Source organism: Dermacentor silvarum, chromosome 1 (genome assembly GCF_013339745.2).
Source record: "Dermacentor silvarum isolate Dsil-2018 chromosome 1, BIME_Dsil_1.4, whole genome shotgun sequence".
NCBI classification, from domain to species: Eukaryota; Metazoa; Arthropoda; class Arachnida; order Ixodida; family Ixodidae; genus Dermacentor; species Dermacentor silvarum.
In genome coordinates this window covers 342,236,108-342,308,196 of record NC_051154.1, presented here as the reverse complement: position 1 = coordinate 342,308,196, position 72,089 = coordinate 342,236,108, and the positions used below count along the sequence as shown (strand labels likewise).

The 72,089-nt window shown below is 49.0% G+C and overlaps 1 protein-coding gene and 4 non-coding genes across 5 annotated transcripts; 1 reads left to right on the top strand and 4 right to left on the bottom strand.

The window, feature by feature from the left end:
- The first annotated feature begins 17,719 nt into the window (after positions 1–17,719).
- On the top strand, positions 17,720–18,922 carry LOC125943321 (uncharacterized). Its single transcript, XM_049662425.1, has one exon. The coding sequence runs from the start codon at positions 17,720–17,722 to the stop codon at positions 18,920–18,922; it is 1,203 nt and encodes a 400-aa protein (XP_049518382.1).
- A 7,496-nt stretch (positions 18,923–26,418) lies between these two features.
- Trnas-aga (transfer RNA serine (anticodon AGA)) lies at positions 26,419–26,500 on the bottom strand. The gene has a single exon. It is a non-coding gene; the product is annotated as a tRNA-Ser (tRNA).
- Positions 26,501–33,623: 7,123 nt separating this feature from the next.
- Trnas-cga (transfer RNA serine (anticodon CGA)) lies at positions 33,624–33,702 on the bottom strand. The gene has a single exon. It is a non-coding gene; the product is annotated as a tRNA-Ser (tRNA).
- Positions 33,703–35,869: 2,167 nt separating this feature from the next.
- Positions 35,870–35,951, bottom strand: Trnas-cga (transfer RNA serine (anticodon CGA)). Its single transcript has one exon. It is a non-coding gene; the product is annotated as a tRNA-Ser (tRNA).
- Positions 35,952–70,501: 34,550 nt separating this feature from the next.
- Positions 70,502–70,583, bottom strand: Trnas-cga (transfer RNA serine (anticodon CGA)). The gene has a single exon. It is a non-coding gene; the product is annotated as a tRNA-Ser (tRNA).
- Between the last annotated feature and the right edge of the window lie 1,506 nt (positions 70,584–72,089).

Genomic DNA, 72,089 nt, shown 5'->3' with positions numbered 1-72,089 from the left:
AAAATCGCCCGGTGTTGTCCTCTTTCTTGACCAACACAAGAGGAGCGGCCCAAGGATTCGAGGACGGTTCGATGATGTTCTTGGTCACCATTTTATCGACTTCCTTTTGGATTATGGCGCGTTCCGCTGCGGAAACGCGATAAGGGCGCCGGCATCACCGGTGTGGATGGAGTGCTGAACAACTGTTGTCTGGCCTAAAGGGCGATTTTCGAGATCAAAGATATCGGAATACGACAGCAAGACCCGGCGAAGATCTTCTGCTTGCGTATGCGGGAGGTCGGCTGATATCATTTTCTCGAAATTGGCACATAGCGACGAGGTGGCTGTGTGAGAGCCGGAAACAGTTAGAGGGCTGTCGACAGCTAACACAGAAATCGCGCATTCCTGCAATGACGACACGGTGGCAAGCGCGATACCAGCAGGTAGCGCGTGGGTAGAAAGACCAAAGTTCAAAAGCGGCAGGCAGGTTTTGTTGTCGCGTACGGTAACTACAGTGTGCGGGAGAATGATAGAGTGCATCAGGACCACGTCGAGAATCGGGGAAACAACGTATTCACCATCGCACACAGGAGGAGAGGGACTTACTGGGACGTACGTGGAGGCTTGCGGTGACAGGTGGAGGAACTCGACAGAACATAAGCGACTGGTAGTGTCCGATAGTACGTGGGCGTCAAGAGGGAGTTCCAGTTGAAGGACACCTGTGGAGCAGTCGATAAGGGCTGAGTGCGTCGATAGAAAGTCTAGGCCGAGGGTCATATTTTGGGGACACTGCGCAAGCACAGCAAACAAACCAATGGCCTGATGGCCAGCAATGCACACTCGGGCGGTGCACATACCAATAATGGCAGACGAGCTGTCATCGGCGACCCGTACCGTGCTCTGAATTGCGGGCGTAATCACTTTGCGGAGCTGAGTACGGAGAGCAGCGCTCATTATTGAAATCTGCGCTCCGGTGTCTATGAGGGCCGTAACGGTGACGTCGTCCACTTGAATGTCCAGAAGGTTTCGGCGAGTAGGTACAGTCAACAGAGGATTTGTATATCGGGTCACTGATGCAGCGTCACCTCCGGGAGCTGCACGGCTTAGTCTTCCAGAGCGTATGCGCCAGGCCGTGCAGGGGACGATGACCGGTATGGTCGTGGCGGTCGAGATCGACGGCCTTGTGGGGACGGTGAGCGGCTAAACATGGAGTGTGGAACAGCAGCATCGGAAGCATCGGAAGCATGTGGATCAGAGCGAGGGGAAAACCGTCTAATGTTGCCTCCAGGACGAGGCCAAGATCCAGTGCTCCAGTTTGAAGGCGACAACCAGCTACTGCGGCAGTGACGGGCAATGTGTCCAACGAGAGAGCAGTTGAAACATATGGGTCGGTCGTCTGCCGTCCTCCAGTCAGCCGGGTTTCTGTAGCGCGAAGGGTAGACCTGGTTTTGGGTGACATTTGCAGAGGTACGTTCTGATTTACGGATGGAACCTAGGGCCGATGATAATCCCATGTACGCGAACTCCTGGCGGACGACTGCTTGTATGAGTGACACGGTGGGCAGGTTGGCTGACTGAACGTCTGGAAGAACGGCCGTAGGAGCTAGAGCTTCGAGTTCGCGGCGGACAATACACGTGACATCTTCTGACACTGTAGCCTGTACAGGCGTTGGTGGGTCTTCGCATGATGATGTGGCGTTAGGTAGCCGAAGGAACTGGCGGGTGATGCGGCGACTCTTCGCTTGTTCAAAGCGCTGGCATTCCTTAACTATGGCGTCAACCGTCGTACAGTCCTTACACACCAGTAGATTAAACGCGTCGTTGACTATTCCTTTTAAAATATGCGATATCTTGTCATCTTCGGCCACTTTTGCGTCAACTGTTCGACAAAGGCCCAGTACGTCCTGTATGTACGAAATGTACGATTCAGTGGTCGTCTGGATACGAGATCCCAACTCCTTTTTAGCGGCTTGCTGTCGGCCGAAGGATCTGCCGAACAACTCACGCAGCTTCGCCTTGCAAGCGTCCCAACTTGTAAGATCTTCATGCGTCCGGTACCACACGAGTGCCATTCCTTTCAGATAGAATATCGCGTTGGCTAACATAACCGTAGGATCCCAACCGTTGCGGTTGCTGACGCGTTCGTACATGTCGATCCAGTCTTCGACATCCAAGCTATCTGTGCCAGAAAAGGTTCCTGGTTGCACAAGACTGTGGGTGCAAAAGAATCACAGGAGCCGGTGGCTGCAGCTGCACCGTCGGCACTTCACTGGTCATCGCGGAGCAACCAAGACGGCGACCGCTTCGAAGTTCCGTGCTTGGTTGACGGAGCCGGCACGTTGACAGGTTTACCCCGCACCTCCACCAAAAGATGTTACGGGGATAACGCTTATTTAGGGAGCATTGCTATATACAAGGTTCGGACAAGCAGCGGCGACGGATGCAAGGCTGTCGCGTGCCTCTGGTTACTTCGTCGCCGTCGTCTTCGTCCGACCGACAGTAGCAGCTCCTTCACTGTCTCGTGGCAATATCTAGTGCTGTTTCTTCAAGTTTTCGAATGGGTGTATAGTATCGATGTTTAAATATTTTCCCGGGCTTGTCTGGTGCGTCTTAGCAGCTCGTAGAAATGGTTCCCATATATGTGTCATATTGCCCACTTCCGAATGGTGGTAACATTTCGATCCATGCGTCGTGTATCGTTTTTCGTCTGCCAGCACGCGCTTGGTGCTTGGAGCAAATATGATGTTCCGGAAGTGAAGCCAGACCACCGCCCTACGTGCGCGAGCACATGGTAATAGGACATGGTGTGTGTGTATATGTGTATGGTCTCTCTCATTCATTCATTCATTCATTCATTCATAAACAGAGACACACACGAAAACACGCTCTCGCAAGCGGATTAATTCTCCTTGTACATCATTTCAAGCACTTTGCCTTTTTTGTCTTTGTCTTTTTTTATTTCTTAAATGTTTTAACAAATACATTACTGTCGTTGACAGGTTAGTCCGCAAAGTTACACAATTTCTATTCAATCGTGACTGAAATTTTGTGTCGATGTAGACGTGACAAAGGTGTGTTAGCCGTTAGCGTAGTCGCGGGAAGGGCTGTGACTCGGCTGTTATACGCATGCTTTCCCATGGCTGGCATCCCGACCTATTTGCCAATGTCTATAGATTCTGAAATTGGATAGTGCTCAGCCAATATCTCCTAATTCGCGATCATTAACGGCAGCACTTTAAAGGAAAATCAACGCAACCACGTGAATGAGGCTGCCTTGCCTATTTAAAAAGTGCACACGAAATTAAAATGGCCGAGATACATACACAAGCCGGAATGAGGCCCATTACAATGCAGTTTGGCCGCGCTCTTTCAACCCGTGGCGAACAGCGAGTTTTATTATTCTCAATTAGCGTAATGACGCAAGCACTTAAGTAGTACTATGTAAGATAATACCTAAGTTGACAAGTTACGGTGGCAAAAAAAAGTGTGGATCCCATGGACGTGAACACACGAGTACTGGCTCTTCTCCGGTGCGCCCATGATAAGTCTGCACCCGTGTGGCAGAAGAAAAGAAAGAAAAAAAGACCCTTAACGTAGTCCACACGTTCTGAACTTGTTCGGGTAGCCCATAATGGTTTCAGTCTATTGCCTTAACCAGTCGCCCAGGAATGCTTTTTTGGTTCACTGTCTGCTTGGTAAACATAACAAAAAACGTTCAGTGGCGATTTGGCTCAAATGTGAGAAACGCGCTAGCATTAGGCCGCAGCTCTTTGAGGCCTCGGTTCGAAGATTTAAACCGCCTTCACCACATTGCGAAGTGTTGTTGAGGAGATAACTCGATACAGGTCCTGCCTCTTCGAAGAGCGAAGTGCACTTGATGGTGGTCCGAAGCAGGCCACCATCAGTTGCAGCATATGTATATATTGTTGCGGGAAGAAAGCAGGCCCTCGAGTGTAGAAGAATGTATGTTTACAAACGATGTATATGTCGTTCAGGCAACAGCCAGAGCCTTCGTCTTCCTCTCGTTAGTGTCCCCTTCTTTCTCTTCATCGTGACATCACCCTCCCGGTAGGGTTCGCTCCGTCCCGATGCAGGTTATAGAGCCTCTTAATGGGGGGACATAGGGCTTAAGCCTGGTGACGGGAACAACATCGCTGGTGACGTTGGGAGGCACTGAAGGTTGACCGACTGGGGAGATCTCGTATGTCACGTCGGACGGCTGTCCTAAGGTCTGGTATGGACCAGAATAACAGGAAATTAGTTTTTCTGACAAGCCGACGCGACGTGAAGACGTCCAGAGAAGGACAAGGGAACCAGGGGGAAAATGGTGGTCTTGGTGCCGAAGGTCGTAGCGTCGCTTTTAAGAAGCTTGCTAGACTGTGAGGCGATGAGGGGCGACCTCTCGGGCCTGGGCGGCTAAGGCAATAGCATCGCGAGCGTAACCAATGCTGGGTGATTGTACTGCGGAAGGTAGCAACGTGTCGAAGGGCAAGGTGGGGTCGCCTTGGTAAAATGGTGAGAATCCGGCAGTGTCGTGACGGGACGAGTTGTACGCGAAAGTGATGTATGGTAAAGCAACGTCCCAGTCGCGGTGCGCGTTGGAAACGTACATGGCCAGCATTTCAGTGAGTGTGCGGTTGAGTCGTTCGGTGGGGCCGTTCGTTTGAGGGTGGTATGCGGTAGCAAGCTGGTGTTCTGTAGAACAGGAGCGGAGCAGATCATCGACGACATTCGATAGAAAGTACCGGCCGCGATCCGTGAGTAACTGGCGAGGGGCGCCGTGGTGCAGGATGACGTCGTATAGTAAGAAGTCGGCGACATCTTTAGCGCAGCTGGTTGGCATCGCTCGTGCGATGGCATATCTCGTGACATAATCTGTTGCTACAGCACTCCATTTGTTTCCTTTCATGAAAATTGGAAAGGTGCCAAGGATGTCGAGGCCCATACGGAAGAAGGGCTCTGTAGGGATATCAATTGGTTGAAGCAAACCAGCAGGAGGCATAGCAGGCATCTTCCGGCGCTGACACAGGTCGCAAAAGCGACATAACGGCGCACAGAGCGATAAATGCCGGGCCAGAAGAAGCGGTGCCGCAGGCGGTCGTAAGTACCAGTGATGCCCAGATGTCCAGCAGTAGGATCGTCGTGAAGCTGCTGGAGCCTGGCCAGTAGAAGGTGCTTTGGAGCAACTAGGAGTAGCCCTGGGTCATCAGGACGAACGCTACGAGGGTATGAAGTTCCATGGTGCAAGGTAAACAACCGGAGGGACGCGTCATTAGGCGAGGAGCTTAGGCGTTCCATAAGTGTTCGAAGAACAGGATCTTGGCGTTGCTCGTCGCCAATATGGAGAAAGCTGGAGAGGGACAGAATACTGATGTCCGAGTCTGCACCGGTATCGTCCGGTTGATCCATGGAATTGCGGGACATGCAGCCAGCGTCTCTATGCAGGCGCCCTGCCTTATACATAATAGACAATGTATATTCTTGCAGACGCAATTCCCAACGTGCAAGTCGTCCAGTTGGGTCCTTAAAAGAGGAGAGCCAACAGAGGGCGTGATGATCGGTTATGACGAATAAGCTCCGTTTGAAAAGGTACGGCCGAAATTTCGCAACCGCCCATACGAGCGCCAGAAATTCCCTCTCAGTGATGGAGTAATTTCGCTCGGGCGTGGAAAGAAGGCGGCTGGTGTGAGCGATGACACGGTTTTGGCCCCGTTGACCTTGAGCGAGGACAGCGCCGATGCCATAACCACTCGCGTCAGTTAGTACTTCAGTGGGCGCAGAAGGGTCAAAGTGTGATAGAATCGGGGAAGTTGTAAGTCGCTCGATCAGATTAGAGAAGGCTTTCTCCTGCAGTGGTCCCCAAGAGAAAGATGCATCTTTCTTAAGAAGGTCAGTGATAGGGCGAGCGATGTCGGCAAATTTTTTCACAAATCACCGGAAATAAGAACATAAGCCCAAAAAACTACGGACATCGTTTGTTGAACAAGGTACACGAAAATTTCGCAGGGCGTGAATTTTCTGTGGATCAAGTTGGATTCCGGCAGCGTTTACGAGATAGCCGAGCACGGTAATTTCACGGCGACCGAAATGGCACTTGGAGGAGTTTAGATGAAGGCCAGCCCTGCGAAACACTGAGAGTATGGTCGTTAGGCGCCTCAGGTGGCTCTCAAAGTTTGACGAAAACACAATCACATCGTCGAGGTAACAGAGGCATGTAGACCACTTCAAGCCACGCAGGAGAGAGTCCATCATGCGCTCGAAAGTAGCTGGCGCATTGCATAATCCAAAGCGCATGACTTTAAATTGGTACAGACCATCCGGTGTAACGAAGGCGGTTTTCTCGCGGGCCATCTCATCGACGCTAATCTGCCAATAGCCGGAGCGGAGGTCAATTGATGAAAAGTATTGGGATCCGTGAAGGCAGTCAAGAGCGTCGTCAATGCGAGGCAGGGGATAAACATCCTTTGTTATCCTGTTGAGGTGACGGTAGTCAACACAGAAGCGCTACGAGTTGTCTTTTCTCTTTAATAGGACAACCGGTGATGCCTACGCGCTAATGGAAGGTTCAATGATGTCCTTATCCATCATCTTGTTGACCTCGTTCTGTATGATGGCCCTTTCTGTTACGGAGACACGATATGGCCGCCTATGAATGGGGCATGGCATCACCGGTGTTGATGCGATGCGTGACAACAGATGTCCGACCAAGTGGACGGTCATCCAAATCAAAGATATCCCGATAAGATGACAGGAGGTGACGAAGAGCTGTTTTGCTCGGAAGGAAGGTCAGGGGCAATCATCTTACAAACATCGTCCGCAGGCGTCGAGCACGAAGGAGTGGGTGACAAAGGTCCGTTGGTACTGAGGAAGGATTCAGAGGCCAAAGAAGAAATCTCAAATTCTTTCAAAGGAGTGATAAGTGTTATGGCAATACCGTGTGGCAGCACATGCGTAGAAAATCCAAAATTGAGGATGGGCACATGAGCGCAGTTTTCGAGGATCCATATTAAGGTGCTCGGTAGGGCAATATTGCGTGACAAAACCACGTCCGTAAGCGGCGACACGACGTACTCGCCATCAGGTACGGGAGGACATGGCGTCAGGAGAACATTTGTAGCCGCCTGTTGAGACAGCCTTGCAAACTTAGCAGAACATAAGCGGGGTGAAACACAAGTTGTTGCGGCGGCAGGAAGCGGCAGATCCAGCTGTACAACACCTGCGGAGCAGTCAATTTGGGCAGAGTGTTTCGAAAGGAAATCGAGGCCGAGAAATAGGTAGTGTGGACAGTGCTCAAGGACGATAAGTAAAACAACGCTATAAAGGCCCGCAATGGTCACACGTGCTGTGCACATTCACAGAACAGCTGAAGTACTCCTATCGGCGACTCACACAGTACACGGTACGGCAGGCGTCAGAACGTTTTCGAGCCTTCGGCGGAGAGTAGCGCGCATAACTGAAAGCTGTGCTCCTGGGTCAACGAGAGCTGTAACAGGAACACCATCAACTTCAATGTCCAGTAGGTTTCCACGTGTAGGCAGGGTCAACAGAGGATTTGTGGGTCGGGTCGGAGTTGCAGCTTCCCCTCCGGGAGCTGCACCGCCTAGTTTCCTGAAGGGAAGCGACCGGTTGCAGATGGGGACGAAGAGCGGTGAACGAGAGGCGAACCGGACCGCCGGCCTTGCGGACTGTCCGCGTTGATGTTCCTAGGCGGCGTGTAGGGCGAGAAAGTGCAATTGTCTCGTACTTGGCGGTAGTGACTCGGAGACAACCACCGAGGAGGCGACGAATAGCGGTTACGATAATGACGATCGATGTGTCCAATACCGGAAGAATTAAAACAGATGGGTCTTTCATCCGCAGTGCCCCATTCAGCTGGGTTGCGACGGAGTGGCGGAAAGCTTTGCGTCTGGGAGGGAGCGGTCGGTGAAATATGGCAGGTGTTCGTATGGCGGATCGAGCAGAGAGTTGGAATGCCCAAACTCCCTATTTCCTCCCGAACGACCACTTGTATAAGCGAGATAGCGGGCACGCTTTCCCGATAGTCGGAACCAACTGGAGCCGGAGTCATGGCCTCAAGTTCATGGCGAACGATACGCGTTATATCTTCCGGTCCTGTCGGCTGAACGAACCGAAGCTGATTCCAACTTGCGCCTGCAAATTTCCTAACTTCATCACGCCATCTGCCGTCCTCGACTGCGCTGCCCTTCTCGAGGTATCCATTCTGTAACTGTAATGGTCCACTGGTTATACATCCTACGCATCAGATGGCCTGCCCAGCTCCATTTTTTTCTCTTAATGTCATATAGAATGTCGGCTATCCCCGTTTACTCTCTGACGTACACCGCTTTCTTCCTCTTCCTTAACCAAACATGTTTCGTTCCATCAGTATTTGTGTAGTCCTTAACTTGTTCTCGAGCTTCTTTGTTAACCTCCTAGTTTCTGCCCCATATGTCAGCACCGGTAGAAGGCAATGATTGTACACTTTGATTGTACGCTCCCCCCCCCGGTCCCCCCCCCCCCATGACTTTAAGCACTGACGACAGTGGTAAGCTCCCAGTTAGGATTTGGCCATGCCTGCCGTATGCACTCCAACCCAATTTTATTCTTCTGTACATTTCCTTCTTATGATCAGGGCCCCCTGTGAGTAACTGACCTACGAAAACCTACTCCTTCACAGACTCTGGAGGATGACTGGCGATCTTGAATTCTTGTTCCCTTGCCAGGCTATTGACCATTATCTTTGTCGTCTGTACATAAATGTTCAACTCCACTCTTAGACTTTCTCATTTGTTGTAATTCGTCCCCATTGTTGCTGAACAGGACAATGTCATCTGCAAACCGAAGGTTGCTGAGATATTCGCCATTGATCCTCACTCCTAAACCTTCCCAATCTAAGACCTTGAATATTTCTTCTAGGCATGCAGTGGAAAGCATAGGAAGATTGTGTCTCCTTGCCTGACCCCTTTCTTGATAGGTAACTTTCTACTTTTCTCGTGGAGAACGAATGAGCTGTGGAACCTTCGTAGATATTTGCCAAGATATTCATGTATGCCTCCTGTACTCCTTGATTATGCAATGCTTGTATGACTGCGGCTATCTGCACCGAATCAAATGCCTTTTCATAAACTAAGAAAGCCATATAGAGAAGTTTATTGTACTCCGCAGACTCCTCGATTACCTGATTGATGATACGGATGTGATTCATAGTAGAATATCTATTCCTGAAGCCAGCCTGTTCTCTCCGCATTAGGCTAATATTTTCACTCTTGCAACCACGGGAATTTTGGGTCATCTACTCCACTTTGTTCTCAATTTCCTATAGGAGGAATAACGAGTGAATACCGCATTGTGAAGTGCGGTGTCCCGCAGGGCAGCGTTCTACCACCGCTTCCCTTTAACACAGTACTCGCCTCGCTTCCAAATGAGCATAGCTATCTTCCTGTGAGCGTAGCTATCGTCGCGGATGATATTGCTCTGTGGATAAGCGGCCCTTCGCACCTTGGTTCGCCGCTTCGTGCAAGCTTGCAAAGAGCTCTGAACGCGACTTCGGAGTATTTGGGTGAAGTTGGCCTGCAGATATCACCTGCTAAGTAGGTGCATTAGAAATCACCCTAAACAACGCGCTTGTCGAACAATGGGCCGACTGTACCTTTACGAAACGCCAATAAGCTTCGTGCGACAACACCCTTATTTGGGCTTAATTCTGGATGATAGCATCACTTGGCGTCCTGTCGTTAAATTTGTACGACGCAAATTGCAATCCTTGCCGCCCTGACTGCTAGAGGTGCTCGCTGCGGCCAAACAACGGCTTTGCAGGTGTACCAGTCATCTGTACTCTCAGGCATGATGTATGTGCTACAAGTTCTGAACGTACCACATAGTTTTATGGCCCAACTGGAACGAGATAATCGTGTTGCCCTTCGACTAATGCTTGGATTACTTAATGAGGCGTAATCTGTTCCATTACTAATTGAAGCACATCAGATACCCCTGAGGCTGCAAGCAGACTAGAGAGCTCTATAACATATTGAGCGTCTGCACAGCGCATTGAAGGGTCAATCGCTCCTTGATCGTCTGATTTATGGCCCGTTTTCTCGCATGGGTAAAATGTACCAGTCATCTGTACTCTCAGGCATGATGTATGTGCTACAAGTTCTGAACGTACCACATAGTTTTATGGCCCAACTGGAACGAGATAATCGTGTTGCCCTTCGACTAATGCTTGGATTACTTAATGAGGCGTAATCTGTTCCATTACTAATTGAAGCACATCAGATACCCCTGAGGCTGCAAGCAGACTAGAGAGCTCTATAACATATTCAGCGTCTGCACAGCGCATTGAAGGGTCAATCGCTCCTTGATCGTCTGATTTATGGCCCGTTTTCTCGCATGGGTAAAATGGCGGCGTTATTTATGAACATAGCTGACATTCCTGAACATGCAGCTTTAGTTACGCCTCCACGTCCGAAAGATATCCCCAAACATGCATTTCCAATTTACCTCACAATCCCTCACATGCACAAAAATTAAATATAATATGCCAGTTTCGGCAATATTGAATTGGCGCAGTCACACATGTTCGAAAGATTTCCACATTATCTTCAAGTATTTCCAGATGCATCTGTAAACACCGACGGTCAAGGCACATCTGCAGCTTTTTTCTGCCCTTCGACTCAAGAAAGACGTATGTTTCATATACCCCATCCAGCCACTTCAACAATTGCGGAGGTAGCAGCAATTAATCTTGCACTGAAATACGTGCAAGAGGAGTTAACCGCAGCGAATATTGCCATCTTTACGCACTCACGCGCTGCACTTAGGAGATTGCAACGAAGTCAGATTGAATGTCCAGTTGTGCGCAGTATTACTGACTCCGCCAACAAAATTACATCATGTGGGGTATCTCTGGTTTCCCAATGGATAGATTCCCACGTAGGGATCGCCGGAAATGAAAAGGCCGGAAATGAAAATGAAATGAAATGGCGGCTGGCTTCAACTCGCGCTCATAACGACGGTGCCTGCACTGAAATTATGTGCAAGCTTGATGAAGCTCGCCTGCTGCTTCGTTGCCACCTACTCAAGCAGCATCCGGACCAGTGCGTCGCAAATGGAACGTTGTTGCCCCGCGTTCGCGGTCAAGGCTTGCCTCGTCGCGCTAGAGCGCAACTACTCAAGCTAAGGGTTGGCTGTCTGAACATGTGGGAACGTTTATACGGACAAAGGCGTGTGACGTCTCATAATGTACGTCTTGCGGTTGCTGCGAGACACTTCAGCACCTGATATTGGAGTGTCTCGCTTTCAGTGCGCAACGCATATCGCTAGTGCGGGACTTTCATCGCCTTGGCCTGCGGTGTACGACACTTGAAGAATGTTTGCACCCCAGTGGTTGTGCGTCTCGACGCGATCAGACTCATCGTGCTCCCCTGACTTTTCTGGAATTAACTAACTTAGGGTCTCGTTTGTAATGCAGAGACTATTTATTCTATTTAACATTCTTTAGTTGCGTGACCTGCAGTGACCGGCCCCACTATGTGTGACCTGTACTGTGTGTTCTACTTTATTTTTTGAGATTTGTAATCTTTCTCTGTCTTTCCTCTTTCCTCCCCTTCTTCCTATCTTCCATTTCAATGTTTCTATATACTTCTTTTTAAAGAGCAGCCAGGCGTTGTGCCCCTTCCGGTGGCAGTTGCCAGCCTGCTCCTCGCGTTCCCTTTCCTGTCAAATGTATATAATTTCAAATCAAATAATAATAATAAAATTAGTAATAATTCTATTGTAATTTACCTAGTGAATATCTTATGCGAGCAAGCTAATGGATCTATAATTCTTCAGTTCTTTAACGTCTCCCTTCGTATGGATTAGCATAGTGTTAGCGTTCATCCAGCTCTCTGGTACACCTGAACTCGTGAGGCATTGCGTATAAAGCGCCGCAAGCTTTTCAAACATGATATCTCCTCTATCTTTGAATAAATCGACTGTTATTCCATCTTCTGCAGCAGCTTTTCCCCTAGCCATGTCTTGCAAGGCCCTTCTAATTTCATTGCTAGTTATAGAAGGAGCCTCTGTATCCTGTTTGTCATTACTTCGAATGAAAGTAGCTTGGCTGCTCTTGGAACTGTACAGGTCTGTAGAGAATTCTTCCGCTACCTTTACTATGTCATCTAAATTGCTGATGATATTACCCTGCTTATCTTTGAGTGTATACATCTTGCCTTGTCTTATGCCATGTTTTCTTCTCAATGATTTCATGCCGCATCCATTTTTTACGGCTTCTTCAATATTTCCCACATTATAATTTCGAATATCCCTTACTTTCTTCTTGCTGATCAGTTTTGATAGTTCAGCGAGTTCTATCTCATCTCTTGAGTTTGACACTTTCATGCTTTGTCGCTTCTTTATTAGGTCCTTTGTTACTTGGGAGAGCTTAACTACTGGTGGCCTTGGAGCCTTACATCCCACTTCAATTGCTGCTTCTGAGATCAGCCTAGTTACGGTTTCCTTCATTACCTCTTTGTTATCTTCATATTTCTGTTCTAAAGCTGCGTATTTGCGAGCACCAGCCTGAATTGGTCTGCTTTCAGCCTTACTGCGTCTAGGTTGGCCTGTTTCTTCTTGACTAATTTTACTCTTTCTGTCTTCAAATTGAGAGAAATCCTAGACCTCACTAACCTATGGTAACTGCACTTTACCTTACCTAACACTTCTACATCCTGCACTATGTTTGGATCGGCAGAGAGCATGAAGTCTATTTCATTCGTTGTTTCTCCATTAGGGCTTTTCCAGGTCCACTTCCTGTTGCTGCGCTTCCTGAAGAAGGTACAAGGTATATATAAACTGGTAGCCCAGCTTCCATAGAAGCCCACATGTGAAGAAAATGGCGGGTCGTTGCAACCGTCGCCATCTACGTATTGGCGGGGACAACTACCAGCAAGCAAAAAATAAAAAAATGAAAAAGTGACGCCACAACCATAAATGGCAGTGACGTGAAGATCTTATGCTGCTTGGCGCAAATGTTTGAACTTCTTCAGCGTCCGGCATTACGCCAGTGGCTATTTTTCTTTTGAGACTGAGGCGTGCTTGGGACTCGCCTCTGCTGAAGCGCCAGCGTGTCATAAAACTACAGGAGTGGCGTATGTCTTAATGTGATCATAATTAGGCCGTTATTGACGGCAATTGCTCATGTAGGTTCTTTAGGAAGGTGAGTGAATAGGATGTAAATAAATGACAGTGCCACAGAGGTTTCAAAAGAAATTTCACGCTTATTCGTTTAGAATAATACCACCAGTATAACTGACCAAACAAAACTTGTTTCCATGGATAAAAATACTATGGCCAGCACACAATGGTAATGTACAGCAACCTATGCGAAACCTTTTCACAGAATCATTCGCAATTCCGGGCGACACCATGTATTCATATCCAACAGTAATCAGACAAGACATTTCCCTATAATATCATTTAGAAAACATTAGACTTACTAATTTTGCTTCCAGTCGGACACTAAGAGCCTGTGTTACGGAGAGTGAACGAACATAGCGCGACATTTCTTCGCGAAGCGTTCCGCATTTATCGTCACGACGAGACACAGCGCTTCAGATGCCGCAACGTGAACTTGCACGATAAGAAAAAACCTGCACTCACACCTTGCGCCAATGATTGCCGTGTGCTATGCCACGCAAAAATTGAAGCGAAGAGCACGCTACACCTTGAACAAACACGCAAGCAAATAAAAAAAATTAACTCGGATAAAACCGCCGCGTTCCCGTGAGCATCGCCATTCCCCACGACATAAGAGCTGGTTTGCACAGTTTTGCCTAGTCTTGCGCCAGAATCCCTGGTCGGTAGGGGTCACCAAGAACGAAGTAATAAATTGTGAAATAGAAACAAAATTAACATTTGTTGTTTTAGTAGAGAAAAATATTTGAAACGGAATATTTACTCGTATAACAGTATTCTGATTTATAATTTTTAAACATTTTTTTCACACAGGTTTCCTAGTTTCAGTGTTTGTCCCCCTCTCACGTAGTCGCGCTTCAATCATGTGCCACTAACTGATATTGATGCCGATAGGTTTTGACACGCTTTTGTTCCAAGCTTCGTGACCTATTTAGATGGACCTTGGAAGGTCTTCATTATTCCGCGAATTCGACCAACATCTCTCCTCTAGTGTTCCTAGAATCGAGGTCGTAGTTGCCTATTGCTTCTTCACCAGCTTGCGTTTTCCGCACTTTTGCATTGAAGTCGCCCATGACGACAGTATACTGAGTTTGCACCCTTTGTCATCGCTATTTCAACATCTTCATAAAACTGTTCTATTTCTTCATCATCATGGCTGGACGTTGGGGCATATGCGTCTACTACCTTTTTCTATACCTTCTCTTCAGCTTTATTACGACGGCTGCTACCCTCTTATTAATGCTGTAGAATTCATCAATGTTGCCCGCTATGTCCTTATGGACTAGAAATCCCTACTCCAAATCCTCTCCTATCTGGAAGACCTCTGTAGCAGAGTACGTCGCCCTTAGTCAGCATTAAAGGCCCCCAGGGTGGGGGGTATTGCATAAGGGTTGGGCAACAAGTATAAAGTAAATAAATACACAAGGAAATGATGTTTAAGTACACGTTTGCTCGCGGGTAAATATGGAAGTTATACAGATACAGATATAGAGTACGTAGCCGTTGGTCAGCATCAATAGTTCTTCTAACCCCTCACTATGGTCAATAATATCCCAGGCAATACATGATAATTCCTCAAACAGCCCTGCTCAGCTAGCTTCCCTCGAGAGGGTGCGCCTGTTGAACGTTGCCAGGTACAGTTGTAGAGCAACATGAAAAACTCCTGATACGCTTCCTGTTGCTCAATACTTGCTACATAAAGGTGTTTTTCTGAGCGTGACAGAAACGCGTAAATACACGCAAATTGCCTCGAGCGGTCAGTGGCGCAGCAATTTTGCGTGTATTCGAGGCATTCCTTCACGCTCAGAAAAAACCTTCATGTAGCACGCACTGAGCAACAGAAAACGGTATCGGGAGTTTTTCATGTTTCTCTGCAATTTTTTCATTGACACTTTTCATCTAATTATAATATTTAAGAAGTTGAACAACTAAGACTACCATCCGGCAATGACCATATTGCTACAATAAGGCAATGACCGCGCATATGAGTACCAGTACGTCTGGGCAAATTTAATACGCGTTCACGAAGGGCTCAAAAGGAACAGAAGGATGTCACCACATAGATAACAAGTTTCGAGGCTGTGCTGACAGACCCCATTGGATTTCGAGTCCATCTCTTTAACCACTCGGCCCTGACTGTGTATACGTGAGACAGCACTTCTGCGCCACAATTGTACGCCTTCACGAAGGCATTAAAAAAACTACCACTATGCAGCCGATAGGATTCGAACCTGTGCGGGGAGACCCCAATGGCTTTCGAGTACATCGCCTTAACCACTCGGCCATGACTGCCTATTTTATTGCCGGTCTTTGGTCAACACAAAAATATGCAAATTCACAGAGAATCGCTAAACACAATCACAATATCAGTTAAAACGACCACTTAACTTGTGCGGACGCGCATATGCTAAAATTGTATCATCGTGAATAATAACTCCACACGTGGCAACCATTTTGGGATACATTCCAGCAACTTTTCTTCCTCCACAAAGTCCCTTATGCTTTCTTTAAAATACTGGCGAGCCGCTTTTGCATTGAGATCACCGTGCCTTACTGCCATCCTGCATTTCCAAATGCTATGCAGGGCCGTGAGCATTATCATATCAATTAGGGTACCGTCATCACTTTCTATTGGCAAGTAGTGAATCCCATACGCATCGAGGGGGAATTCTTTTTTGATTGTGCGCTGGAGCACATCCCAAAGAAAAACAGCATCCCAACAATCTAGGAATACATGCTCAATTGCCTCCTCCTTTCTGCATATTATACAATGGGTGCCCCAGGGAACAAAAAAAATTTTCAGCCTTCATGATTTGACAGTGAGCGTTCCTGTGTGTAACTTTAAAAAAAATACACCATCTTCCCTTAGGGGAATCCTGAGTAGTATGCGAAGCAGCCATGGGGTCCCCTACTCAAGTTCCCATTAGTTTTCAATTCATCGTTTCGGTTACGTTGAGGTACGCGCAGCTACCGTTATATTTACCGTGCGTTGCGGGAGGAAAATGAGAGGAGCGGAGTGCGCGCGCGCGTGATTATACCACGAGCTACAGTGGCGCCTCCCAGCGGAGTATCCAGCTCATACCGTCTCGCCTCTAACCTAAGCAGCTTCGCATTATCGCGCGCGGAGCCGCAGGTGTTGCCATGCGTTGCGCAATCCGGAGAGGAGAGGAGACACGGAGAGCAGGGAGAGGAGAGGAGACACGGAGAGGAGGGGGAGGAGGATGCGCATGCGCAGTAGGGGTGTGGACGCCGCACGGCGGATGGATGGATAGAGGGAGGGAGGGAGTGACATAGCCCCGACCATAAGCTGCTTCGCATCTAAAAGAAAGTCTTAACACCTGACGGTATTGGCATCGCCTTAACGCGCTTTAGAACATTTTGCCCATGGCCTGAACTGTAAAGGGACCGATATAGAGGCACGGGTAGAACCACATCACAAAGGTCCTTGTACAGTTTTTTCCGGTTGACTTCACTCAAGTATTCAAGTTAAAACCGCGCTGACAAAAACCTACAAGAAACCACAACTTCTCGAAGAAAACCATAAACACGACCGGGCAAACTGCCGGCTGAGACAACCATGTTGGGCAAGTGTCTCCCCAGGCGAAGTTGACAGACAGTGTATAGGAACGGGTTTTTTACGTCCCTGAAGAAAGAAAATCGATTGACTACCTGTCTCAAAATCAAATGTGACAAACCAAGTCCTTGATTTCGAACTCGAAGAAATAAATTGGTGCGACTTGATCTTTCCCAAGACGATGCCCATACGAACACAGCGAAAACATGGTGAACTTTTTGAATGTTTACCCTTAAGCAATGCAAGACTTGGAGGATATACCAAAGTTTGCTCACTAAAAATATGTTACAAATTGTAGCTCAGGAAAACGTAGACCAATTCCAGCCATTCCACTTGTTTACTCTGCCCCGCGGGTTATCCACTTCACTCCTCCAGTACGATTCACTGTCTTTATAGCACTGGAGGGGAGCTCCACATATTTAACCGGAGTCGTTACGAAACTCATGTTGGCAAAGATGTCCGGGGCCTCCGGCCAGTCCCGGTGCCAGAATCCCAGGCACTTGCCCCAGTTTACCGCGCTGCCGCTCACAGCACAGCAACTTTTAATACATTTGACAGCCTGTGTTATACTGTCTGAATCAGTGTAAAACACGGCAATATCGTCCGCATAAGCCAACAGCTGTACTTCAACCTCATGCAATTTGAACCTGCGGACACAGTCATTCTCTTTGACACTCAAACAAAAAAGACTCTATATATAAACAGAACAACAGTGGCGAGAGAGGGCAACCCTGACGTACCGAACGCTTGACTTGGATGCGCTCCCCCACCGCCTTGTTGACAATTAGCCGCGTTGAGCAGTCCCGGTAGCAACACTCCAATTACTAGTAGGTACAGCGTTTGACCGCTGGCGCCACGCTGCGCCGCTCGCGCATACCGCGTTTCTAGGTGGTTTCTTTCGCCGAGGGCGCTCGAACGCAATCATATGGTTCGCATGAATGCCATACTTGGAAGCGTGGCTGTATGGCTGATGGAACGGCTGTGCTCGGAATGTTCTCTGCTGGAAACAGCGTATCGGCCTCAGGCCGAGGATCGTCGACTCCGTTTTTGAATGAAGATGCAAGCTACAAAGTTGTCCTCCCGCGTCTACCAACCGGTAACGATGTGCTGAATTCCATTTTTCTTCATGCGGACTTGAGTGGCAGACCATACCGTGCTCCTGACTTCCGAGACGCTCTGCTTGAAGTAGTGGATACTGCAGATATTATAGGTGTAGGACAGTATCAGATGAGCCATGTATGGATGGTTACCTGCGCTAGTAGTGCGGCGAAACATAAACTCGTCGCCTGTGGTGAGCTCCGTGTCAAAGGACTGAAGTGCATGGTGATAGATCCGGAGACTAAAAATATCAAGCTCAAATTACTCTGGCTTCCGCCTCATCTTGAAGCTCGACGGGTTGAAGAGGCGTTCCAGGCGTACGGTCAGGTGAAGTCTGTCGAGAGAGAGGTGTGGAGATGCACTGGTATGGAACAGTGGGTGACGACAAACCGGGAGGTTTCCTTGGTGCTCAAGGATACTGTCACCGTAAGCTCAATACCACACATTATGTCCATTTATGGACACCAGTGCCTGGTACTTATCCCCGGCAGGCCTCCGCTGTGCCTTCGTTGCAAGCGTGTGGGACATGTCCGTCGACAATGCAGAACGCCGAGGTGCTTGCAGTGCCACCGATTTGGTCACTCGGTGGACGCCTGTGTATCGACCTATGCCAATAAGCTTCGTTCTGGGCAACACAGCGCAGAAGAGCCACAACTGGACCATCTCATGGATGCTACAGAGATAGTCGATGCTACCGGAGAAGCCACAGGCGGCATCAGGGACGAAGAACAGGAGTCTCCAGAGCCAATGCCGAGCAGCCACAGCATCCCAAGCGAAGCTACTGGCATTAACTCGGTTTGCACACATGACCAAGAAAACCTTAAAGAAAAGCCCCCCGATGGTGACAAGGAAGAAGAGGCGATGGACAGCAGTCAAGCGAGGAAGCGTCCGGCACCGTGCAACGATGAAACAACGGGGAGTGCAGTACAGGCACCCGAGAGTGTGCCTTCTAGTGCTCAACGGGTTCCCTCCCCTGGTGATGGTGTGCCGCGGCGGTTTTGTCAGCGAAGTAAGGAGAGTGCTATAAAGAAGTGCAGAGGGAGCAAGACCACAGATTTACCTGTGGCCAAGGGTGATGAAGAACAAAAGCTTTAGGTGAGCAAAATGGCTACCACCTTCACCCTCCCCTTATGTGTAGCGACACTCAACGTGCGTGGGCTGCGGAGTATAAGGCGTCAGCAGCAGTTACTCCATGTGCTTAGGCAGCATGAAATTGATGTTGGTGCAGTGCAAGAGACCAAGATTTCTTATGCTACCGATGCTAACCTTGCGCTGCAAATTTTTCAACCAGATTATGAGGTGTGTGTTAGCCAAGCGGTTGGTGCTTCCGCTGGGTGCTTTTTGTTAGTTAGAAAGCAGTTGAATCACACTTCATTGTCGCTACGTGTTGATGGGGAAGGCCGCTTTCTATGTTGTGACCTCTCTTTTCGTTCCCGTAATTGGCGGTTTATTTGTGTCTATGCTCCCCTAACAGTGAGCGACAGGAAGGCTTTCTTTCTGTCTCTTGCTCCGTTCCTAGACACTGACAGAGATTTGGTAGTTTTGGGAGACTTTAACTGTGTTTGTGATCATAGAGACCATTCATACCTAACAAAGCGTTATGATGCAAGTGCAACTTTGCTTCAGCAATTACTGGAAGACCACAATCTAATAGACGTGGGAGCCTACACGCCTTCTTGCGTGCGGTTCACGCACTTTCAAGGCGTCTCTCATGCTCGACTTGATCGTGTGTATGTTTCGACGGATCTCTGGTCTCACATTCACAACTACGCCGTGAAGCCTATATTTTTCACAGACCATTGTTTAGTGACTGTTTCATGGGGTCCCAGAAAGTTTCGCAAGTTTACTACAAATTGGGAATTGTGGAAACTTAACACAGAACTTTTACGAGAGGAAAAATTTGTAAACAAAGTGAAAGAATTATTTCTAGAGATAACGCAATGTCGACAGCTCCCACTGTTTGCTCAATGGGAAATGTTCAAACAGAGAGTAAAAAATGAAGCGATTGCTATTTCATGTGAGCTATCTCAAAGAAAAAATGCAGAAAACATCACCTTTACAATCTACTTCATAAGCTGCACGCTTTCGAAAGCCAGGAGCCAGGGTTGTATAGCGACGAGATAAATACTGTTCGAGCAGAGGTACAGAAATATGAGACGGAAGTGTACAGAGGAGCAGTGGTGCGTTCACGCACAACTCGTTTCACAGACGAGGAGCCCACAAAAAGGGCTCTTGGTGATGAAAAGCGATACGCGCTTTCAAAGCAGATATTACAAATTGAATCTGGTGGTTCCATATATACAGAAACGTCGCAGATAATCACCATATTTGAAGGTCACTATAAAAATCTTTTCACTGCAGTTACGCTTCAGCAGGGTTACGAAGAAAAAGCCGATCAATTTATTTCTCTTATGCCACAATTACAAGATGATGATCGAGTCAGCGTTGACGAGCCAATAACTCGAGAAGAAATTAAGCTTGCTGTTGAAACTCTGCAGAAAAACAAGACGCCTGGCCCTGATGGCCTTAGTGCCGAGTTTTATGTAAAATTTCAGGAATTCCTGTGTCCCTTTCTTGAGCAGGTTTTCAAAGACGCTTATAAACATGGTGAGCTTCCTCCGACTTTCTATCAGGGCCATACGACCCTAATCCCAAAGAGCACTGATAATGAAGTATTAAAGAGTGTAAACGGATATAGGCCGATATCATTATGTAACGTCGATTATAAAATATTTGCAAAAGTACTTACAAATAGGTTGCAGACAGTCATTGCTAAATTAGTTGGTGACCATCAAACATGTGGAATTCGAGGACGCTCTATACAAACAAATATTCATATCGCACGTTCAGTCCTTGAGTGCTTAGAAGGTAGCATGGATCAAGTAGCTCTTCTTCAGATTGACCTCGCCAAAGCCTTTGATAAGGTTCAGCACAGTTTTTTGTTCCGATTACTGCGACATCTGCAGTTAGGTGATGCATTATATAATGGTATAGCACTTTGTTATAAAGGGTGTACTACAAAGTTAATTGTGAACCGTACCCTCTCAGGTGTAATACAGGTACAGTCATCCGTCCGTCAGGGTTGTCCGCTCTCGCCTTTACTTTTCGCAATATACTTGGAACCTCTTTGCTTAAGCGTGCTTTATAACTCAAGCATTAAGGGATACAGGTATGCAGATGAAGAAATTAAAGTTCTAGCTTATGCGGATGACATTGCCTTCTTTTGCATCGATAAGCCCAGTATTACTGAGACAATAAACACTACCTTGCGTTTCTGTGAAATGGCAGGAGCTAGTGTAAATTTTGATAAAAGTAGGGGGTTTTGGCTAGGCATGTGGGCTCTAACTCCCTCTGTGTTCTCGAATATTCATTGGGATCAGTCTTCGCTGCGATATCTTGGTGTGCCTCTCGATAACTTCCGTAATAGTGGACCTCATTGGACATCCGCGATAACCACAATCCGTCGAAAGGTGACAACCTGGCAGGGACGCGACTTCTCCATTTTCGCAAGAGCTAAGGCGTGCAATATATTCCTTGCTTCTAGGCTTCTTTATGTTCTGCAGGTACTGCACTGCTCTCGCATCCACGTTCAGGCATTCCACAGAATATTTGCATGTTTTATTTGGCAGTCATCATGGGAAGCCATGAGAAGGGATAATCTTTTTCTTCCACTTGAGAAGGGAGGTCTCAGTCTTGTGCATTTGTTTGTGAGACAATTGGTCATGCGATTATTTTACCTTAAAAATGTCCGTCATCCTTTCCTCCTTGCAGTTAACAGAACACGTCTTGCTTCACACCTCCCTTTTCTTTTTGTCACGACCAACTCTGCTCAAGAACTGCCGTTATGGGGCTTCCTAAAAGAACTCGTGGATACTATCTCATTTTTAAAAGCCAGATTCACGTTAGAATATTTATTTAGCGTTGATCGAACATCGCTAAATATAGCACTTGTAAATAACCTTTTCCCTGCACCTATGTATCGAAAGCCATATCTGTCTCTATTTGGTCAAGATGTTCTTTGCCGTGTTCGTCGAATGTGTATAACGCCAGCAGCGAAAACATTTTTCTTTAAGCTGCACACTTCCACTCTGCCAGTTAAAACATGGCTTCATGAGAAAGGATTATATGTACCGTGGAATACAAATTGTAGACTGTGCAGCCAACCTGAGACAATAGAACATTGCTTTATTCTTTGTCGTGATGCATTTTATTTTTGGGACATTTTACAAAGAACTATCAAAAAACATTTTCCTCTAACACCTTACGGTATCCGGTTCCCTCCTTTCAAAAAGACAATCAGTAATGCACCATATGATTTGTTTATGTTATTAGGACTGTATTCATTATGGAGAAGCCGAATGATCGACAGACATGCCGAGCCACCCCGCTCGACAAGGTCTTTCGAGAAGAGGCTGCTCAAGTGCGGAGTGTTGTTGCAACATTTGACCCCGTTCCTGACTGGATTTCGTATCTGGACGCTTGTGTTTGTTTACCCGATTTTTGAACTTTCATTCGACTGCCTAGCGTGTGTGAATTTGTTTTGTCATGTGTGTATATATGTAACACAACTAATTTTCGCATATAACTACTAATATTTCCATGCAATAAAGAAAAAAAAAAGTGGCTGTATGGCTGAGTGGCTACGGTGCTCGCTTTGCGATCATGCGTACGCTGGTTCGAATCCCGCCCGGGCAAAAATTTTTTTCTTAATATCACGCTTTTCTTTTTTTCCCTCTTTGTTTGCCAGCGCGGTCGCTTGAACCCCGGTGCCACGGCGGCAGCCGTGGTGCCAGGCACCGACGCGAAGCGGCGTTCGTTGGGGTGTTGCGGAGCGCAGCGTAGCAACACCCCAAATAAAGAAATACTGCTCCAGTCAGGTAGACTGCTCCCTCCCTGATAGTGAGATTATATTTGGATCATCAAAACAGTGATGCGTTTATAATACCACCGATCCCAACAGCAGGCTAGTCACCACCAGCCCAGCGTTTTCTCCGTCAACGCCTCCACCGTTCCAACGGCGGCGGCTAGAAACATGGTACACGCGAGCGGGGCAGCGTGGCGCCAGCAGTCAAATGCCGTACCTACTAGCAATTGGAAATACGCGTCCCGGTACGCCATGGAAACCCCCTAATTTTTTCCCCAAATTCACATGATCTAATTGAATTGAATTATGGGGTTTTACGTGCCAAAACCAGTTCTGATTATGAGGCACGCCGTAGTGGGGGACTCCGGAAATTTGGACCACCTGGGGTTCTTTAACGTGCACCTAAATCTAAGTACATGGGTGTTTTCGCATTTCGCCCCCATCGAAATGCGGCCGCCGTGGCCGGGATAATTCACATGATCTAGAATTAGAATGCACAAAAGAATTTCATCAGACACCCTGTCGAACGCTTTCTCAAGATCAATTTTGAGCATTGCCACTGGTGCACCCATTGCGTCGCCACTCCGTGCTACGTGTATATTAGAAAAGATAGTTCGGCCTTTAATGCCACACGTTTTATGCGGCCCCACGAGCTCCGTATTGACTGTCTGCAACCTCTTGGCTAAGATTTTCATCATTATCTTATAATCACCATCAATGAGGCATATGGGCGGTAAGAAGTTACTCTGGGCAATGCAACGGGGTCTTCTGACTTTAGTATAAGAACAGTGGGTGAAGATGAAAAGGACGGGGGTAATACTTTGAGCTCGAATACCTCATTGTATACATCGGCTAAGACTGGTCAGATCGCCCCTTTCAAAAACTATGAAAGGCTGAGGTCAGACCATCAGGTACCGGGGACTTTCCCGGATGCATACTTTCAATAGCACTTTTCACTTCCTCTTCTGAAATAGGTTCCTCGAATATTTATTTTGTGCTGTCGTCTAGCTTTGGCATCAGCGTTAAAAAGTCCTTAATACGGTCAATGTAAAATGAGCAGTCAGCGAATAAACCACTGTAGTGCTCAAAGAAAGCGCGCTCAATATCTTCTGCTGCGTCGCTGACTTCCCTGCCGAGTTCAATTTCCGCTACCTGATTGCGCCGCGCGTCCCACTTTTCTGAGCCTAACGCTCTTTTCGACGGTGCTTCTCCCATTATCAGCCTTTCAGCCCTTGCCCTTACCATAGCACCGCGGTATCTTTCGATATCGAACTGTTCGATTTTATGCTTCAGTGCGCGAATATCTTCCATGAACATGCCGGGCATCCTGCATTCTTCACTGATCAATTTTTCCAGGTTCCTGCACATCTGTTTTTCTTCCGTTCTTTTTTCTCTGCATATCGCACTCGCGCGCTCTAATGCTTTCATTTTAACCGCCTGCTTGAAGTTCTCCCATTTTTCTCTGTGTGTCATGTTACCCCCAGCTTTTATTTCTTCAACTTGCTTCATTACGTCCGCCATAAACATTTCATCGCTTAGCAATTTCGAATTAAATTTCCATAGTTGCCATTGGAAGCACTTTTTTCTTTCTTTCGCGCTTGCTACTAAAAAGCTAACCAAGCAGTGATCACTAAATTAAATGGCGCTCACTTCGTACTCCTTGCAAAAGGGTATCAAATCAAAGCTTCCATGTGCTCTGTCTAGGCGAGCGTGGCTGGCTGCCTGAAAGTGGGTGTACTGTGTAAAACTTCCACCACCAAGACATTCAGCCGCGTCCTCCAAGCCATCGTATCTTATTATCTCGCTTAGGGCAACGGTGCTTGCGTCCTTGTACGGTCGAGCGCTAGTTTTATCACGGGCTGACAGAACGCAGTTGAAGTCACCGGTAAAATAAAAAGCCTATTACACTGGGTATACTGGTTTAGCTGTTCGAAAAATCTGCGCCTTTCATCAGCAACAGTCGGCGCATAAAAACAAATTACACGCCACTGCAATGAAGAAAACAAAAAATCACATACAATAAGGCGACCAGACGGGCGTGATGTCACGGCTTCTATTCTGGCTCCAAGACTCTGTCGGACGAACAACACACAGCCGGAAGAAGTTCCCACAGCATGGCTCACTAGAGCACAGTATCGCGCTAAGAATTGGCGCACCATGCCCCCGGTTTCCTCGTCGCCCTCGACTTTCGTCTACGGCACAGCTAAAATGTCCAGATCAAAGCCGCCTACTAGTCAGTACAGTTGATTCTGTTTATTTCGTGAGGCAAGCCCACGCACGTTTAAAGTGGCTACACGAATCGACTTATCCGTTAGGATCATTGTGAGGCGTTGAAAAACCAAGGGGCATGACGCTTACCTCACAACTTCGCTTTGATCTTGAATGCCTTGCCACGGTACAGTCCTCACGGCGGCAAAGGCGGCGTTTCCGCCGTCTTGCTCTCCGTCAAAGTGTTCGGCCATGGCCGAAAGGGAGGACGCGACACGGGAGTCGTCTTCGAATGGGGGCTCGGCGGTTGCGCCAGCACTAGTTCCCTTATCATTTTCGCCTGCGTCGTGGAGCCGCTTCCCAGCCGCACTGGCACGGTCGCTGTCAATCCCGGTCATCGGCTCTGACTCGGAAGGGGCCTCTATGGCTCCACCGAAAAAGGTGTTGCCGGTACTACGTGCATCACCCTTTTCATACCGCCTTTCTACGGCTTCATGTGGAAGCCCGGCTTCGGGCTTACCTGGTGCTTCAAGGCGGGCGTCCTGTTGACTGTTCGGTGAACCATCTTGGGTAGCCGAGTTTCGGCTCACTCCTGCTGCTTCCTCTGAGTCTGCCTCATCCATGAGGTGATCCGATGCGTCGTTTGCCTCGACTGGTCCGGTAACGCTGGCGTATGTCCTTGCGCAATCCGCGTCATCGTGGCCGAAGCGGCGACAACGATTGCAGCGCGGCACCTTGCAGTCACGACGTATGTGTCCGGTGCTCTTGCAGCGCAGACACAGCGGAGCGCGGCCTGGGACACCAACGAGAGTCATCTCTCCGGCAATCTTGAGCTGAAGTGGAATGTCATCGACTTTGACGTCGGAATGCAATTTTAGTCCCACTGAGCGTGTCGTCGAGCCCTTTTCAGTGACGCCTTGCGCTCTCCACTTCTCTCGCGTCACTTCCAACACTTTCCCGTAGGGTGACAGGGCCACACGTAGTACGTCTTCGTCGGTCACGCCGTGCAGAAACCAATGCAAATTTAAGCGAACCTCGCGGTTACTTGGATCAATGGGCAAACATGGGCAATCCTTTACCTTCACGTTGACGGCGGAGAGCAATTTCTGAGCAGCGTCAGCACTAGTCATTGTCACAGCCAACACGTGGTTCGTTTGATACGCCCCCAACGCAAAACTTCGGGAAGCGCATCAAGTTTGGAGAAAGTGTCCCGGTAGTCTTCGACATGGTAGGGTCGAGCTCTGGGATCGCCATGCATGAAAACGGTGTTCGCGACCATGCGTCTGGATGGAAGATTGGGCAGAATAATCTGATAATCATCAGCACTAGACGCAAAAAACCTGTTACCGCGGCCGGTTTGGGCCGCCAGAACCGCTCCGTGGGAGCCAACCATCCCGCGACCATTTCGCTCGAAAGCCGGAAGTGGAAATTCGGCCACGACTGCGCACACGTGCGACAGCGCTTCTGCGCCACAATTACACGCCTACACGAAGGCATTCCAGAAAAAAAACTACCACTACGCAGCCGACACGATTCGAACCTGTGCGGGGAGACCCCAATGAATTTCTAGTCCATCGCCTTAACCACTTGGCCACGACTGCGCACACGTCAACAGCACTTCTACGCCACAATTATACGCCTTCACGAAGGCATTCCAGAAAACAAACTGACGTCACCAAACCTTCTTTCGGTACTAACGGTGTCCAATACACTCTGCGTATTTTTACAGCATACAGCCACATCGTCTGCATATGCCAGTAACTTCACCTCTGCTGCTTGCAGATAAAATCCCTTATTGTAGTCATTTTGGATTATAGCCTGACATAGCGTTTCTATATAAGCACAAAACAAGAGTGGGCTGAGTGGGCAACCTTGGCGAACGGGGCACTTCACATTAATGGGGACCCCCAAAGTCTGATTAATTATAAGTCTCGGATAGCAGCTCCGGTACGCCATGGTCACCCCCTCAGTGATTATGCGGCCAAAATTAACGTGTTTCAGGATCGTAAGTAAGATCTCATGCGAAACGCAATCAAACGCTTTCTCCAAGTCCAGCTGGAGGATCGCTACATTGCATCGTACATGGCGTCACAACACTCAAGCACACACTTCATCTTATGAATGTTAGTCAAAATGGTTCTACCGCGGAAGCCGCACGTCTGGTGCGGGCCGACAACTTTCTTAATAACTCACTGCACCCGACGTGCCAGTACCTTCCTCAATGCTTTGTAGTCGCAGTTAGTCAGCGCTATGGGTCTGTAGGAGGAAAGTTGCTTCAGCTTTTCGGTCTCTTTAGTTTTCGGTATTAGTACTGTATGGGACTGGTCAAAGGATGGTGGAAGCATTTTCAGTTCATATGCTTCATTGAAAACTGCGGTTAGACTAGGAGCTAGGTGGTCTTTGAATGTTTTGTACCAAGCTGCACCAAGACCGTCTGGACCTGGTGACTTTCCAGGGTTCAGGTTGTAACGTCTCTTTAATTTCACTCCACAATTGCGGCATTCGCTCCAAAAATAAGCGTTTCAAACCTTGTATATTAACGGGCCTGAATGCGAAAAGCTTTTGCAAATGTTCAAAGAAAGCACACCCTATGTTGTTGTTATCGGTTACTACAACCCCATCGCGTTCGATGGCCTCAATCTGCTTGCGTCTGGAATGCTTTTTTTCTAATCCCAGTGCTCTTTTCGTAGGCATTTCGCCGCATGCCAGCCTTTCTGCTCTCGCGCGCACCAGCGCAGCCCGTAGCGCTCTTCGTCAAACGCCTCGAGTTTCTTCTTAACGGCGCGCATATCTTCTTGATAAGCGCCCGGTTGCATGCATTCGAGCTTCGCAAATTTATCGAGCATTGATTTTAATGCGTTTTCTCTCGTCTTCTTTTCATATTGGAGTACGCTACTCCTTTCAATTGCCTTCATTTTAATAGTTTGCTTCAGCAACTCCCATTTCTCGCCTAACTTTATAGAACTGTCATTTCCAAACGTGTTCAGAGCAGCCACTACCTTTTCGTTAAAAGTGTCATCCCGTAGCAGCTCCGCATTCATTTTTCACAGTTCCCACACAAATTTGTTTCGTTCTTTCTTGTGACCAACCCTGCATTTTACCAGGCAGTGGTCACAAAAGGATACTGCAGTCACTGCATAATACTGGAATTTTCGACTAAGTCATCTGACAAATAAATACGGTCAATCGCGCGTCACTTGTGCCCTGGAAGTGAGTATACCTCACGTCTCGGCGCCCTCGAAAACACTCAGCGATGTCCTCCAATTCGTATTCGCGTAGAATCTGTGCCAGGATATCGCTGCTTTTGTCATGAACTACGCGTCGCGTATACCTATCCTGGGCACTCAATACGCAATTGAAGTCACCAACTAAGGCCATCATTTTGTGCACCGAGAGGTGATGCTGTAGGTTAAGAAATAAATTTGCCCTTTCTTCCACTGTATTAGGCGCATAAACGCACAACACGCGCCAGTGGACATCGCAATAGCTGAAGTCAGAAACGATGAGACGGCCAGAAGTGCATGAAAAGTAACCTTCTATGACAAGCCCTGGGAGCTTCTTCACGAACATTACACACCCAGCCGATGTTCCTAAGGCGTGGCTCACTGCAGCATAGTACTTATAAGTGAACCTTTTCACCATGCTCCCGGTCTGCTCCTCGCCGTCTACCTTGGTTTCTTGCAGGGCTAAAAGGTCGAGGTCTTGGTCCACTAGTAGTCGCTACACCTGACTCTGTTTCCTTTTGGCGGTCAGACCTTGTACGTTTAGCGTGCAGAGGCTAAGCGACGGGTTGGAAGCCATTACTGATACAAAAAGGAGGGGAGAAGGCCCGGAGCATGGTGCTCACCTTAACGTCTCGCAGTCCGCCATACGCCTCCGTGGCCATCCGGTGGCCGTCGGTCGAGTTCATCTGCGGTTGATTTCGCGGCGAGCCTACGGTCGGCCTCCAGGTTCGGCTTAGTCGAGCGCTTTCCGGACAACGTCTTAGCGGGCGGAGCCTCAGAATCACCGCCGGCCTTTCCGTCGACTTTCTCGTCCTGCTCGGGGGACCTCTTGACCGATGCCGAGACGCTTTCGGCGCGAGCGTTGGTCAGGGTCGTGTTGTCTTCTGCTGCCTGCATAGCGTCAGTAGCCTGCTGGGGGGTCTCGTTTCCTGCCGAGGTCTCCGTCACGCTCCCGAGAGTTGCTGCTGGCTTCGTGGGGGAAGGGACATCATACCGTCCTCCTTTCGTTGGGGTGGTCATCCCGCTCGCTTCTGCCGCCGCGTTGCCGCTTCCGGCTCCCTTGGCCGCGTCCTCCACCTTGATGACGTCCATCATGTGGTCTGATGTCAAAGGCTCGCTCTCTGCCGAACCCGCGGCTACTGCGTAAGAGCGTACACAGTCCGCGTCGACGTGGCCGAAAAGCCTGCACCTGGAGCAACGGGCAACCTTACAGTCTTGTCGAGCGTGGCCAGAACCCCGACAGCGCAGACACTGCATAGGGCGACCTGGGGCGACCACAAGCACGAGTTTCCCGGCGACGCGTATCTGGTGGGGCAAGTCGTCGAACTTCATCCCAGACTTGAGCGGCAGTAGCAAAGCTCGAGTCGTTGAGCCCTTGTCGGAGACGCCATCCACTCGCCAGGGCTCGCGGGTCACTTCAGTCACTTTGCCGAAGGAGGCCAACGCAGTCTTCACGTCCTCGTCTTCCACCCCATGCAGAAGCCAGTGGAGACCCAGCTTGACCTGTGGTTCCTTCAGGTCGATAACCAGGCAGCGACGCCCCTTGACCTGCAGCTCCTTCAGCGCCGCCAGCTTTTTGTAAGCCTCGGCTGTGTTCATCGTCACCGCCCACACATAGTTGATTTGGTATGCTCCAAGGACGATGACGCCCGAGAGCATACCAACTGCTTAAAGCGCGTCCCTAAAGTCTTCTACCCGGAACGGACGAACACGAGCGTCACCGTGCAAAAACACCGTATTTAAAACGATGCGTCCTGTTGGTAGTCGTGGCAAAATAATCTGGTAGTCCTTATCATCCTCAGTCAAAAGCCTGTTGCCGCGGCTGACATCCGCTTTAGCCGCTCCATTGGAGCCCATGATCCGGCGGTTCTTTTAGCTCGGAAGCCGGAAGCAGAGACTCTCGGCCACGAGTGCGCACACGTGGGCAGCACTTCTGCGCCACAACTATACGCCTGCACGAAGACATTAAATAAAAAACAAACTACCACTACACATCCGACAGAATTCGAACATGTGCGGGGAGACCCCAACGGATTTCTAGTCCATCGCCTTAACCACTCGGCCACGACTTTTTTTCTGCTTTATTGCCTGTTTTATAACAACATATATACAACGCACAGGAACTCTCCGCCTCAAATTCAAAAGAGAAAAAGACCGTACAGTTCTAGGTGCATGTGTACCTTGTCAAGAAATGTATGTTTAAAACAGCTTGATGGCTGCAAGCTGTTCAATGGTTGGTAACCACTCAGGTGGTTCACTGAGTACTTTGTAGACTTCGCGAATAAAAAAGATGTTTTCTATAAAATATTCTCTCGCCCGTTTTGCGTGAACGTCTTCATTTCGCACCGCCATTCGTGTTTTCCACACACTGTGCATGCAGAGTAACATCACCATGTCACATGGCACGCCATCTGTCTCTTCAAAAGGTAAAAACCGGATTCCAAAAGGTGTTAGTGGGAATTCTTTCTTAATGGTCCTTTGTAGAATGTCCCAAAGGAAGACTGAGTCACAGCAGTCCAGAAAAGTGTGCTCAATTGTTTCCGGTTTCTTACAGATGTGGCAATTAACACTCCAGGGTACAAAGATCCCTTTCTCCTGCAGCCATGGCTTGACAGGAAGCGTGCCAGTGTGTAGCATGAAGAAAAAGGTTTTTGTTGTGTCTCGCACTGGCATTCCTTTAACACGCTTCAACACGTTCTGCTCTCGCCCCAGTGCATATATTGCACAGTATATTGGCACAGGACACATGATATTTAATAAATCCTTGTATAATCGCTTTCTTGCGACAGTACTAAGGTACTCCATAGAAAAGTGTGCTTTTACAAGACGGAAAGAACTTATTACTTCCAACAAAACACCTCGGACAACTGCTTTCGGTCTAGCACATGACGTCACTACATATTCTGGCAGTGCGTCAACTAATCGCGTCTGGATAACGCACCGCCAAAAACAATCGTTTTCGTCCCGCAATAATATGAATCACGACACTATCTGTTTCAAAAACACATGCTACAACCCCAAACCTCCTTTCTGCACAGAATGAAACAGATTCAAACGACTCGTGCGCTCCCATCCTGACCCCCGCAGGAACATAGCAAACACCCTGTGCAACTTCTGTACACACACTCGCTACATACATAACATTTGTAACATGTAATACACTTTGGCGACAAGAAACACATTGCACACCGTGGCTCTCGCGAATATTGACAGATTCTTGCCACCCCACTTCATTGTTTTTGCTTTCAGCCGCTCGGTTTGCTCGCTCCATTGCGTGGTCGTATCGCGATAGTATTCTAAAGGAACACCGAGATTACTGGCTGGCGTATTAGTGAACGGTATCGTTTCGACCATTGCTGGCCGGCTATCCCATTCACCGTGCCAGAAGCCTAAGCTTTTTTGCCAACTTATAGCACTCCCAGTGAGAGTGCAAAACGTTCTTGCATCCTTGACTGGCTCCCGAATGCTCTCTTGATCAATGCAAAAAAGTGCGATGTCATCTGCGTAAGCTAAAATTTTTACCTCTTCCGTTAAAAGACGGTAACATGACATGACAAGAACTTTATTTGAGTCGTGAGGAACTGAGATCTAGGCGAGCCGAAGGCTTGCCCAGATTAAGTTGGTGGCTCCGCCCACAATGTGACCGGGAGACCAAGTCCCGTCGGGATGTCGTGGGCCCTCTGGACAGCCTGGAGTTGAATTTGAAGATTGCTGCTCTTGAGGGATTCCTCCCATTGCTCTTTCGTGATGGGTGGAGAGGCGTTAAGGGCTGGGCACAACCAGAGCATGTGATCAAAAGAGCTTGACTCATGACCACATTTGGAGCACGACTGTGAGTGGTCAGGGTCTTTCCCGTTAAGGGACCGGGGAGTGGGATACGAACGGGTTTGCAGAAGTCTGAGTGTGCTAGCCTGAGGTTTGTTCAATTTGCGGGGGGGGGGGGGGTGGAAATGTGCTCCTGCCGAGACGATAATGGAAACCAATTTCGTGGAAAGTACATAATGGATCTTTGTGGATGTTGACCTCGTTCCGAGCCTGGCTACCCCCGACAGCGTGGTACGTGAAATCGCGCGCTATCCGGTGGGCCTGCTCGTTAGGATTACATCCGAGCGGATTGACTGAGGCATCTATATGGGCTGGGAACCACGACATGTGGTCTCCTCCTTCGCTGCTCTCCCGAGTTCCTTGAAGTGCTTTGTTCACAATATTGTTCGCCTGTTCAGACACGAGTGCGGCCGAGAAGGATCTAACTGCTGTGCGTGAGTCCGAGAAGATGATAGGGGGAACTTTTGCGCTGTGAAAAGCCAGAGCGATCGCTGCTTCCTCTGCCACATGTGCAAACTTAGTATAGATAGAAGCTGCATTAAGCAGGTTGCCCTCCGCGTCTACAACCGAGACAGCGAACTTATCCCCACTGTCATATCTGGCAGCATCGACAAAGATGGCCCCTAGTTTGTGCTGATTGATCTTTTTAAGGATCGACTTGGCTCTCGCGAATATTCTACCCTCGGGGGCGGGGTCAACCATAATGCAAGTTCTGGCTTGCTGGGTCAGGCTAATTTTGGTCCCCGGTTCATGTCTGGGTTGGATACCCGCTTCTTCTAAAATCCTAATCTCTGCCTTTGAGGATGACAGTGTGGTTATTTGAGCCACTGTGTGAGCTTCTATTAGCTTATCGATAGTGTTGTGGAGTCCTAGCTCCAGCAGCTTCTCGGTGCTCGTGGAGTGCGGAAGGCCGAGCACGCGCTTGATACCGGTTCTCATTAGAGAGTCGAGTTTGGCCTTTTCCGCCTTACCCCAATTAAGGTAAGGCGCGATGTAGGTAACATGACTTAAGAAGAATGCCTGGTAAGGTCTGAGCAGATTGTCCTCTTTGAGACCGCCTTTCCGATTTGAGATGCTGGCTAAAAGTCTTAGGACATTGCTAGCCTGTACAGTGAGCCTGTTGAGGGCCGTCGAGTTACAGCCCTTAGCATCAACGTGGAGACCTAAAATCTTGATCGAGTCCATCCTTAGTATTTGATGTCCATTCTTAGCTCGAATTTCTATCGGCAGAGTTTTCAGAGGCTCAAGGTTTCTGACCCCTTGTCTGGACTGTCGGTATAACAGTAGTTCTCATTTAGCGGGGGAGAGTTCAAGGCCCCTTATGGAAAGTTTTCCGTTGCCTCCAACGCGCTTTGTAACGAGTGTTGGAGCATGGCAAGCGAGCCGCCCGGCGACCAGATCGTGATGTCGTCCACATATATGGCGTGACCCACGTTCGGGATTGCATCGAGGCAAGTAGAGAGCTTGTGTATGGCTATATTAAATAAGAGTGGGGAGAGGACCGAGCCCTGCGGGGTGCCGCAGCTGCCTAGCTGGTAGGGCCCTCCCGAGACCGTAAAAGACGGTAGCCGCGAATGTTTTCGACTCGGCCATGACTGCAGACACGTGGACAGCACTTCTGCGCCACAATTATACGCCTTCACGAAGGCATTCCAGAAAAAAAAAACTACCACTACGGAGCCGACAGGATTCGAACCTGTGCGGGGAGACCCCTATGGATTTCGAGTCCATCGTCTTAACCACTCGGCCACGACTTTTTTTTCTTTATTACATGGGAGCAGACTCTTCAGCAACACAAGAAACAAGGCGCTACAGGTACATATTCAAAACTGAGGCAAGCATGTGCACGCGTCCAATAAAGGCATCCAGTCCGGCGCTGTTTCTTGAGCAGCGTACACACTACGGACGTAGGCAGCAGATTCCCGAAAAAACGACCGAGTGCTTCGCGGTGGTTCAGCGTGCCTGTCACACATTCTACTGCGCCAAAGACTATGTAGACCAAGTACTATGAACATGTCATATGGTGGGTGACAGGAATCTTTAAAAGGTAAGAAACGAATTGTGTATGGTGTGATGTCTAAATCTTTTTTAAGTGTTCTTTGGAGAATGTCCCAGAAGAACACGGCATCCCTACAATCGACAAAACAGTGATCAATCGTTTCAGCATGTGGACACAAACGGCAGTTTGTAGACCACGGCACGAAACAGCCCCTTTTTTCTAACCAGGTTTTGACAGGAAGGGTTGCCGAATGTAAGGTAAAGAAAAAAGTTTTGATCCCCGGAGGAATGATCATTCGACGGACACGCTTGAGTACATCTAAGTAGCAACATTCCAAATAAGGCGCACAATAATGGGGAACAGGAAACAATGTGTCTATCAGTGCAGCAGAAATTTCTTTACGGGGTGCAGTGAAAATATAATCCAAGCTAAAGCGAGCTTTAAGAAAGTGAAAGCCTTCAACAACCTCTTTCAAGAAGGCCCAAGGAGCAGGTGGTGCATCATTGACAGATGACGACACAACAATTTCTGGAAAGTAATTCATTAATCGAAGTTGTAACATCTCTCTTAGAAATGGACTGTTTACATCACGTAAGAAGAATAACCGGGAGACAAGTTGCCTAACAAAAACGTGAACTAGGCCAAGACCACCACTCTCAAGAGGAATAAAAAGGTTATCACGCCGCATGGCCTCAACACGTGAGCTCCATACATAGGTAGCAAACACACGATGGAAAGCTTGCAACCTAAGTCGCGAGCAGTGTAATACCTGCAGGACATACATAAGTCGAGCTGCTAGAAACAGATTGCAAGCTTCAGCTCGGCTAAATATGGACAACTGCTGCCCCTGCCAGTTGTTAACCTTACGTTGTACTTCTGCAACTTCCGCTGACCAGCAAGGATTACTATTGCGATATTGAGAGAGGGGTACACCTAAGTACCTAACGTCTTGCCTCCACTGAATACCTGCGAAGTGAGTTGGCATTGTACACCATTGACCGAACCAAGATCCGGAACTCTTCTCAAAGTTCACAGTTGCACCAGAAGCTGAGCAAAACTGCTGCGTTATGGCAAGGGCAGTCTCCACACTTTTCTTGTCAGCACAGAAGAAGGCTATGTCATCTGCATAGGCAAGTACCCGGATCTCATTGGATAACAATCTGAACCCATGAAAGGTATGATCCTTCAAAATTCGTGCACAAAGCGGTTCCAAGTACAAAGCGAATAACAGAGGTGACCAGGGACAACCTTGTCTTACTGATGCCCTGAGGTGGATAGATTCAGATAGACAACCATTAACTATTAGCCTTGTTGTGCCATTAGCATAACACATGGAGATGCCTTTAAAAAGAAGGGATCCAATGTTTATGTGCTCTAAAACACTAAACAAGAAGCAGTGATTAACTTTATCAAATGCTTTTGCCAAATCAACCTGAACCTGAACCTGAATCAACCTGAATTACCTTCCAGAAACTCCTGGGCCTGATGGCTTGAGTGCGGAATTTTATCAATGTTTCTGCTCTATATTGGCTCCCTTTCTGCTTAAACTGTATGAACAAGCTTACAGGATTGGATACCTACCTGCCACGCTCTATCAAGGGGACACAGTACTTATTCCAAAAAGCAGTAAAGTAACAAAATTGCAGAAAGTTGAGGGATATCGCCCCATATCACTTTGCAACGTAGATTACAAGAAGTAATTCGATCATTGGTATGTGGGAGACCATCAAACATGTGGCATTAGAGAAAGATCAATTCAGACAAATATCCACGTTGCACGGTCTGTGCTAGAGTGTGTGACAGAAAGTACGGGTCAGGTTGCAATAGTTCACTCGGCCACGACTGCGCTCACGTGTGGCAGTGCTTCTGCGCCACAATTAAACACCTTCATGAAGGCATCCCAGAAAAAAAAACTAGCACTACGCAGCCGAGAGGATTCGAACCTATGCGGGGAGACCCCAATGGATTTCGAGTCCATCGCCTTAACCATTCGGCCACGACTGCTTTTTCCTTTTTTTATTTATTATCATCTTGGTACATAACACAAAGTGACACACACACGACACTTACATCACTTTACAAGTAAAAGATGCGAGCGGTGATCTGCCCCGCTCACACCAAATGATTAAAAGCGTTTCAGCTGAACAAGGTCATCCATTATTGGGAGCAACTCTGGTTGTTCCTGTTGGGCCTTAAATACATCTCTTATATAAGACATGCTCTCTACAAAATACTCTCGTATGGGGAGAACAGTCTCATCTGCATGTCTGAATGCCATTCGATTTTTCCATATACTGTGTAAGCTGGTAAGCATAAACATGTCCCACGGTACTTCGTCTTCGCCATCTACCGGTAGAAATCGTATACCGTAAGGCGATATCGGTAGCGTCTTTTTTAAAGTTCGTTGCAGCACATCCTAGTGAAATACAGAATCTGTGCAGTGAAGAAACATGTGGTCTATTGTCTCCGGTTTTCGGCAGATTAGGCAGTTTATGGAACAAGGGACAAATATTCCTTTTTCTTGAAGCCATGGCTTCACGGGCAGTGTGCGAGTGTGCAGCTGAAAGAGGAATGTTTTCATCGAGGGCCGCACCGACATTTTCTTAACTCTCTTCAGGACATTTTTGTCCGAACCGACACAGTATATGGAACGGTACACAGGTACAGGCAACATAGTGTCAATGAGATCTTTATAAAGCTGTTTCCTTCTAACATCAGCAAGATACTGCGCAGAAAAACGAACTTTCAAACACTGAAATGCGCGCATAACTTCCCGAAGAAAGCCGCGCACCCACACGTGTTTCACAAGGCTGGATGATACAACATATTCAGGCAGTGCTTCTTTGAAACAAATTTGCATTACCGTCCGCAAGAATGCGTCTTTTTGGTCTCAGGGGAACAGAAATCTGGCCACGAGTTGCCTGATAAACAAATGAGCCAAACCTAGGCTCCCTTTTCCCGCAGATAGAAAGAGATTTGTGCGACTTGTCCTCTCCCAACTCGACCCCCAAATGAGCACTGCGAAGACTCGATGCAATCTCTGGACGCTGGTCCGTGACATGCAAAGCGCTTGAAGCACGTACCACACCTTTGCCACCACAAAAAGGTTGCATACTGTGGCCCGCGCAAAAATTGAAATATCACGACCACCCGATTTCTGCGTACTTTCTCGTGTGCGCTCAGTTCCCCCTTCTCAATATTTTGCAGGTTCTCGATAGTGCTCTAGCGGCACTCCCAAGTATTTGACAGCTGACGTTGTCCACTGAACACTCTCGAACATAACAGGTGCGTAATCCCAATTGCCGCGCCAGAAGCCAAAGCACTTTTCCCAGTTTATCACGCTTCCGGAGGCTTCGCAAAACCTAGCCGCGTCTTTCATCGATTCAGCTATACTGTCTTTATCTTCACAGAAAATGCGATATTGTCACGTAGTAGTGACGGTAGAGAAAACAGTCGCAAAACTGTGTATGACGAAACTGGTTGTTTATTGGGCGAACCTGTGCCCACAAAAGCAAGCTACACTCAAAGCACAACGATAGCGGCGAACACAGTCGGCGATCGTCGAAAATCTGATCAGCGGCGAAGCGCGTCGGCTTTTATACCAGAGTCATCGAAGGTTCCAGATTAATCCCTGATGCCCGCGTGTCTTCCAGAAAGATCTAGACAATTCGCGTCGGTCATACAATCAGATAACATAAGCGTTGGTGAAAACAGGCAACGGAAAGCAGCATCGATAACGTTCTAGAAACTTCCGATACAGGCGCGTCTTGCGCCGAGCGATAACGTTTAACATTTGTTAGCTGGTGGAAAGCGGCCACCGGTGAAAGATAAACATGTATACGTGTCAATACCCTCCCCTTAAAAAGCATCGTCCCGATGCTACAAACACGAAAGCGAAAACAAAACCATGCGTAATAAACAAAAAAAAACAATAACAAAGTAACAAAGTACCTAATGTCGTCAGCGGGCGTAGAAAGGTTTAAGACGCACCACATGGATGACTTCAGGTCGTGCCCGGCGCCGCTGTGATTGCGAAATGCCGTCTGGCACGACCTCATAGTCCAGTGCGCCAATACGTCGGATTATCTTATATGGTCCGAAATAGCGACGCAATAGTTTCTCGCTAAGTCCTCGTCGGCATATCGGAGTCCAGACCCAAACACGGTCGCCGGGCAGGTACTCGACGTAGCGTCGTCGTAGATTGTAGTGTCGGCTGTCGGTCCTCTGCTGGTTCTTGATGCGCAGGCGGGCGAGCTGTCGACCTTCTTCGGCATGCTGCAAATAAGTGGCAACGTCGAGATTTTCTTCGTCAGCGACGTCTGGTAGCATGGCGTCAAGCGTCGTTGCCGAGTTCCTTCCATAGACCAGGTTGAACGGCGCCATGTGCGTCGTTTATTGCACGGCCGTGTTGTATGCGAAGGTCACGTAGGGAAGGATGGCATCCCACGTCTTGTGTTCGACGTCGACGTACATTGCCAGCATGTCGGCGATGGTCTTATTTAGGCGCTCGGTGAGGCCATTCGTCTGCGGGTGGTAGGCGGTGGTGCGGCGATGGCTTGTCTGGCTGTACCTCAGGATGGCTTGAGTTAGTTCTGCCGTAAAGGCCGTGCCTCTGTCGGTGATGAGGACTTCTGGGGCACCGTGACGCAGGAGGATGTTCTCAACGAAGAATCGGGCTACCTCGGCGGCACTGCCTTTGGGCAAGGCTTTTATTTCGGCGTAGCGGGTGAGGTAGTCCGTAGCGACGACGATCCATTTATTCCCGGACGTCGACGTCGGAAAAGGCCCCAGTAAGTCCATCCCGATCTGCGGGAACGGTCGGCGAGGTGGCTCGATTGGCTGTAGAAGTCCGGCTGGCCTTGTCGGCGGTGTTTTGCGTCGCTGACAGTCTCGGCATGCCCTTACGTAATGGGCGACGTCGGCAGAGAGCCGAGGCCAGTAGTATTTTTCTTGTATCCTCGCGAGAGTGCGTGAAAAACCGAGATGTCCAGCCGTTGGGTCGTCATGGAGAGCTTGCAGAACCTCTGGACGCAATGCTGAGGGTACCACGAGCAGGTAGTTGGCTCGGAGAGGCGAGAAGTTCTTCTTTAGGAGAATGTCGTTTTGCAAGAAAAACGACGCCAATCCTCGCCTGAACACCTTCGGCACAATGACGGTCTTGCCTTCCAGATAGTCTACAAGGCTCCTTAGTTCCGGGTCGGCTCGTTGTTGTTCGGCGAATTTGTCGGCACTGATGGGTCCCAAGAAAGTGTCGTCATCCTGGTCGTCTTGTGGCGGCGGTTCGACGGGGGCGCGAGACAAACAATCGGCGTCAGAGTGCTTTCACCCGGACTTGTAAACGACGGTGATGTCGAATGCTTGAAGTCTCAGGCTCCAGCGTGCGAGGCGACCTGAAGGATCCTTCAAGTTAGCTAGCCAACACAAGGCGTGGTGGTCGCTCACAACTTTAAAGGGCCTGCCATAGAGGTAGAGGCGAAACTTTGATGTAGCCCAGATGATGGCGAGGCACTCCTTTTCTGTTGTGGAATAATTTGCTTCCGCCTTCGATAGCGACCGGCTAGCGTAACTTACAACCCTTTCTAGTCCGTCAGTCCTCTGCACAAGCACGGCGCCGAGTCCTACGCTGCTTGCGTCGGTGTGGACTTCGGTATCGGCGTTTTCGTCGAAAAGCGCAAGTATTGGCGGCGATTGCAGGCGTCGCTTCAGTTCTTCGAATGCTTCGACTTGCGGCATCTCGCACTTGAACTCGACGTCGGCCTTCGTGAGATACGTCAGTGGCTCAGCGATCCGTGAAAAATTCTTGACGAAGCGCCTGTAATAGGCGCACAGTCCAAGAAATCTACGCACTGCCTTCTTGTCAGCGGGCGGAGGAAAGTTGGAGATGGCCGCAGTTTTCTGAGGGTCGGGGCGCACTCCAGACTCGTTGATGACGTGGCCTAAAAACAAGAGCTCCTCATATGCGAAGCAGCACTTTACGGGCTTTAACGTGAGTCCGGAGGTTTTTATTGCTTGAACAACTGTTTCAAGGCGCCGCAGGTGTTCTTCGAAGCTTGAGGCAAACACAACGACGTCATCCAAATAGACGAGGCAAGTCTGCCACTTCAAGCCTGCCAGTACTGTATCCATGACGCGTTGGAATGTCGCAGGTGCCGAGCAAAGATCAAACGGCATGACCTTGAACTCGAACAGTCCGTCTGGTGTTATAAAGGCAGTCTTCTCCCAGTCCCTCTCATCGACTTCGATTTGCCAGTAGCCGGTTTTGAGGTCCATCGGCGAAAAATACTTTGCGTTGTAGAGTCGATCCAAGGCGTCGTCAATCCGTGGGAGGGGGTATACGTCCTTCTTCGTGATCTTGTTGAGGCGACGATAATCGACGCAGAAACGTAGGGTTCCATCCTTCTTCTTCACTAACACCACGGGGGACGCCCACGGACTCTTGGACGGCTGGATGATGTCGTCGCGTAGCATTTCATCGACTTGTTGCCTTATGGCCTCGCGTTCGAGCGCCAAAACTCGGTACGGGCTCTGACGGAGTGGGCGGACATATTCGTCGGTTATGATGCGGTGCTTGGCGACAGGGGTTTGTCGAACTTTTGACGACGACGAGAAGCAGTCCTTGTATTGTAGGAGCAGAGCTTTTAGCTGTTCTTTCTTATGATTGGGAAGGTTCTGATTGACGTCGAAAGTTGGTTCAGGTACTACAGTCGTCGTTGAAGGTGCACTAGAATCCGTGAAGGCGAAAGCACTGCTGGCTTGTACTATTTCGTCGATGTAGGCGACCGTGGTGCCTTTGTTAATGTGCTTATATTCGTGGCTGAAGTTCGTGAGCATCACTCTTGCTTTCCCTTCGCGTAGTTCACCTATGCCTCTAGCGACGCAAATTTCACGGTCGAGCAGTAAGTGATGATCGCCCTCGATGACGCCCTCCATGTCTGCAGACACTTCGGTACCGACGGAAATCATTACTCTTGAGCGAGGTGGAACGGTGACTTGTTCTTCAAGCACATTCAAGGCATGGTAACTGATGCTTGTATCCGGCGGTATCGCTTTGTGTGTTGAAAGCGTTATCGACTTGGACCTTAAGTCGATGACTGCACCATGTTGGTGTAGAAAGTCCATGCCTAGGATGACGTCCCTGGAGCAGTGCTGCAGGATTACGAAGCTCGCCGGGTAAGTGCGGTTGTTTACCGTGACTCGCGCTGTGCAGATTCCAGCCGGCGTTATTAGGTGACCTGCCGCTGTCCGGATATCGGGTCCTTGCCCGGGCGTCTTCAGCTTCTTTAACTTGGCGGCGAACGCGCCACTGAAGACGGAATAGTCGGCGCCAGTGTCGACGAGAGCGGTGACGTTATGACCATCGATGAGCACGTCTAAGTCGGTAGACCGTCGTCTAGCCTTACGGTTAAGTCGTGGCGTCGGATCACGGCTGCGTCGGCTTGCTCCGCTGCTGCTACGTCGCGTCGACCGGTCTTCTTGCGGCGGCGAAGTGCTGTCAAGGCTGTTGCTAGGCGGCGTGCTGATATCTCGTCGTGATGATTCGCGAATCGTCGTCGTCGTCGTCGGCGGCGGAGGATCTTCGGCATTGCGTCGTACAGCAACCGCACCTCCATCGGTTGCTGCCTTTAGTTTCCCGGGTAAGGGCTGGAAGATCGGCCCCGGATGGGACCGGTGCACTGACGGCGATGCGGCGAGATGTAGCGGCCTGGTGACGGCGAGCGTGAGGGTCGTCGGGGTTGCCACTGGGCTCCGGCGAGGTAGTCGGTGATGTCACGTGGTCGCTCGCCAAGCTGTGGACGTGGCGCGTTGACGGCGAACCCTCGTAGGCCCATCTCGCGGTATGGGCATCGGCGGTAGACATGGCCGCCTTCCCCGCAGTGATAGCGGAGCGGGCGGTGGTCGGGGGCGCGCCAAATGTCCGTCTTCCGCTGGGAGCTGCGCTGGGCGACGGGCGGGCGTGCTGGCGGCGGCGGCGGTGGACAACGGAACTGCGGCGTTACGGGGCCCTGGCGCGAGCGCGGAGGGGGGCCTTGACGACGGGCGACGGCGGCGTAGGTCATCGCTTGCGGCTGTGGTTGAGGCGATGCCGGAACTTCTGGCACTTCCAGTGATCGCTGAACCTCTTCTTTAACTATGTCAGCGATCGAAGTCACGTGAGGATGCGATCTTGGGAATAATTTCTGTAGTTCTTCCCGTACAACCGCTCTGATCGTCTCGTGCAGGTCGTCGGCGCCTAGAGCTTGAGCTTCAGCGTAGTTTGTCAGTGCACGGCGGTTGTATAGCCTGGCTCGCATTTCAAGCGTCTTCTCGATCGTTGTGGCCTCCGAAACAAATTCTGCCACAGTCTTGGGCGGGTTGCGCATCAATCCAGTGAATAGATGCTCTTTGACGCCCCGCATCAATAGCCGAACTTTCTTTTCCTCGGACATATAGGGGTCGGCGTGGCGGTAGAGGCGAGTCATCTCCTCCGTGAAGATTGCGATGTTCTCGTTCGGCAATTGCACTCTGGTTTCTAATAAAACTTCGGCCCTTTCTTTTCGCATGACATTCGTGAAAGTTCTCATGAAGTTCTCACGAAATAGGTCCCACGTCACCAGGGTGGTCTCTCTGTTCTCAAACCAGGTCCGAGCAGCATCATCCAATGAAAAATAAACATGACACAGCTTGTCGTCGTCGCTCCATTTGTTGAACGTCGCGGTCCTCTCGTATGTCTCCAGCCAGGTTTCAGGGTCTTCAGCGGATGATCCACGAAAACTCGGTGGCTCCCGAGGTTGCTGCAGCAGGATGGGGGACGCTGGTGCTGCCATTTTGGTCGTTGACTTGGCCTTGATTGCAGTGGTCTTTTCGGGAAGAAGTCCGAACTCCGGCACAAGTCCTTGCTGCCTACGGCTAGCTCACTGGTCCTTGGCGACGTTGGTCTCGTTCTCCGGTTTCGGGCTTGGGTCGCGGCTTTGCGGGGGCGTTCGGTGCATGAACGAACTAGCGCCTCCACCAGATGTCACGTAGTAGTGACGGTAGAGAAAACAGTCGCAAAACTGTGTATGACGAAACTGGTTGTTTATTGGGCGAACCTGTGCCCACAAAAGCAAGCTACACTCAAAGCACAACAATAGCGGCGAACACAGTCGGCGATCGTCGAAAATCTGATCAGCGGCGAAGCGCGTAGGCTTTTATACCTGAGTCATCGAAGGTTCCAGATTAATCCCTGATGCCCGCGTGTCTTCCCGAAAGTTCTAGACAATTCGCGTCGGTCATACAATCAGATAACATAAGCGTCGGTGAAAACAGGCAACGGGAAGCAGCATCGATAACGTTCTAGAAACTTCCGATACAGGCGCGTCCTGCGCCGAGCGATAACGTTTAACATTTGTTTGCCGGTGGAAAGCGGCCACCGGTGAAAGGTAAACATGTATACGTGTCAATATCATCCGCATATGAAAGAACTTTAACTTCGGCGGACAACATCGTGAAGCCTCGCACTTTTTCGTTTGACATAACTTTTCGGCAAAAAGGTTCCAGATACGGTGCAAACAGCAATGGAGAAAACGGGCACCCTTGTCTCACTGAAGAACGAACAGCGATACTTTCACTTATTAACAAAGATGTTTGCCGTACAACCAGCATATGCCATTTTGACTCCTTCCAAGAGCACTCGGCCGACATTCACGTGTTCAAGGATAGAAAACAGGATATGGTGATTGACGCGGTCGAAGGCCTTTTCCATTTCTAGTTGCAACATTGCTACACGTTTACCAAATTCATCGCAGCATTCCAATACGCTCCGTGTTACATGAATATTTGTCTGTATCGTGCGTCCTTTTATTGCGCAAGTTTGGTGCGGGCCAACGATAGATTTTATTACATTCTCCAACCTTCTGCCCAGAACCTTCAGGAAAATCTTGTAGCCCACATTCGTGAGACTTATGGGCCGATAAGCTTTGACTGACAATCTCTTAACCGGGTCATCACTCTTCGAAACCAAGATGATGTGAGTTCTTCGAAAAGACGGAGGCATCTGTTTTTCGTACGTTGCTTGAATTACGTTGTGTAGAATATGCGCTATGTCCCCTTTGAATGTTTTGTAAAAAGCTGCGCACAGCCCGTCCGGTCCAGGTGATTTACCAGAGCTTAACTCGTCGATTGCGTGCTCCACTTCCGCTGCACTAATCGGCTCCTCAAGCCCAAGCTTGACTTCATCATCTAAGATAGGCATAAGTGCCGAAAATTCCGCCGCAAGGCCATCTTGTACGTTTGACTTGTGACCCAGTAGTCCTTCGTAGTAATCAACAAACGCACGCTGAATAGTGTTGGAATCATGAGTAATTTCGCCCTTGTAATCTATACCTTTTATCTCGTTGTTGACTGCATATCGCTTTTCGTCACAGAGGAATCGTTTTGTCGGCATCTCGTCCAACCACAGCCGTTCTGTACGTGCTCGTATGACTGCTCCTTTGTATTTTTCTTTGTCCATCAGTTCTAAATTATTTTTTGCTTCTCTTATTTCTTTTGCCAACTGACCCGGCTGCGCACTTTCCAAACTGAGAGGCAAATTTAAGCGGCTATGAAGTTCTTTTTCGACTGCCTCCTCCGTTTGGCATAGCACACTCGCTCTTTCTATTGCGCTCATTTTTATTTCCTCTTTAAAATGTCCCCAGTTTGCAATAACGTCTCCATGATCACCCGTTTGCAAACAGTCCATTTTTTCTTTTACTGTACTCACAAAAATTTCATCCTCAAGAAGCTTTACATTAAATTTCCGAAGATTCCAGTTGAACTTCGACCTTTTGGTCTTCGTTCCCAGTGAAAACATTACCATGCAATGATCGCTGAACGCAACGTTTTTAACCAAGTAGTCATTCCACATTGGGACCACGCAAGCTGACACATAAGCTCTGTCCAGTCTTGCATGACTTGTTCGTTGGAAATGCGTAAACTGGGGACGGGCTCCTTCTGACAGTGCACTCCCAACGTCTTCCAAGTTGTACGCTTGGACAATTGCACTCAGAAGTAACGAGCTTTGGCTTCTAATGGTTGCGTTCGTAACTCTGTCCTCGGGCATGCAAACGCAGTTAGTGTCGCCCATACGGATAATATATCTAGGAGACTTCAGATAGGGTTGCAACATTTCAAAGAAAGCTTTGCGCTCAATTTCCTTATTTGGCGCATACACGCACACTACACGCCACTGCACATCAAGATAGGAAAAATCACACATGATGAAACGCCCTGTGTTGCAAACTGTAACACATTCTTCAATAACACCTAAAGGATTCCGGATGAAAATGGCACACCCTCCCGATGTACCAACAGAATGACAGACACATACATTGTACCGGCTTCTAAAGGGCTCAACCATGCGGTTCGTCTGATCTTCACTAGCCACCTTTGTCTCCTGCACTGCCACTGCGTCCACATCGTTCTCGAGCAGTAAGCGACTTAATTGGTACTGACGTCGCCTCGCTGCCAGTCCCCTTACATTAATCCTGGCAAATATAAGTGCTGCTTCTGTTCTGACTGTCATTTGCGCGACACATTAAGAGGACCGAACCACTTCGTGCTCACCTTGAGGCCGCAAAACACCGATTAGAAGAGCGCATCAATTGTGTCCCTTCAAGAGTTCTCGAGCACACCCAAGAGGTATGCGGGCCCTCCGCAGCACGCAGCGTCAGCGCGCTGCACTTGGTAGCTCCTTCGTGCGTCGCCTCTCGTCCTTTGCCAAGCCAGAAGGAAGCCATGGTTTCTACGTCGGTGTAGTCGTCGCAGGCCTTTTGTTTGGCGGGACGTTGGGTTACGGGCGAAACGTCGCCCGGCGCTGTCCTGCCGATTTGGGGGGTGGTTCGTCAATGCTTGTAGGAGGACCTTGAAGCTCTTCGATGTAGGCCTTGTCACGAGTCCTCTTTGCTGCCACACTGCTCATGCTTAGTTGGACGACGTCCATGCCTTCTTCGTCCTCTATTGGTTTTACACCGTCAGTAGAAGTACTTTGGTTGCCTTGTCCTTCCGCAGCACCAACCTTCAGGTCTTCAACAGCCTCACTAGGCACAGCGGTCTTGTCCTCGGTCTGTGTCGTTGCCCCGCCTCCGCTAATAACGTTAGGCGTAGGAGCTGGTGACGGCACGTTCTTTTCTGCTGTTCTCGTCGCCTCCTCGGCTTCATCCGCGTCCTTGACAAGTTCGGAATGGTCCTCTCTTCTCATGGGCCCTGTGACATTTGCGTACGTTTTGACGCACTGCGACTCAACATGGCCGAAGCGGCAGCACTGACTGCAACAGGGTACTTTACATTCACGTCGGACGTGCCCTGAGGTATGGCACCTAAGGCAAAGTGGAGCTCTTCCAGGAACAACAACGAGGGCCTGTTCTCCGGCAATGCGTAGCTGGTGCGGCAGGTCCTCAATTGTAACACCAGGCTTCAACTTCAAAGAGACAGAACGCGTTGACGGACCTTTGTCCATGACTCCCTGAACGCGCCAACGTTCCTTGGCGACTTCCGTCACGGTACCGTACGGTGCAAGGGCTGTTCGCTCGTCTTCATCCTGCACGTTGTACAGATTCCAATGAATCTTCATCCTCACGTCCTGGTCACCGGGATCAATAACAACGCACCGACGTTCTTTCACTGTCAATTCACGGGCGGAGAGCAGCTTCTTCATTCCTTCGGCACTCTTGAACGTGATAGCCCAAATGTGGTTCATTTGGTACACCCCCAAGGCGATAACCTTGGGGAGCAGTGCGAAACCGACCAGTGCGTCGCGAAAGTCCTGGACCTTGTAGGGCCTTGCTCTGACGTCGGCGTGGAAAAACAGCGTATTTAACACAATTCGACCTGTTGGTAGCCGCGGCAAAATAAATTCGTAGTCCTGATCACTTGAGCCAGTAAACCTGTTTCCGCGGCCAAGCTGGGCCGCTGATACCGCTCCGTTGGAGCACATGATTTCACGTTCGCTCGCCACGGTGGCCGGAAGTGGAATCGTCAGCCACGACTGCGCACACGTGCGACAGCGCTTCTGTGCTACAATTACACGCCTTCACGAAGGCATTCCAGAAAAAAAAATTACCACTACGCAGCCGACAGGATTCGAACCTGTGCGGGGAGACCCCAATAGATTTAGAGTCCATCGCCTTAACCACTCGGCCACGACTTTTTTTTCTTTGTTACCGACTTGGCAAATACACAAAAACAACATGTCAAATAAATACGAGATTAAAATGACCAGTCGTTAAAAGACTGTAGTGTCATGTTGAAATGGCTTCAACGAAGCCAAACTATCCAACACTGGAAGCCACTCTGGTGGATCTTTTCGCATTTTTAACACTTCCCTTGTATAAACAACACTTTCAACAAAATAGTATCTGGCTGACCTCGCATGTACAGTCAACCACAAAAGTTTGCGGACCACGCGAGCGCGTGGCCAAGAACCTCTTCGCGACACTTCCGCTACGTTACCAGCGATCGACAGCAGCGCTACGTTGAAGACGCATCCCTCCTTAAATCTATGGCCTGTCTATTTTCGCACTGTGCGCAAATATTTTCTACCTATCTCTTTCAACGTGACGCGCTCTTTGTTAGCCCGGGCTACTTGCTTATATTTTGAGAGCAGAATATCAGTACAAGTAATCAGACAGCGTATTCTTCGGCTGTTATCAGTTCTATTTTCGCGTAGCCACGCTGTTTTTTTTTCTTGTGAGTGCGTGAGTGAGCGGTGAGGCAGCCATGGGACACAGATGCTTAGTCAGTAGGCCGAATTTTTCCGTTCCTCCCCCATCGCTAAGTGACAGTAGCGGCCGTGATTTGATCGCCTGCGCCCAGGTTTTGCTGCGCAAAGCCCGAACCACCGCGCTGCTATAGTGGTTACATTTAGAAAAATAAGAAATAATCGGGTGCGATGACTCTTTTTATAACCCTTTGCGACACGGCGTCCTCGTTTGGGGACTCGAACTTCGGAGGCGCGTCCCACGCCACGTGTTCCTTGAAATGACCTAAAACTCAGTGTGCACATTCGTGTCCGCTTCCTGATGGGACAACTAGCGGTCAGTTAACTTCATTGTCCTGCGTATTGCTGCAGATGATCACTTTGCTGGAGACACTACCATGTTAGACAATCGTTCGACGTGCCGCGTTCCAAGACCAACGTCAAGAGTATTCTTTTCTCCGGTCGACACGAATACAACCGAAACAGCAAGTGTGCATGCGTTTCGGGCCTAATAGTTGATTATTTTTATGCAAGCATTGAAGCTGACGGATTTCAGAATAATTAGATAATGAGTTATACGCTAATTAATTTTTTTACTGAAACTCGCACAAAACAGCACATTGCTTCGTCTTCTTTCTCGGAATGTAATAGTGAGCGTCTTGAAATGATGCCATGCGCATTTGACGCATTTGCAGACAGTGCATCATAATTCGTGTCTGAAGGGGATGAATTTATTCACAAGACATTTACAGAAGTGTCATAAACATAGGTCTCTCAATGATCTAGTAGGAAGTGAAATGTCCGCCGTTTTCTAGCACCTTATTGATGCGTGTGGGCATCGACTCGTACAAAGATTCAGTAATCTCCGGTCGACCGCGCAGGCTTTCCCATTCTTGTGCGATCGCTTGCCACAGCGTATCGGCCGTGCGGCCGCGGTTGGCTCGTGTGGACAGCCGTTTCTTCAACATGCCCCAGACATTTTCTATGGGATTCAAGTCGGCGCCACATGGAGGCCACTCAAGCTGGCAAACAGCATGTTCTTCTAGCAATGACTGGACGATACGTGCTTTATGGATCGGGCTGCGGTCGTGTTGAAAAAAATAGCAGCCGTCGCTGAAGGGACCGTCCAGCGCATACGGAACGAGGTGTCTAGTGATGACGTCGCAGTACCGTGACGCAGTGAAGGGCCCTTTGTTGTGCCATAGCACCTGCCATCATCGCCACCCGTCCCTCTGGGTCCTGCCGACTAGTCGCCAACGGGACGTGGCGACACAATGCGACGCGGGTGCCTCAGCAACCGCCCCGTCTTGATCCGGTCAACGAGTCGCCAAGGGGACGCGACGACACAATACGGCGCGGGGGGACCTCGGCAACTGCCCCGTCTGTGTCCTGCCGACGTGCAAGCAGCCCCGGCCATCATCGCCACCTCGGGGTCCTGTCGACGAGTCGCCAGGGGGACGCGACGACACAATGCGACGCGAGTGACGTCAGCAACCGTCCCCTCTTCCTCCTGTCGACGAGGAGCCGCCGCCAAGGGGATTTAAGGAGGAACTGGCCCATTGTTAAGCGAGAGAGTCGCCCCCGGCCGCCCCGTCGGTCTGGTGCGCTCTTACTGCTTTGACCAGCTATCACCAGCTAAGGGCAGCTATTACCAGCTATTACCTGCTATTCCTGCTATATCTGTACATATTTGTACATATTGTATAAAGCTTTCGTCTCATCTTCGCCTGCTTCAAGACTCCGTCTGTCGTCCCGGACCCCGAGTCGCAATAGTGGATGGCAGCTATGGGATTGGCGAACCAGTATCTGAACAGCGGATGGCAAGCTGCGAGATACGAGGACCGAAGACGCCTGCTACACCGCTCGATGGCAGCTACCAGATCGACCGGCGTCAACCACATTGGCTGGGTGAGTGCCCGATGTTTGCTTTTCATGTCGCCAGACCTCTCTAGCACAGGCAGATGTTAGGAGAGTGCTTTGTTTGTTGGTAGGCTATGATTTGAGTGTTTTTTGTTTGGTAGACTGGATTTATGCATTTACCTTCTTTAGACAGTCGATTCTAGTTTGAAGTAAGGGTAAATTTTGTGGGCAGCAACACGAGGAACGAGATCGCGATGGAGGAATTCTAAGTTCAGGACCTCATTCAAATTTGCGAGGAGTTGGGCATTTCCGCCGGCTCCGAAAAAGCAAGGAAAGCGATTCTCGACGTGATGCGAGCAGAGGACGTGACGACCGAGGAAGCCGAAGAGGCTTGGGAAATGATTGTGGAGCGAAAGCTCGAAGCAAAGGAACGCGTTAGACGTGAGAGGCGCGAGTTAGAGGCGAAGGAGCACATAAGTCCCGAGGAAAAGGCAAGGCGAGAGAGCCGTCGACAGAATCAAACATGGAAATGGCGCACAGCATGATATCATCTCCACACCTTCAGGGCGGGCGAGAATATGGTTAAATTTCTTGCTGATTTTGAAAAAGTGTGCGAAGGAGAAGGTGTCAACCGAGACCTCTGGTCCGAGCGGTTGATCCTGCTGCTCCCTTGTAGTCTCGCGTGCCTTTTGGAAAGCCTGCTTAATGAGGAGAAGCGGGACTACGATGAAGCTAAGAAGGCTTTATTGAGTCATTTTGATGCTGTAAGTCAGGCCAACTGCCAGGACCAATTTGATAGCCACAATGCCGAGCCTGTCGAGGAGAGACCGCGTATTGAGAAGGCTACTAGCTCAGTACGCCAGGGAAATGCTATGGTGCCATTGTTGCACACGCTTATCGACCAGCGGGAACACATTGTTGTGTCGCCGTCTAAAGAAGCCGCTTTGGAAATTGTGGCCGACGACGAAGGCCCGAAAGAAATTCTGCGCCCTTTTGATGACAGCGATACACTCAGGCTAGTCAAGGAGAGACCGCAGGGCAAGCCGGCTAGCTCAGATGGCGTCGGATGCAGTTGTGTTCTGTTAGAAGTACAGACATCTAGCGACGACCACGAGGCTAGCTTGGTTTTGCCGCCCGGAGCTATGTCGTTGCGACGAGAAGGCAGGGCACCTGCGAGTACGAGTGCCGAGACCGCGAGCTTTGCGAGCCGCGCCGAGGGCAAACGAAGAAGGCGCAAGCCGAGAAAGTCGGACTCGGGCGGGGATACGGGCCAGGTCAAGCGCTCCAACAGCCAAGCCGTTAGGAAAAAGCGGAGTAGGGTGAACCCGAAGCTTAGGCGGCTGCTGAAATCTAGAATAGGCGTGAGGCGCGTCGCAAGAGAAAGGTTTGCACATGAACTCAGACGTCGCAAATGCCGCCAGTTCTTAGTGGTGTCAAGGCATTGTAAGCAGAACAACGTAGCGAAGCGTCGGGTATGCTCGATAGTCTGCTGCAATGGCCTCTCCCTTTCTGGGGGAAAGAAAGGCGACTGCCCAGCGGTCAAAGGGACAGCGCGCACGTGGGTCCGTGAATGCGCCGCTCTCGCAGTATTTGTTGGCCGCGGGTCGAAAGTCGCCGGTGCTTGCAGCTCTTGTTTCTTCTTGTGTCGCGACTGGACTACGCGTAGACCCGAGGATGGGAGACCCTCTCGAGCGCGTCTGAAACGACGTGTTTGCGCACACCTAGCGATTAAGAGCATACCACCTTGAAAGCCGATTTTATTATGTCTTTTTAGTAATAATTTTGTTTTGTTTGTTTCGTTGCGTTAAAGTTCAGTCGCGTGTTGAGCCTATGAAAGGTTGGATGTGCAGAGAAGAGCGCATCTTTTATGCTCTGGTCCCTTTTATTCGCGAGACACCGACATTTTTTAGTTGGTGAATCATTTTACTGAGACCTGATTGCTGAACGCTCAAGTAGAGAAAGCGTCAGTGTTTTCATTTGTTTGTTGTTTTTACGTTTAACCTAGGCTAGACAAAGCCTAAATGCTTAATTTAGATTAACTTGTTTTTGTATTGTACGCGTTAGTTGTGTCAGTGTATAATTTTGATTCACCTTTGTTTTTATGTCGTTCGCGTGAGTTTATTTTTTGTTAGAACCGCTTCTGTGCTTTAAAAATGTGGTACTCGTTTCGCCGAGTGCATTTAGACAACACTAAGCGGCGGGCTCTTTCGGTTGGCATTTACAGTCAGATGTCATTCCGCGCTTTTGTGAAGTGGCGCCCAAGCGCAAACATTAGCGGCGTTCAGCCTTTGCGTCACGGCTTTCGGGGGCAAAATTAAGTCATCTTCGGCAACCTTGATCTTTGCCAACCCGCCCGCATTACAGTTGAGAATCGCTTGCGACGCAATTCTGATTTGATTAAGACTCGCGCATTGACAATAAAAAAAAAGGAGGTCCGTATCTCGAATTTCTCTCTCAGATACGTGTCTCGTGTTGTTCGGGATTTTTTTGTTGTTGTTGTTTTATTTTGTTTTGTTTTGTTTAGCGTAGCCAGATCTCGGAAAATGCTTTGTTCGATGATTTTGGTCTGGCGGTTTGGAGAGCATTCGGAGGGTGCTTGCTTTGGCCGGAGTGGTTTGGCGTTGTTGATTCTTGGTCGTTCCAGTGGACATTATCAGGACCGAGCAGCAGAAAAGACCACCGGCGGGAAAAGCGGCAGAGCCGATACCTCCAGACCATCCTAGACGTCGCCAAACCGGCGCATCCAATCTTCCGAGCTGCGTCGGACAGCTCGACCTCTGGATGCATTGTCTGGCGGCGGGGGTGCTGTTGTGCCATAGCACCTGCCATCATCGCCACCCGTCCCTCTGGGTCCTGCCGACTAGTCGCCAACGGGACGTGGCGACACAATGCGACGCGGGTGCCTCAGCAACCGCCCCGTCTTGATCCGGTCAACGAGTCGCCAAGGGGACGCGACGACACAATACGGCGCGGGGGGACCTCGGCAACTGCCCCGTCTGTGTCCTGCCGACGTGCAAGCAGCCCCGGCCATCATCGCCACCTCGGGGTCCTGTCGACGAGTCGCCAGGGGGACGCGACGACACAATGCGACGCGAGTGACGTCAGCAACCGTCCCCTCTTCCTCCTGTCGACGAGGAGCCGCCGCCAAGGGGATTTAAGGAGGAACTGGCCCATTGTTAAGCGAGAGAGTCGCCCCCGGCCGCCCCGTCGGTCTGGTGCGCTCTTACTGCTTTGACCAGCTATCACCAGCTAAGGGCAGCTATTACCAGCTATTACCTGCTATTCAGTCGCAATACCTTCCAGACGCACAAGGGGACCAAGGCCATCTTTGCTGATTGCTCCCCACACGCTCACGGAACACCGTCCACTGGATAGAACACTCTGTGTGTAATTAGGCAGATATCTGCAAGAAATAGCATACAATTGGGTTCCAGCGGCGCGTCTAAAAATGTTGTGATTCCTCTTGCGTATGAACTTTATAATGCTGTTATAGAGTTGCAATAGAAAACGTGCAAACATCATTAGATAGTACTGAGAGACCCACTGGCAGCTTTTAATTAGCTTCAGAGTAAGTAGTACTATGAAACAATCGTTAATGTTTTCAACATAATACCACTACAGAAAAATCTCGTAATGTCCAAAAGCTCATTTTACGTGAAACATGTTGTGATGCACAATTAGCTTCGTAAATTAACTGCCAATACACTGTAAACACACCTGCAGTTTAGTGGACGCCAAACCCGCTTCCGTTGGTCCCAGCGCGTGGAAAAAGTTGACTCGTCGGTAAAGATGACATCGCCCCATTTCTCTGTTGTCCAATCTTTCATTGCTGTAGCGAACATGAGTTGTTCTTGTAGCTGGCTGTCTGAGAGGCAGGGCTTCTGTGCTGCTACGAAAGACTGCAGGCCAAGCTCACTCAGCCTTCTTCTTACAGTTTCAGACGATACCGTGAGTGAGAGCGCTTCTCGGATATCCTCTGCACTTTGAAAAGGATCAGCCACGATGGCGGCCGTAATCAGGCGGTCCTCTTCCTCAGTCGTGGCCCTTGGACGCCCACTGCGCTCCATATCTGTGAATCTGTCATCGTCGCGGAAAGCTTGAATAATCCTATTCACGGCAGTCCGGCTCCTGTTGGTTCGGCGGCAGATTTCGCGCTGAGGTATTCCCTCTATAAATAAACGCACAATGTGCCTTCTATCGTCAAGTGGAACACGCAGCGGCATCTTTTCTAATAAGCAATCACCACGTGGCCTGAAGCAAGTCTACTACGTTTTCAGCGTATGATGCGAAGATGCGCCTATGTGTGAAAGAAAATTTTCTATGCATCCGCTTTTTCTTTATTTTTGATGACAGTGAAACACCTCCCTACCCTTTCTCTCAAGACGCAGAAGCAGCAACACTCATTGGACCAAGATGCTGCCAACCAAAGTGCGCCAGTAAACATCGCGTAAAAAAATCGTCGCAGCGCTTCGTGAAACTTATTTACCCACTGGCACACCAGTCGACAAAGGTTGCAGTGATTGCTCCGATACTGCTATCAAGCCAGATATGTGGCGGTCTTATCGCAGACAGCGCTCTGCGTCAACACAACGTACTAACAATGTCATGCACGGGAATAAAAAATTAACAGGCAGGCGAGTACCAAGAGGGCTCATATCCGGGAGAGCGCCCCTGTCGCCGCTAGGTGGCGTACCGCTAGGTGGCGCGGATAGGCAGTCTGGCACGCGCTCGCGTGGTCCGCAAACTTTTGTGGTTGACTGTACATCAGCATTGTGTACAGCCATTCGAGTTCTCCATACGCTTGGCATACACAATAACATTAACATGTCTGCCGGCACACCGTCAGGTTCTACGCATGGCAAGAACCTTATTCCAAACGCACTAATCGGGAGCTCCTTCTTTAAAGTTCGCTGCAGGATGTCCCAAAGAAAGCGGGAATCATGGCAGTCAAGAAAAATAGGTTCAATTGTTTCTTCTTTATTTCATATAAGGCAATTGACGGGCCATGGGACAAACAAACCCTTGCTCCTTAGCCATGGCTTAACCGGCAGTGTGTCAGTGTGGAGCTTGAAAAAGAAGGATTTTGTGTTAGCTCTTGCAGGCATATTCCTTACTCTTTTGAGAACATCACGTTCAGGCCCTAAGTTGTACAGAGTCGTCCACTCTTAGTACGAACACGGCGCCGCGTGGCCGCACTCCCCGTAGCGCCAGTGCGCCCGGCGCGGCCGCGCATCGAAGCTAAGCGGCGCAGGTGCACAGGGGCTTGGGGGCGGGGCTTCGTGCCGTCTGCTAAAGCACCCGAGCGAGCCGTATTTGTTCCCTCTGTTGTCTGCTAAAGCACAGCGCGCTCGCGCACTTCAGCAGACGACACGAAGCCCCACCTCCAAGCCCCTGTGCGCCTGCGCCGCTTAGCTTCGATGTGCGGCCGCGCCGTGTGGGCTGGCGCTCAGCGGAGCGTGGCCACGCGGCGCCCTGTTCGTACTAAGAGTGGACGACCCTGTACATAGAACGATACACTGGCATAGGTACAAAAACGTCAACAAGTCCTTATATAATTTTTGGGGGGACACTTCAAGCAAGTACTCCTTAGAAAATCTCGCATTTAGAAGACGAATCGCCGTGATAACTTCACGCAGATAGCCTTTTAGTGCCATCGGTTTGACTGCGTGCGATGATACAACAAAATCGGGCAAAGAGTCACCTAATCTCACTTGGATCGCCGTGCGCAGAAACCCATCACTTTGGTCACGAAAGAAAACAAATCTCGACACAAGTTGCTTGAAAAACAAATGAGTTAAGCTGAGTCCGCCGTTGCGCAAAGAGTGAAACAAATAAATCTGCTCGTGCGTTCCCATACCGAACCCCATATAGATTCCGCAAACACTCTATGTATTTTTTTAACTGATGATCGGCTCATGCATAGCACCTTCAAGACGTAAAACACTTTAGCTACTAAAAACATGTTACACACTTTGCCTCTTGCAAACATCGAAAAGTTGCGGCCTCCCCATTTAATAGTTTGTTATTTCATTCTGTCCCTCTCATTCGTCCAGTATTCTATTGGCTCTCGATAGTTACCGAGTGGAACCCCAAGATAAGTGCCGGGTAACACACTCCACTGCATTCTACAAAACAATTCTGGCGTATCTTGCCAGTTCCCGTGCCAAAAACCTAAACACTTTGGCCAACTTATGGCACTAACGGAAGCACTACAAAAAGATTGAGCTTCCTTCACTACTTCTGCAATGCTTCGACATAGCAGAGCACTGCTATGTCGTCAGCATAGGCTAACACTTTTATTTCTCTGCCAAAAAACGTGTATCCGCGAATACTATGGTTATGAGGTAACTTTAAACAGAAAGGTTCTAAATAAAGAGCGAAAAGCAAGGCCGAGATCGGACACCCTTGTTTTATGCTAGACAGTACTGGAATTCGCCTGCTGAGTCTGTTGTTGATAATGAGGTTTGTTGTACAACCATCATAAACCATTTTCAACCCATCCAAAATGACTGTTCCGACATTCATGTATTCAAGAAGCAGAAATAGGATCTCGTACGACGCCCTGTCAAAAGCTTTGGCTAAATACAGTTGTAGCATGGCTACACGATCTTCCATCAAATCGCAGCATTCAAGTATGCTTCGCGCTGTGTGTAGATTTGTGACAATAGTCCTACCTTTTATACCACATGTCTGATGTGTACCTACTAGGGATTTCACTACACTCTGAAGACGCGCGAGCACCTTCATGAATACTTTATAATCAATATTAGCTAAACTTATTGGTCGGTAGGCCTCTACTGATTGAAGCTTTATGTGGTCAGTAACTTTAGGTATAAGTACCACATGTGTCTGTCGGAAGGAAGGAGGCGTCCATTTTTGTTATAACACTTCGTTATGACGCGATACAGAGCCTGTGCTACTTCAACCTTGAACATTTTATACATCGCTGCCCCAAGACCATCTGGTCCAGGCGATTTTCTTGCACTAAGATCATCGATAGCATTTTTAATTTCTGCTACAGAAATAGGCCTTTCAAGGGCTTCCTTAAGTTCACCATCAATTCTCGGCATCAGAGGCAAATAATCGCTTTTAAACGCCGAGATATCGCTTGCTCTCTTGCTTAGCAGCGTACTATAGTGGTCCACAAAAGCACGTTCTATCATTTCCTTGTCGTTTGTAAGCTGCCCTTGATAAACTATTTCTTTTATTTCCTTACTCAATGCGTGTCTCTTCTCATCACTTAGCGCTCGCTTGGTGGGCGTTTCACCCAACCATACTCGTTCTGCGCGTGCTCTCAAAACGGCGCCGCGATATCTCTCTTCATCAATGACTTCATGTTTCGCTTTAAGTTCTTTGATATCGCTTACAAATGTACCAGCCGCGCCACTTTCCATGTTCAAAAGGTATGCTAACGTGCACTGCATTTGACGTTCTTCTTGCTTTTGTTTGTGCCGCAACACGCATGCTCTCTCTAAAGCAATTATTTTCGCATCGGTTTTAAACAGTTCCCAAGCTTCTACAACATTTTCCGCATTTTCAAGAACAACATTTTCTAATTTCTCTTTTATTCTTTGTAGAAACACTTCATCCTGCAATAAATTGTCATTAAGTTTCCATAAGTGCCAATTAAATTTTTCTCGTTGCTTTTCGTAACTATCGTAACCATTACCAAGCAATGGTCACTGAAACTGATGCATTCGACACTGTAGCTGGAAAGGAGTGGAACTAAGTGAAAAGGGACATAGATGCGGTCTAACCTCGAGTGGCAGTCTCCTTGAAAATGCGTATATTGCACATCACTGCCAGAACCAAGAACACTTCAAACATCCTCCAGATCAACGTCACACATAATTTCATGGAGAATAGTTGCGCTTTTATCTTGACTGAGCAGCTTTTTCGATCTATCTATCGGCCGGCACACACAATTAAAGTCGCCAAACACTAGAACGTGCCTGTCACACACCAAGAAAGATCTCAGGTAAACAAAAAAATCTTCACGTTCACGAGCATTATTAGGAGCATATACACACACCACCCGCCAAAGCAGTCCAGAAAAAGAAAAATCACAAATAAGCATACGCCCTCCCTCACATGAAGTAACTTGCTGTTCTGTAATCCCAATACTGTTTCTAATAAAAAGAAGGCAGCCACCAGAAGTATCATTCGCGTGGTAAACACATACGTTGTAATTCGTTCTGAAAATGTCTGCCAATCAATCCGTTTTTTCCTCTGATTCAATTTTTGTTTCTTGGACTGCCATCAAATCAATGTCTTTTTCTAGTAGCATGCGGCTAATCTGACATTGTCTTCACCGCTGTGACAGCCCTCTGACGTTTAATGTTGCCAAACGAAGCGGAGTGGTGATGTTAATTTCGTCTGCCATTGTGTTAGCTGCAATTAAGGTGGGCCCCTACTCACACTTTTCGAGGAAACATAGCGGCTCTTGTATGTACTGATGCTTGGTGAACGTATGACTCTCTTTGAAGGCGAGAACTGCAAAACCACGTCTTCGCAGAATCACTCCCGATCAAAGATCGGGTGCGGAAAGTTCTTTCCGTGGCACTACCTCCAAAAGGCGGAGGCAGCGCATGTAACGGCCGTCTGTCTGGCGGCAGGTTGGGCTTGACCTTCAGCGTCGTCCGTCGGACTGTCGGTGTTTTTGGTTTCGGTCCTTCGGTATCCACGCCGTCGGTGTCTCGGCTGTGGTCCTCAACATCGTCACGCAACCACTTTCCGGCGCCCTTAGCGTCGGAAGTCAGGTCCATGTCCTCACTGACGCTAACTGGCTCGTCAGCCACTTTGGTCGGAGGTGGCGTGATTTCTGACGACGCGCCTGTCCCGTCCGCACCAGCTTCCATCACTTGAAACTTCGCAGGTGGAGGCGCAGAATCCGGCACATGGCCTTCATCTATCCCCTTCAGGTTCACCTTTGCGGTCTTCGTACCCAGTGGTGCAGACTGAGCCGCCGCCCCTTCAGCTGCTCCTTTGGCGGCCTCTTCGGCGTCCTCTTGACCCATGAGAAGCTCAGACGAGTCCTCGCTCCTGCCTGGGCCAGCAACGTTGGCCTACGTTTTTACGCACTGGGTCTCGTCGTGGCCAAAGCGACGACACAGCCCACAGCGTGGAACCCGGCAATCTCGTCGAATGTGTCCAGTGCCATGGCACCGGAGGCAGAGGGGTGCTGGGCCCGGGACAATGACGAGAGCCAGGTCTTCCGCAGCACGAAGTTGGTGTGGTAGGTCCGTCTGCTGTCATTCCGGGCTTAAGTTTCAGGACCACATACCGTGTCGTGGTTCCTTTGTCGTTGCAGCCCTGCACCATCCACTTCTCTCTCGTCACTTCAGTTACTCTTCCGAACGGTGCCAAGGCTGTTCTGACGTCTTCGTCAGGAACACCATGCAACAGCCAGAAGAGCTTGAGCCTGACACCCTAGTTGCACGGGTCAATGACCACGCAACAGTGTTCCTTGACAAGGAATCCTTCTGCGTCCAATATATTCTTTTTGGCCGCCTCGTTCGAAAAAGTTACGGCCCACACATGATTCATCTGATAAGCCCCGAGGGCCACCACTTCCGGCAGCAGCATGAGTCGCGAATGCGCATCCCTGAAATGCTCGACACGGTAAGGCCGAGCTTTAACTTCGCCGTGGATAAAAATTGTGTTCAAAACACTTGCACCTGAAGGCAGTTGTGGTACAGCCATCTGGTAGTCCGGAGTAGGTTTTTCCGTTGACCGGGAACCGCGGCCGAGGGCCGCTGTAACCGCTCCTGAGGAGCAAGACATTCCGCGACCGTTCACTGTGATGGCCGAAAGTGGAGTTACCGCCTTAACAACTCGGCCACGACTGCGCACACGTGTGACAGCACTTCTGCGCCACAATTACACGCCTTCACGAAGGCATTCCATAAAGAAAAACTACCGCTACGCAGCCGACAGGATTCGAATCTGTGCGGAGAGACCCCAATGAATTTCGAGTCCATCGCCTTAAGCACTCGGCCACGACTGTTTTTTTTTCTTTATTGCCGATTGTGACTGTGAAAACAACAAAAGTACAAATGATAAAAACATCAGCCTACTTCGGCTGACGTAGGAGGGATTAAAATCTTTTCATGACAGCCAAAAGTCATCGAGGACAGTGGGCAGTTCAGCTTGCGCACGATACACTTTCCTAAGGGCCACAACACTTTCAATAAAGTTTTCGCGCGTCGAACGGACGTTAACATCTGCATGTCGCACTTGCATTCGCGTCTTCCACAGACTGTGGAGGCCCAAAAACATGATTAGGTCAAATGGTACTCCCGCTTCATTTGCGATGGGCAAGAACCTGATGCCATATGGATCCAGGGGAAAATCTTTTTTGACTGTTCGCTGGAGGACATCCCAATAGAAAATTGGGTTCCAGCAGTCAAGGAAGACATGCTCTGCTGTCTCAGGCTTTTTGCATAAGAGGCAGTTAATCGTCCATGGGACGAAAATCCCCTTTTCATGCAGCCACGTCTTAACAGGAAGTGTGTTAGAGTGTAACTTAAAGAAAAAGGATTTCACGGATGGGTTAACCGGCATTCTCTTAACTCGCTTCAGAACATCGTGCCCTGGGCCTCCACGGTGAGGTAAATGATAAATAAGAATCGGCAACATTGTGTCCACAAGATTCTTATACAGATTTTGTTTCGAAACATTGCACAAGTACTCAATAGAAAAACGCACATGCAATAGCCGGAAAGAAAGTACAACCTCTCGCATGTACCCACTGATAGCCCCATACATACTCTCACACGATGAAACAACAATTTCTTGGAGATGTCTCTGCAACCTCACTTGGAGAGCAGTCCTCAGAAAAGTATCCCTTTGATCACGGCGGAATATAAAACGCGACACAACATGACGCAGAAATAAGTGCACAAGGCCAAGCCCTCCCGCCTTAACAGAAAGAAACAAGTTGGTACGACTGGTTCTCTCCCACTTAGACGCCCAAATAAAAACTGCAAAAACGCGGTGCATCTTTTGCATACTGGTGCATGTTGCACACAAAACATTCATATTGTACCATATTTTGGATACAAGAAAAAGGTTGCAGACGGAGGCGCGCGAAAACATTGATAACTGCCTCCCTTGCCATGCATCTGCTTTCTCCCTCGCCCTTCACACTTACACATTCCAACTTTCACTTGGTTCTCGATAACACTGAAAGGGGAGACCGAGATACTGCGTTGGCAGACAAGACCATCGCAGTCACGCGAAATGATCGGGCATCGTTTCCCAGTCACCATGCCAAAAACCAGAGCTCTTATCCCAGTTTATCAGTCACCCCGCTTGCTTGCAAAATTCATCAACCTTGCTGATCACTTCAGTAATACTGTCTCTGTTAGAACAGAATACTGCAATTTCGTCCGCATAAGCGAGAATTTTGACATGCGCTGACTCTAAACGAAAGCCCGAGATGCGTTCACTTTTGATTACAGCCAAACAGAGTGGCTCTAGGTATGCCGAAAACAGAAGGGGCGACAGTGGGCATCCCGGCCTTACTGACGAATGCGCTACCAGCTTGTCTGAAAGGTCACCATTTACAATAATGCGCGTAGTGCAGTTTGCATACGCCATTCTCACACATTCTATGATTACACGTCCTACGTTAGCGTGCTCTGGTATGCAAAAAATATCATGTGAGACGCAATCAAAGGCTTTTGCCAGATCTAGTTGCATTATTGCAATCCGATGCCCCAGCGCATCACAGCATTCCAATACCGTACGTGCGACATGTACATTCGTGGCAATGCCACGTCCCTTGATTCCGCAAGTCTGATGCGGTCCAACCAATTGCGTTATCACGCCCCGTAATCTCTTCGCTAGGACTTTCATGTATATTTTGTAATCAACGTTGGTGAGGCTGATCGGGCGATAGGACCCCACCAACAAACGCTTCTCTGGGTCATCTAATTTTGGGATGAACACTATGTGCGATGTGGTGAATGACAGTGGTACTTGCTTTCGCTCATACGCCTCAGTCAATACTCGTAACAGTAACTGAGCGACTATGGGCTTAAATGTCCTGTAAAACTCGGCACCAAGCCCATCAGGCCCTGGAGTTTTACCAGTCTGTAGGTATTCTATTGCAGCTTCAATTTCGTTTTCAGTTATGGGCATGTCAAGACGCTCCTTTACATCGTCCTCAAGTCTTGGCAGGAGAGACAAAAATCACAACAGAAAGCATCGCTCATCTCTCTCGCATGGCCAAGAAGGTCGCTGAAGTACTCTTTAAATACCTGCTGGATTGCATTAGCATCGCTTGAAATTTCATCAGCATTTCTTATCTGCCTGATTTGTTTTTGGCAAGCGTATCATTTTTCGTCTGTTAAAGCTCGCTTCGTTGGTGTTTCACCGGCCCACAGTTTCTGTGCTCTTGCGCGTATAACTGCTGATTTATACCTTTCAGTGTCTATTCTTTCAAGCTGGCTTTTCACATTCCTTATATCTTACGCATACTTCCCAGGCTCGGTACTCTCCATGCTTATTAAGAACTGCAGTTGCTCGCGCGCTGCTATTTCCTCTTGCTTTTCTTTCTCTCGGTTGGAGCAGCTCTTTTCTATGGCTTTACTTTTTAGCGACTCCTTGAAGTCTTCTCACTGAACGGCAAAATTACAGGGCCGCTCCTGGAGCAGCTTCTGCATCTCATCTGCAATGCCCTTTACAAATCCCTCGTCCTCCAAAAGTTTAGCGTTGAATTTCCAGAGATTCCAGTTGAAGCGCGTACTCCTTTCTTTCTCACCAAAACTTGCGATCACCAGGCAATGATCGCTAAAAGCCACAGGTTCAACTTTGTAATCTGTGCAAGGGGGTACAAGCTCAACGGATGCGTAAATCCTATCCAGTCTGGCACGGCTATCTCGTTGAAAGTGCGTGTATTGCGGTCTGTTCCCGTAGGTGAATATGCTGCCAATATCCTCCAAGCTATTGTCATGAACCAGACCGTTTAACAATTGTGCGCTCCTATCACGCACAGGCGTACACTTCACTAGATCGGCAGCGGCACACACACAGTTGAAATCGCCCACGAGCAACAGCATTTTGTCACGAACTATGTAGGACTCTAGACGGTTAAAAAAATTGCGGCGTTCAGAGTCAACATTTGGTGAATTCACGCATATAATGCGCCAACATAACTTCGAAAAGGAAAAGTCTACCACGAAAAGGCGACCACTTGGGCTAGAAAAAATTGACTCCACGATAATGCCTAAAGCCCTAAACTATTGCGGAGAAACAGGACGCACCCACCCGATGTTTCAACAGAATGGCAAACACAGACATTGAAGTGTGCACGAAAGGTGGACGCCATACGCTCAGTAAATTCCTCGCTGTCAATCTTCGTCTCTTGGACGGCTACGATGTCCAGCGCATTGTCAGCGAGAAGACAATTAAGTTGACATTGACGCCTTCGTGCGCCAAGGCCCCTGACATTCAGAGTCGCTACGCGTAATGCTACGTCCAGTTTCATCGCCATCCCCGCAGGGGCGTCTGCGAAAGCAGGCGTTTGGTGTGTTGCGACACCACGGACCCGAGCACATGGGGGTTGGACCCTCCCACGTTTATCCGTGCGTGGCTTAGCCGTGTCCGGGGAAAAGGGGATCCTGGGGGTTGAGCCGAAGCCGGGTGTTTGGACCTTTAAGGCCCCTCGGCGGAGGCAACACACCCCTTTGGCCTCTGCTTCACGTAGACGGCACCCCCGGACTGACCCGCCCGGGGGAAACCGGTAGTCGTCTTTTCCTATCTCTCTCTACCATCATCTTCGTCTTTCCCTTCCACTTTTAATCTGTCCTGTCCTCTCATCTTTTCCATTCACTTCGAGTTTTCCTGGCGGCAAGGGTTAACCTGGTGTGGCTGTCCTACCTTGGGTATACCATATTGGGTTATAGCAACGGCATACTGCTGGCGCTGTGCAGACTTGTCTTATGTTCTGCCACGTCCCCTTGTTGGGCTCCGCGGTGGGTGGCAGACGCCGTTGCCGAACATGTAGTTTCTTTCCATGGGATCCCCGAACCCTTTCTCAACTGATCGTGCCTCGAAAAGGGTACGCACCGATGCAACATCACTATTCTTGCCCAAAAACAGCGAACGTTTCCCGAAATTCCACGTCCTCCACTGCGAACAATCATCTACAAAAGCTAGAACAATTTCACCATTTCTTGTGGCCAAGTGCCTAAGAGAAACCATTGGAACTGGTTATAAGGTAACAAAGATGGCAAGTGAAGATTTGCTCCTGGAACTAAAAGACAAGGAACAATACAACAGACTAGCACACCTCGTAGCCTTTGGTAATATCCCTGTTTCTGTGAGCGCGCATCGAACTATGAACACAGTCAAAGGCGTAGTATCAGATGAAGACTTAATGACATTGAATGAAGAAGAACTCCTGGATGGATGGAAGGACCAAGGCGTAATCCACGTGCAGCGCATCACAATCAGAAGGAATAACAACGAAATCCCAACAAAGCATTTAATACTCACTTTCAGTTCAACCACATTACCCGAGACACTTGAAACCGGCTATGTAAAACTTCATGTTCGACCTTATATCCCAAACCCGCGACGTTGCTTCAAATGCCAAAGATTTGGTCACGCATCCCAAAGCTGCCGAGGGCAGCTTATGTGCGCAAAGTGCGGCACAACTGGTCACTCTTCTGACGATTGCAATAATGACGAGGTACATTGTGCGAACTGCGACGGCAGTCACCCGGCATACTCCAGAGCTTGTCCAGCCTGGAAGAAAGAAAAAGAAATAATTACTGTAAAAGTGAAGGAGAATATCACATTCCGCGAAGCACGTCAACGTATCTCCTCGTTGTTCTTGCTTAAAACATCTTTCGCCGAAGTGGTGCAACGGGGGGCGGCACCACAACGGCCTCTGGCGGTAGCCCGGACCACGCCTAGCGTGCCGAGGCTAACGCCACCCGCCCCTAAGGTGGGAGCAGCCAACGCTGCCCTGCCATCTCTCAAAATGTCCACACCAGTGGCCTCTACAAGCTCCGGCAGCAGCCAGGGCACCGCAGAGGCCACAGGGGTCCTTTCGACCTCCGGCGCGGTGGGGACAAAGACTTCGTCGCTCGAGGTGAAGTCTACGCGACGCACACATCGCTCTCTGGAGCGGGTGTCCAGTGCCTCGCAAGAGGCTATGGACACCAGTCCAAGCCAAACGGCGCAGGTAGCGTCGAAGGAGCGGCGAGGTTCTCTCGACCGCTCCAAAAAAGACAAAACACCAATTACAGGGCCTGACAAAGGCCTTGTAAAGTAAAGTCACTCTCCTCCCTTTTGAGACACACAGCGCCTTTTATTTTCCTCCAACATGAACACAATAATGCAGTGGAATGTTAGAGGACTAATCCACAACCTAGACGACATCCAAGAACTTATCAATAAATTTAATCCAAAGGTGCTGTGTGTTCAAGAAACACACCTAAACTCCAGAAACACCAACTTCCTACGTCAGAATATTGTTTTCCGAAGAGATCGCGAGGATTCTGCCGCATCATCTGGTGGTGTGGCCATCATACTCGACAGAAGTGTAGCCTGTCAGCAACTTCCACTCAAAACGGCACTAGAGGCGGTAGCCGTTCGTGCTGTACTTCTGGGTAAGCTCATAACCATTTGCTCGCTCTACATACCCCCACACCATTCTTTACACAAGCATGAATTTCAGTCATTTATAGATGAATTACCAGAATCCTACCTCGTTCTTGGCGATTTCAATGCACACAGCAGCTTGTGGGGCGACACACGTATCGATGCGCGAGGACGCCTAATTGAACAATTTCTTTTCTCCTCTGGTGCGTGTCTCCTGAATAAGAAGGAACCCACCTACTACAATCTCGCAAACAAAACTTTTTCTTCCATTGATCTCAGTATAGTTTCCCCGTCTATATTTGCTGAACTTAAATGGGAAGTTATAAAAAATCCTTACGGGAGTGACCACTTCCCGATACTGCTGAGATCACCACTACAAAACGAACCTCTACCACAGGCACCCCGCTGGAAGTTGGATATGGCAGATTGGGAGAAATTCAAAAGTCTTACAAGTGGTATCTCGTGGCCTGACATATCTTTGCTGGGAATTGATGCTGCGGTTGAGTATCTTGCATCTTTCATAATCAATGCCGCTACTGAATGTATACCAGAAATTAATGGTGCGACCTGCAAACGCCGTGTCCCATGGTGGAACGAGGAATGTCGGAACGCTCGTAGGAAACAGAACAAAGCGTGGGGGTTGCTACGCGACTCCCCAACTGCGGAAAATCTCGTTAATTTAAAAAAAATTAAATCGGAGGGCAGAAGAACGCGCCGACACGCCAGGAGAGAAAGTTGGAAAAAGTTTTTATCAGACATAAACTCATATACAGACGAGGGCAGAGTCTGGAAGAAAGTTAATAAGATAAAAGGGCTACAAACCTATTCACTCCCGTTGGTAAACACACAAGGCCACAGTCTGGAAGACCAAGCTAACTGCCTGGGAGCACATTTTGAACATGTGGCCAGCTCATCTCATTATTCCCAAACATTTAAAAGGCACAAAGCTACAATAGAAAAACAGAAACTAGAAAGAAAAGGTACGGGAAACGAGGCATACAACCAGCCATTCTGCATTGCTGAGCTGTATGCATCACTTAGTTGTTGCAATAAGTCTGCGCCAGGCTCTGACCGCATAGCTTATCAAATGCTGAAACACCTTCCTCATGAAACAAAGAAAACTCTCCTCTCCCTATACAATGCTATATGGACCTCCGGCAAGATCCCCTCTGCCTGGAAAGAGGCCATTGTCGTTCCTATACTGAAGCAGGGCAAGGACCCATCGTCTGCTTCGAGTTACCGCCCTATAGCACTAACAAGCTGCCTCTGCAAACTGTTCGAAAAAATGATTAACCGCCGACTAATACATTTTCTCGAATCAAACAAATTGCTTGACCCGTACCAATGCGGGTTTCGAGAAGGTCGATCCACCGCCGACCATTTGATACGTATTGAGACGCAAATTCGTGAAGCTTTCATCCATAAACAGTTCTTTCTCTCTGTATTCCTTGATATAGAAAAAGCCTACGATACCACGTGGCGGTTTGGAATACTTAGAGACCTCTCGCACGATGGCATACGTGGTAACATGTTAAATGTCATAGAAAGTTATTTATCTAATCGCACTTTCCGTGTTCGTGTGGGAAATGCTGTATCAAGACCTTTTGTGCAGGAAACTGGAGTGCCACAGGGTGGGGTGCTCAGTTGCACTCTCTTTATCGTAAAAATGAGTTCTTTGCGTCTGTATATCCCAAGAAACATGTTTTATTCTGCATACGTCGATGATGTACAGATAGGTTTCGCCTCGTGCAATCTCGCAGTCTGTGAGCGGCAGATTCAGCTTGGTCTGAACAAGGTGTCTAAGTGGGCAGACGAGAATGGATTTAGCCTTAACCCACAAAAGACCACCTGCGTCCTGTTCTCCAGAAAGAGGGGTCTGCACCCCGATCCTGACATTGAGTTGCAGGGAGAACGCGTGCACGTAAAAACAGAACATAAATTTTTAGGTATGATTCTAGATACGAAGCTTACATTTGTGGCACACATACGGTATCTAAGAAACAAGTGTATGAAAACAATGAATATTCTAAAGGTGTTGTCACGCACCGCTTGGGGTAGTGACACACAGTGTCTTTTAAATTTGTACAAGAGCCTCATACTTACAAGATTAGATTACGGCGCCATAGTGTACCATTCCGCTACGCCAAGCACCCTAAGGATTCTGGATCCTGTACACCATCTAGGCATCCGCCTAGCCACTGGTGCCTTCAGGACAAGTCCTGTGGCAAGCCTGTATGTAGAGGCGGACATGTGGTCGCTTGATATGCAACGTTCATCCTTAAGCCTCACCTATTTCCTGAAAGTAAATTCAAACCCGGAACATCCGTCCTTCTCAACCGTAAATGATATGACCAGTTCCACACTCTTTAATAACCGGCCGACAGCAAGAGAACCCTTTTCACTACGTGTAAGAAAAATTAGTGAAGAAATGGACATCCCACTACTTGAAAATACTCTGATGGCCCCAGCAAAGCCAGTGCCACCGTGGCAGTGGCAACTCATAGAGTGTGATACTTCGTTTGTAGAGGTCACAAAAGATGCTCCAGAGGCACATATCCGGATGCATTTTCTGGAAATCCAGTTCAAGTACTCGTCCTGCACTCAGTTTTACACCGACGCTTCCAAGTCACATGCAGGGGTATCTTATGCAGTAGTCGGCCCATCGTTCTCCGAGTCCGATGTACTGCACCCGGAAACAAGCATTTTTACGGCTGAGGCCTATGCACTTTTATCGGCTGTGAAGAGTATAGGCAAATCGAAACTCAAAAGCTCAATAATATTTACAGACTCCCTAAGCGTCGTAAAAGCCATCATGACTCTACATAGACACACAAACCCTGTACTTATTGAACTGTATTCTGCTCTGTGCAAGGCATACATGTCTAACCAGCATATTATTATATGCTGGGTGCCTGGCCATAGAGGCATCGAGGGGAATGTTCTGGCTGATCAAATGGCCACATCAACTACATCGCGAGCCCTTAACCCTACCGCTTCTATCCCTGCCAGCGATCTCAAGCCCTACTTGAGAAAGAAACTTCGAAGCCACTGGCAGCGCTTGTGGGATGCCGAAGCGAACAATAAGCTCCACTTAGTTAAGCCACAAATAGGTCCCTGGCATCCCGTTACGAAAATACGAAGAATAAATGTCCTATTCTCTCGTCTGAGAATAGGACATACATACGGCACCCACAATTTCCTTCTAACTGGAAATGACCCGCCAACCTGTGGTAGATGTGGAGAGAGGCTTACCGTGCTCCACGTCCTCGTGGAGTGCAGGGAAGCCGAAATAGAGAGAAAAAGGCACTTTCCCCTAGCGTACCGGTACTGTCTTCCACTCCATCCCGCTATGTTTCTGGGCGACAAACCTCTCTTTAGCACTAAAGCTGTCCTGGATTTTCTGAGCGATGTAGTATTGCATGTTATTTGCCCAATAGTTTCGTAGCGCATCCTCTCTCCAGAGGATGTCGCCGCGATAGTAGTTTTGCATAGCACGCGCCTCCAGGCCCTTGCGTTTCAAAGGGTCTGTCAAGGCAGCAGTGCTGTTTGAAAAGTTTATCAGTGATAAATTTTCGTTTATCTTTATTATCTTGCAATTTGTTCTTTCGTGTTCATAGTGCACCTCATCAGCCATTGCCATAATTTTATTACATATATATTTTACGCATTTTACAGCGATTGTTTTTAGGCCCTTTTACAGCCACGACACATCTACCTTTCGTAATTCATTGCTCCATTGTCAACTCATGAACACACTGGCCTGGCGCTCTTTGGCCATACCTGGCCCTTGCGCCATTAAGCACCATACATCATCATCATCAGTTTCATCGCCATGCGTGAGGAAAAGATACCTGTGACATACATTGCACACCATACTTGGTCCCGCCGGGAGCACTGTACGGCGTCGCCCTTCCTCGGGTCCGTGTGCAGGCGTCGGGAAAACCGGCAGGCATTCCTTCGCCGGCCGTTCCAAACCCGTGTACACTGTCTAGTGGATACACTTGCCGCCACAACCGGGGAAGAAACACACACGCACCCACTCACACCCGCACAGAAACACATTGGAAGACTACGGAGGCGGTTTGTCCGCCTACCGTGTCTCCGCCGCTAAGTTGGGCCGCGTTTTTAAAGTACAGCGCCGAATTCCTGGGGTTTTTGGCGGCGGCTCGTCACTGCCACTACCTGGCTCTGGCCTTTTACCGACGAACTCCTCGTGGGAGCGCTTCCCAACTGCCAGGGCGGCAGCCTCCTGGCTGAAATCCGTGGTCTCGGGGTTCCTAGGCTCCACGTTGTCGGGAATTTTGGCTGCAACTGTCGTCGTATCCTCTATCTCGCCTTCGGATTCCGGCTGAACCTCACGTTGCACTTCTACGGCCACCGCTACTGCATTGGACGTCGTCGGACTATGCTTCGTCAGCGGCGTCAACGTAGGCCCATCCCGAGTCGCTGGTTGCCCAGTTTCACGGGCCGCATCATCCGCGTCCGCCTCGTCCATTAGCAGCTCAGACGAGTCTTCACTAGTCCAGGGGCCAGCGACGCTCGCATAAGTACGGGCACATTGGCCGTCTTCGTGGCCGAACCGTCGGCAGGCTCCGCAACGTGGGACCCGACAATCTTTACGGATGTGGCCCGTATTCCGACAGCGAAGGCATAACGGAGGCCTGCCTGGCGTGACGACAAGCGCCAACTCACCGCTAACGTTGAGCTGGTGCGGTAAGTCGTCGAGTTTCACGCCAGCTTTCAATTTCAGTGTGACGAGCCTCGTTGTGGAGCCCTTCTCTGACATACCCCGCACACGCCAACGCTCCCGGGAAACTTCGGTGACTTTTCCGTATGGCGCAAAGGCGGCGCGTACGTCTTCGTCCGGCACGTTGTGCATCAGCCAGTGAAGCTTGAGTCGGACGTCCTGGTTCGCCGGATCAATCACCAGGCAGCGGTTGCCTCTCACCAGCAGCTCACCGACGCTGACTATCTTCGTTACTGCTTCAGAATCCTTGAGAGTAACGGCCCAGACGTGGCTCATCCGATACGCCCCCAGGGCAATAACATCGGCGAGCAGCTCATCCTGAGCTAACGTGTCCCGGAAATCCTCGACCCGATACGGGCGGGCCCTGATATCGGCGTGCAAAAAGACAGTATTTAGAACGAAACGCCCTGTAGGCAGTCCTGGCAAACAACCGGGTATGAACTTTGCTCTTCGGTAGCCCTGTTACCGCGGCCAGACATGGCCGCTGAAGCCGCTCCTACGGAGCCTGTCATCACACGTCCGTCACGCTCGGTGGCCGGAAGCAGAATCTACTCGGCAACGACGGCGCACACGTGTGACAGCACTTCTGCGCCACAATTATACGCCTTCACGAAGGCATTCCAGAAAAAAAAACTACCACTACGCAGCCGACAGGATTCGAACCTGTGCGGGGAGACCCCAATGGATTTCGAGTCCATCGCCTTAACCACTCGGCCACGACTGTTTTTTTTTCTTTATTGCGGTCTGTCACAGATACAAAGCATTCAACTTACTTTGGAGAGAACAAAACAGTGTTATAATGAGCATTACGTATCCTTGTGTTAGTGCATGTATTAAAAATGGTTTAAGGTTACCAGCGTATCTAACACAGGTAACTAGTCTGGTGGCTCAACCTGCGATTTATACACATCTCTTATTTGAGAGACACTTTCAATAAAATACTGTCTGGCTGGTTTGGCGTCCACATCAGCATTTCATATGGTCATTCGTGTTTTCCAAATGCTGTGTAGGCTCAGAGTCATTATCATGTCATAGGGCACGCCATTTTCATTTTCAACCGGGAGAAAGCGGATACCGTAGGGCGATATAGGGAGTTCTTTTTTCAGTGTCCTCTGCAAGACATCCCAGGGGAATACTGCATCCCAGCAGTCTAAGAAAATGTGCTCGATTGTCTCAGGCTTTGAGCAGATGAGACAGTTAACTGACCATGGTACAAACAGTCCTTTCTCTTTCAACCATGGTTTTACTGGAAGAGTGTTGGTGTGAAGCTGAATGAAAAACGTTTTAACTGAGGATCGGACTGTCATTCTTTTAACACGTTGCAACACGTCACGTTCTGAGCCCACACAGTACATGGCACGATATAGAGGCACTCGTAACATAATGTCAATAACATCCTTGTATAAACGCTTTTTTGACACATTACTTAGATACGCCATTGAAAATCGAACTTTTAGCATTCTAAACGACATAACAACCTCACGAAGAAAGCCGCGAACACATCTTTCTTTTCTTGTACTCGATACAATAAATTCAGGAATTACGTCACTCAATCGTAATTGCAAAATTGTTCGCCGAAATCCGTGCTTTTGGTCATGCAAAAAAATAAACCTTTATACAACTTGCTTGATAAATAAATGCACTAAACTTAGTCCTCCGCTACGGACTGATCGAAATAAATTTGTTCTACTAGTTCTTTCCCATGTTGAACGCCACACGAACACTGCGAAGACTCTGTGTAACTTTGCGCGATGGCACGAGACATACATAGCACTTGAAGAACATACCACACTTTTGCGACTAAAAACACGTTGCAAACTGTAGCGCGCGCGAAAACGGAGAAATCGCGCCCACCCCATTTATCAGTTTGTTCCTTAACACGTTCGGTTTCTTCGTTCCAGTATTGCGTGGTATCGCGGTAGTGTTCTAAGGGCACCCCGAGATATTTGACGGGTGTCATAGTCCATTTCATGTTAGCGAAGTAATCTGGAGTGTTGACCCACGGTCCGTGCCAGAAGCCCAAACATTTTTTTCCAATTGATCACACTGCCCGTGAGCGAGCAAAATAACTCTGCTTCTTTAACGCTTTCCTTAACGCTTTCCTTGTCGTCACAGAAGACTGCTATGTCGTCAGCATAACACAGTAGTTTCACATCGCTTTTGAGCAATCTGAAGCAGTATATTTTATCATTGTTGAGAATCTTTAAGCAGAAAGGTTCGAGAAAAATTG

Coding starts and splice junctions, on each gene's coding strand:
- LOC125943321 (XM_049662425.1), top strand. CDS start 17,720: ATGTTCTCTGCTGGAAACAGCGTATCGGCCTCAGGCCGAGGATCGTCG.